General features: G+C 42.9%; 1 protein-coding gene across 1 annotated transcript; it reads right to left on the reverse strand.

Moving 5' to 3' along the window:
* Positions 1–12,237: 12,237 nt before the first annotated feature.
* On the reverse strand, positions 12,238–47,401 carry LOC143767048 (uncharacterized). Its single transcript, XM_077255069.1, has 14 exons — positions 47,256–47,401; positions 46,950–47,129; positions 46,743–46,866; positions 46,578–46,660; positions 46,290–46,380; positions 43,845–44,927; positions 39,087–39,221; positions 38,181–38,236; positions 21,680–21,790; positions 18,038–18,211; positions 17,831–17,954; positions 17,635–17,747; positions 17,388–17,478; positions 12,238–13,806 (listed from the first exon to the last, which is right to left on the reverse strand). Exons 1-14 carry the CDS (start codon positions 47,331–47,333, stop codon positions 12,686–12,688), a joined length of 3,564 nt encoding a protein of 1,187 aa, XP_077111184.1. The 5' UTR covers positions 47,334–47,401; the 3' UTR covers positions 12,238–12,685.
* Between the last annotated feature and the right edge of the window lie 24,688 nt (positions 47,402–72,089).

A 72,089-nucleotide genomic window follows, 5' to 3' on the forward strand; every position in this document is an offset into this window, starting at 1 on the left:
GACTCCCTGCTAACACCCTTGCACCTATACAGTCCATCCTTAACTCTGCTGCCCGACTAATCCATCTCTCTCCTCACTTCCCCCCTCTGCAAATCTCTTCACTGGCTCCCATTCCCTCAGCGTATCCAGTCCAAATTACTAATACTAACCTACAAAGCCATCCATAACCTGTCTCCTCCATATATCTCTGAACTAATCTCCCGATATCTTCCCCCACGTAATCTCTGGTGCTCCCAAGACCTCCTTCTCTCCTCCACACTTATTCGCTCCTCATCCAACCGACTCCAAGACTTCTCCCGAATATCCCCATCCTCTGGAATTCTTTGCCCCAACATGTCTGACTATCAACCACATTCGGATCCTTCAGATGGAACCTGAAAACCCACATCTTCAGGAAAGCCTACAGCCTGCACTGACCCCACTACCTCCTCACCACTACTGAAGCTACCGCTTCACCAACACCGGAGCTGCTGCAACCCTCAACCTATTGTCTCCTTCCCCACCAACCTGTAGAATGTAAGCCCACAAGGGCAGGGTCCTCGCCCCTCTGTATCAGTCTGTAATTGTTAGTTTGCGTACTGTGATATCTGTAATTTGTATGTAACCCCTTCTCATGTACAGCACCATGGAATCAATGGTGCTACATAAATAAATAATAATAATGAGGCATTTTTGCCTCTAAACTGCTAAAAATTTGCAATTACTCTGCCTGCAGCTAGTACTTTGGAAGAGGATATTAATTGGTCCCTATACGGACCTCGTAGTGGTTATTTGTTAAGCCATTTTTTGGCTTTTTTATTTCTTTTTATTCATGTGTTGTTCAGTTGTTTTGTCTCATAATAAATAATAAAACATATTTTATCTGATTACATTTGGGTGATCTTGACTATTACATACACACTTCTGTTCATGTCCGATTCTTGGCAGTTATTTCCAGTGTGTAGTCAGTGAGCCCCTTAGTATTTGTAGTGCCCTCAAGTCCTCTTTATATAACCCAAACTCTTCTATGGACCCCCATCTCCACTGTCGTTCATGCGCAATGACCTCCTCCCTGGATGCCAACTCTTGGTACCTTGCGGCTAGTGGGCCAGCTAGAATGTCTCCAGCCCTGGTCCTGGCTCGCCTCCTTCTCTTTTCAGACCAGCCAAGGCCCCGCAGTCTACTCCCCAGTTTCTGGATCCTGGCTCACCCATGCGAAGTCCGCAAGAACCCCGGCGATGAAGGCTGCGGCCTGGGTTCAGGCCTTGTTGGCTCTGGGAAAGCGTCTGGTTCCGCTGGACCACAGGCTCTAGCCACCTCTGCTGTCACGCTAGCTGTCTGGCTTTGATATTCCTCTAGTCGCTCCCTAAGGAGGCTCGGTAGATTCTGCCATCTTTGTTGCCCACTAATCACGTAACACTGAATGGATTACTAATTCAATCCAGAAAAAAAATTAAAGCTGTTGTGTAGTATTATATACCACCAAAATGTAAAACAAAGCAAGTAATACTCTATGCATGACAAATTCAATCCTGAAAAATTTTTGAACGTTTTTTGTAGTGGTATATACCACTGAAATGTAAAACAAGGTATGCAGTAGTCTATGGATGAATGACTGAATCCAGAAAATGTTTGAACTTTTTTTTCGAGTGTTATACCAATGTGATGTAACACATAGTTTGTAATACTCTATGGATGACAATATAGTTAATTTTTTCACCCCCCCAAAAAAATAATGTGGTCACGTGCAGCAGCTATATACACTGCTCGCAAAAATAAAGAGAACATTTAAACAACACAATGTAAGTCCAATTCAATCACACTTCTGTGAAATCTACCTGTCCAGTTATGAAGCAGCACCGATTGGGAATCAATTTTTCCTGCTGTAGTGAAAATGGAACAGAAAACAGGTAGAAATGACACTGATAATAAATAGCAATTGGATAAAACTTAACCTTTAATAGGTTTATGTAAAATAGTCAAAAACAGACCACACAACAATACAAAATAGTAGAAAAAGAAGGAACCCTTTGGTGAGTGAACCCTGACAAACACAGAATGGAAAAAGAAATACTAAAAGCAAGCGTGTCTGACAGTACTATGAAATCGCTTAAACTATGCGTATGGTAAGGAACAATTCCATAGACATCCTACCACCTGCGCTCCATGTAGGATACGCTCAATTATCTAATGTATAATGGGCTGTGTCCCACTTCTCTAAAGGTAGTGCCATTATGCCCAAGGGCTATTGTCAATCTCTTATTGGCAATAAAGAGTGTAGTGAAATTGTACTACAATTGTTACCGATTCTATCTTATTATCAATGCGCATATATGGCAATAGAACATGAAAGTGATCATATATAGTAGGCACTAAACCCAATTGTCACTAAAATGTCAGTTTCTAAAGAACCTGAACTGATCATACTCAGTCATAGATAAAGTGCAGATAATGCCATTATAGCCCCATATAACGCCATTGTACAATAAATACTGTCAGAGGTTTTTTGGCAGCATAAGAGAGGCTATACAAATATGATGTGACTGAACAATAAATCACTATTTTGCCAACGTTCCGGGACCATGCTTCCCCGTGTACTTTCAACATGAGCGTCCCTATTGGTCACCACAGTGCAGCCACCATCTCTCTGTTTCAGGCACTGTTAGCCTCGGGCATCAATATGTGCAAATACCGCAACATAGAGCCCCTGTGTAAACTGTTGGATCTCACCCAAAGTTGGAGAGAGTTAACGTATCTCTCAAAAAGGATGAGCTTGCCCCTCATACAGTCAGAGCGTCTCCCGATGCGTTTCGTCCGATTGGACTCATCAGGGGAGGGCCTACAAAAGGGCCTACAAAGAAACTGTAAAGAGGGAAAGGAAGGATTTACTGGTATCTAAACCAAAGCCAGAGAGTGACATGACCATTCGGTTCATCACCAAATATTGTAATGGGGCAGACGACATTAGAGACATCTTTAAAAAGCACTGGCCGGTTCTGTTAATGGATAGGGACATTAAAGAGCATGTTTCCCCTTATCCGCAAATCACGTACAGAAAAGGGAGGTCTCTAGGTGACAGGCTGGTTCATAGCCACTATGATTCCAAAAGTAATCTTACTCACGCCTAGATAACATCAAGGGTTGTTTTAAATGTGGCAGATGTAAGGCCTGTTCCTCCATATTAACTACGAAGAACTTCTCAAGCAGTGTAACAGGTAGATCTTATTCCATTCGACACTTCATCAACTGTCGCACAAAAGGCGTTATCTACAAAGCAAACTGTGAGTGCGGGCTGGAGTATGTTGGCAAAACAAAGAGGGAATTTCGAAAAAGGGTGGGAGAACATCTTCGAGATATTGTGAATGAAAGAGAAACCCCGGTGGCAACCCACATGAATTCCTTCCACCAGGGTAACCCCCAAAAAATCACCTTTGTGGGGATAGATAGAATTTTGCCACCTACTAGAGGAGGCGACTGGGACAAACTTATCCTTCAAAAAGAAAGTAGATGGATTTTCTATCTTAAGACAGTCCAACCATTAGGGCTGAATGAACTACAGTCGTATCACTGCTTCCTATAGGTACAGTGTCCCAGTGTGACAATTGGGTTTAGTGCCTACTATATATGATCACTTTCATGTTCTATCGCCATATATGCGCATTGATAATAAGATAGAATCGGTAACAATTGTAGTACAATTTCACTACACTCTTTATTGCCAATAAGAGATTGACAATAGCCCTTGGGCATAATGGCACTACCTTTAGAGAAGTGGGACACAGCCCATTATACATTAGATAATTGAGCGTATCCTACATGGAGCGCAGGTGGTAGGATGTCTATGGAATTGTTCCTTACCATACGCATAGTTTAAGCGATTTCATAGTACTGTCAGACACGCTTGCTTTTAGTATTTCTTTTTCTTTTTCCATTCTGTGTTTGTCAGGGTTCACTCACCAAAGGGTTCCTTCTTTTTCTACTATTTTGTATTGTTGTGTGGTCTGTTTTTGACTATTTTACATAAACCTATAAAAGGTTAAGTTTTATCCAATTGCTATTTATTATTATTCCTTATTGGATTAGTACCCAGCTACCCAGCTTATATATAGAAATGACACTGGTCTACAACAAAAAAAACTTTTCTGGCATGGACTTTAAGAACAGTTTTAGACTAATTTGAGGGTGCTGAATCTGATCTTATAATGTCTCTATCACATCACGTTTTTGCGCTACAGGTATATAGCCCATTTTCAAGAATTCCATGATAAATATAAGTAGTGTATGAAAAGTGCCGGTTTATACGGTTCACTAAGGTAAATTTAGTTTTCATTTAGTCTCCAATAAATGTGAGAATATCATTGTTTTCTTTGAACATGCATAATTCCCATTTCTTATTATAACACCCTTGTTTTCTGTGCTACTGGGACAGTAGAGCTACAGCAGAGCATTGGGTGAAAACTGAATGGCCTCAGCGAGTTTGGCATCTGGCGATAAGAATGTCATCCATGATCCTCTAGTGGATAGGAAGGACATTGTCTTTCCTCCCTTACACATAAAACTTGGATTGATGAAGCAGTTCGTCAAAGCTCTCAATCAGAGTGGAGAATGCTTTAACTATATATGTTCAACTTTTCCTGGTCTTAGTGAAGAGAAGAAAAAGGCTGGAATATTTGATGGACCTCAAATAAGAACAGTTATGAGAGACCCAAATTTTATCACATCAATGAATGAGACAGAAGAAAGAGCTTGGAATGCATTTTGTAATGTGGTGCAAAATTTTCTAGGGAATAAGAAAGCAGACAACTATGAAGAGATTGTGGAAAAGCTATTAATGAGTCTGCGAAATCTTGGATGTAGAATGAGTATCAAGATTCACTATTTACACAGCCATTTGGACTTTTTCCCATAGAACCTCGGGGATGTGAACGAGGAACAAGGGGAGCATTTTCATCAGGACATTAAAACAATGGAAGAACGGTATCAAGGCCGGTGGGACTCACATATGATGGCTGACTATTGCTGAAGCTTGATGAGAGAAAACCCAGAAGCTGTACATCACAGATCAGCCAAGAAAAGAAAGTTCAAATAACTGCCATTTGTCATTCATCTGTGTGCCATATATATGTGTTTTTATATTTTGTAGTTTAATTCTGTAAGTATATTTGATTTGCTGTACATAGACTTTGTAATCTTTGTTATTCCTTGATTAAAAATATACAATGTAGTATCAAAAATCATGTGTTTTTATCATAAAACATTAGATAGGAGTAATTTTCATCAAAAATTTAAAATATCTCGAAATCCTGATGTGATAGCCAAAAACGGAGTTCATATTCGTAATCAGCAGCCAAAATTGACTTAAAATATGTTTTAAAACCTTTTGCCAGAAAAATTGCGTTGACCAGTGTGATAGGCAATTAGCAAGACAAGCCCTATAAAGGAGTGGTTCTGCATGTGGTGACCTCAGACCATTTCTCTGTTCTTATCCTTTTTGGCTGTTGTTTTGGTTACTTTTGCATTTTGTCATTGCTCTCAGCCCTACAGTAGCATGAGGCAGTGTCTACAACCCACATAAGCTACTTAGGTAGTGCAGCTCATCCAGGATGCCACATCAATGCAAGCTGTGACAAGAAGTATAGCTGTGTCTATCAGCACAGTGCCCAGAGCATGGAGCAGATACCAGGAGACATGCCAGTACAGCAGGAGACTTGGAGGGGGCGTAGGAGGGCAACATTCCAGCAGCAAGACCGCTACCTCCTCCTTTATGCAAGGAGGAACAGGAGGAGCAGTGCCAGAGCCATGCAAAATGACCTTCAGCAGGCCACTAACATCCATGTGTCTGCTGAAACTGTCAGAAACAGACTCCATGAGGGTGGTATTAGAGCACAACGTCCACAAGTGGGTGTTACAGCCCAACACCATGAAAGGCGAATGGCATATGCCAGAGAACACAAAGACTATCAGATTTGACATTGACGCCCTATGCTCTTCACAGAAGAGAGCAGGATAACTCTGAGCACATGAGACAGACGTGACAGAGGTCACACATACTACTGAGCATTATTTCCTTATCTTGAGACATTTCCACTGAAGTTGGATCAGCATATAATTTGATTTTCTACTTTGATTTTAGGTATCATTCCAAATCCAGACCTCCATGGGATATTAATTTTGATTTGATTTACATTGATCATTTTCATGTTTTATTGTTCTCAACGCATTACACTATGTAATGAATAAAGATTTGAATGTGGTATTTTAGTGTTCCTTTTGTTTTTTGAGCAGTGTATCTATAGCAACAGACTGCGAAGCCCTAAGACCTGCCTAGACCCTGTATTCTGCCAGTCTCCATGTTCATGCAACTATCCCTAGGCTAAATGCAGAATGTATGTAACACAAACAGCAAAGCACAACATTAGCCTTCAGAAGGACTGTTAATATGATGATTCAGCATCAGCACCGCTATCGACACTAGAGGACTCTGATTAAACTGTGCACACACAGGCCTGAATAACTGTCCCTAAGCTGTGCATTGGTGTCAGTGAGCCAAGCACTGCGTCGCCAGTCCTTTTATAACCTATGATGAGGTAAAGCAGCCAGCCAATCACAGTAATACCACTACCAAGATGGCTATGACATTACAGTGACTAGCAGGCAATCCCTGCATTCTTATTGGCTATGTAACAGGGCGCCAAACATGCGGGGCAGGGATTTGAGTTTCAAAACCAAGCACCAGCCAATGCTCGTCGAATGCCAAGCACATCTTAGCACCCAGATACTCAAGTGATATCCAAGTTTCACCGAGCACATTCACACATCTCAATACTAGAGATGAGCGAACATCATCAGCGCCCTCATTATTTGCAAGCTATAGTGCTTACCAAAGAAGCTGTTCGGTACCGCAGCTGCATGTGTCGTGGCTGTGTGACAACACACAGGTTCTCCATGCATGTGTTGCGACTGTCACACAGCTGCGACAGATGCAGCTATGGCGCAGAACAGCTGATTATCGGGAGCGCTCCAGGTATCCGGATTCCCAATGCAGCTTCTTCGGTAAGCGCTATAGCTTGCTGAATAAGGAGGGAGCCAATGATGTTCGCTCATCTCTACTCAATACACATAACATTGTGGGTTATAAATTTAGTGTCAAAATTGATGGAGAAAGGTTGAACTTGACGGACCTAGCTCTTTTTGCAACCCATGTAACTATGAATTGCACTTTCTTTTATAATCTCATCCCATTTGTATTTTTTCCATTTTTTTGGTACATTCTATGATAAAATAGATAGTGCTATTCAAAAGTCTAACGCTGGATGGTACCTCATCAAATAGAACTGGGTATTGTAGTAAGTGACAATGTACCTAACATTGTGGCTGCACTATGTGTGGATAAAGTAATATTTGTGCCATGTATGACTCACGTACTGAATATGATCACAAAATATTTTGCATACAAATATACCCTCTTAAATAAGATGGTGCCTATGGCCATTTCAACCGTTCTTGCATGATGAATTATTCCCTCAAGGCTTTGCAGAAACTGAATAGTGTGTCTAAGTGCTGCTGGATTTGTAAGATGTGTGATGCAGTGACCCATGTTACAGCCAGGGGGCTCTGTATGTGCTCCTCAGGATACGCATGGAGGCGTATCTGTGATGATGATAATTAGTGATTAGTGAGTGTACTCGTTACTCGGGTTTTCCCGAGCACGCTGGGGTGACCTCCAAGTATTTATGACTGCTCGGAGATTTAGTTTTCATTGCGGCAGCTGAATGATTTACGGCTACTAGCCTGCTTGATTACATGTGGGGATTCCCTAGCAACCAGGCAACCCCCACATGTACTCAGCCTGGCTAGTAGCTGTAAATCATTCAGCTGTCGCGATGAAAACTAAATCTCCGAGCAGTCATAAATACTCAGACGAGCGGCAATGAGTACACTCGCTCATCACTAGTGATAATGAAACAGTGTCCGGCATGATTGTAAATGGCCGGTATGTGTCGCACAGGGAGTCTGCGCTGTAAGCCTGTAGTATTGGTGTTCTGGGACCTGTAGTCCCACAAGTATTTGTATAGTTAAAAGGGAGGCTAGCAGGGTTAGTTGGAGAGCTGGGCAGGACTGACTAACCACACACACCCCTCCCACCTATGGGGGCAGTTACAGGTATATAATGTGACCAGGGTTGGGTCACATGTTCAGAGTGTATGGACCAGAATTGTCAGTGTGAGGTCCTGGAATGGTCAGAGTGCTGGAATGTCCTGGAGTGGACTGGATTCATGGAAGCACATGGTGAGGCCATGGACTGAGGGCCTATGTGTTGGAAGTTCCTGGGACTGAACTTCCTGAATAGCACACGGAAAGGCCGTATCTGCAGAATCTGTGATGGCTACTGTGTTGGGGAAGCTACAGTTCCGTCTGTGGGTCTGGACTATCTGAAGTGCTCTGGTCACAAGGACAGTTATCCCAGTTCGGCAGCTTCCCTGGAAACCAGGACTGACAGTAGTCAGTGTGTGAAGCAGGAGCTCCTGTAAGGTAACTCCAGGTAAAGGGAGTTACGGGCAGAGAAGTATCTGCCATTGGAACAGACTGTCGGTGGTTAATGTGTTCTGTTGATGTATATAATGAACTGTTTGTGATGCGGTTTATGAGTTTAAATAAACCAGAATAGACTGTTTTTGTGAGAGACCGTGCCTGAGTGTTTTAATCCCGTGTTGCCCAGTGAGTGTCCCCCAACGCACTCAGGGAGCGCTAGCTCACAAATGATGGAGTTTAGTGCTGCATATGTTAGAGTGTCCATACAAACAGCATAAAGCAATGAGTGATCATCACAGCAGTGTAATTGTAGCTTGTATTAGTTTAATATCTGCCCTTGTCAGTTGACAAGAGACTTGTGTTGTCTATTGAGGCCTTTTGAAGACATTACAAAAATTGTTAGTATGGTCAACTGTGGCATCAACTTTGGTAATGTGCAAAAGTTTTAGGAAGGTGTGAAAAAAATGCTAAAAAGTGTAAATAGCTTAATTTTATCAATTGACAAAGTGCAAAGAAAAAAAATGAATATCTAAAGCAACTCAATATTTGATCTAGCCACCCTTTGTCTTAAAAAAAAAAAGCATCAAATCAATTCTGTTATTTACTTTTGCATGCAATATTTGGAAGAACATGGCAGAGAGGTTGTTCCAAACAACTTTGAAAACTAAGCACAATTCTTTGGTGGCTGTAGACTTGCGCAAATCCATCTGTGTATCACAGACAGACTTGATAATGTTGATATCAGGGCTCTGTGGTGGTCATACAATCACTTCCACAACTTTGTGGTGGTCATACTATTGTGCATGTCCTCTCTATTCCTGCTTCACTCATCGGTTGATGCTGAGTGGCTATTTAATAGCCCTGTTTTATTCCTGAGATTTGTGGCTCTGGCCAGTCCAGAAGCTATGGGGTTAAATTCTGTTAGGTTGTATTTCTTCCTGCTGTCTGTACTGGGTGGGGCTGGTCACTATTTAAACCCCTGAGAACCAGTTCTCAGTACCTGGTGGGGCTGTTCACTATTTAAACCCCTGAGAATCAGTTCCCATTTTGACAATAGTCCTAGTATATACCACTCTACTGTGCTCATGTGTTTTCCTTATTATTCACACTCTTTGACCTCAGCTGGACATTTGACAACCCACTTGTTGTACGATTTTGTCCCTGATGTTGACTTTTGTTTTTGACCCTGCTTAGTAATCCTTCCTGCCTTTGGTTTGTTCCTCTGGTCGGCAGACCTTTTGACAATCTATTGGACCCCATTGTAAGACCAGATAAATGTAGAGGGGTTCAATGGTGGGGTCAAGGTTACACTGGAATCTGCCAGACCGAGTGGCTTGTGCCAAGTCTGTCTGAGAGAACCATTTCTGAGCCTGCGGCCTCTGATAGATGTGACAACCATCACTCCCAGGACTCCTAGTTCTTTTTTATGCTGAAGATAATTTTTATAGAAGACCTGACACTTGCTACAAAAAAATTGATGTAAAGAAGGCCTTTCACCATTTTTTAATAGATATTGAGCCAGACACACAACGTAACAATGGCTGCACTGTGTAATAAAACTTTTTTAGTTTGTGTGACGACACAGCATTTCTTCTTAATTATGCCAGACATAAATTCTGCAGTCCCAGAATCAGACTGTTGTCTGAAATATTGACTCTTTGTGTAAGTTGAATTGGTATTTTTAAATGGATGAATGGTTTACCTGTTCTATCAGCTCCTAGTGTTTATTGTACTGTTTTATTTGCAAATGAGGGATGCAGGATCACTGAGCAATGATGTTTACTAATATTTTGATTACACATTGTATCGGGCCATGCAGTTTGTTGACTTGCAAACATTGAAGGATAAACTATAAATAATCAAACAATGCGTGTTAACCTCATTCCACCTGCCCTTTGACCTGTGAATGACGGCTTGAAGGACAAATGTGAATGATCTAAGGAGACTTTGCCTCTGTTCCAAGAGAGTCTACAGGATGTTAGCTTAGAGGACCATGGCCCCAGCCGGAATAGCACAGATATGCTTGATTGACAAGCAATGAACCCCCAGAGTGTCTTGAAGAATCCAGGTTGGGACAATCAGGTCACCTCACTTCTCTTGGTTAGCTTCCTAAGCTTGTCACTACCTCCTCTTTGTGGGGTCCCTCCAAAAGTGGGGCATCACTGGTGGGAGTATTCGGCCCTGGAAGCAGCTCTAATCCTGGTGAGTCAGCAGAAGAGTAAGGCTACTTTCACACTAGCGTCGGGCTCGTTCCGTCGCTGTGCGTCGGGCCGACGTTCCCGACGCTAGCATTGTCTCCGCCGCACAACGGGGGCAGCGGATGCATTTTTCCAGCGCATCCGCTGCCCCATTGTGAGGTGCGGGGAAGTGCGGGGAGGTGGGGGCGGAGTTCCGGCCGCGCATGCGCGGTCGGAAAAGCGGACCGTCGTGAGCAAAAAACGTTACATGTAGCGTTTTTTGCTCCCGACGGTCCGCCACTGCACGACGGGTGCGACGTGTGGCAATCCGTCACAATGCGTCACTTAATGTTAATCAATGGTGAAAAAACGCATCCTGCAAACACTTTTGCAGGATGCGTTTTTTCGGCAAAACGACGCATTGTGACGGAATGCAGTTAACGCTAGTGTGAAAGTAGCCTAAGACTGTAATTTGCACTATCTTGGGTTTTTTGCTGGGACTGTTCTATATACTGTTGTTTATTGGTGGTTCAATACATTACTTCCACACTGTTTTACCCTCACCCTATGTTGTTTTAGAGACATATTCTTCAAATAGAGGCTGGACAGATTGTTTAATGAATCCTGCATTGAGCAGGGGGTTGGACACGATAACCCTTGAGGTCCCTTCCAATCTAACATTCTAACATATTATGAAAGTAGTGGTAACTTGTGAGTTAACTGTTTTTACGTGTTTTAGGTGTCATTTTTGACTGGGAGCGTGTACATCTTCTGCCTGTATGAGCTTCCAGTCATAAGTAGGCAGCAACATACTAGAGAGAGAACACTCTAACAATAACTTAAGCTTCTCAGTATGTGAGATGTAAGGTTACAGCTCTGATCTCCTCGTCTCACCTCCTGCATGATTAAACAGTGTTGGGTATATAGTACAGAAGACTCACACCTTTCAAATAAGGTTGGTGTGAAGAAGAGGGGCAGCACAACCGAGTTTAGCTATGTCACATTATAAACCCTTCTATCAGCTCTTCTCCTCACATAACACTGTCGGCTCTGCTGAATGGCCCTGCTCTACTGCCTCTCCAGCATATAGAGCTCAACTTGTAAGCTCAGCCATATATCCCAACTAGATAAACTGATGATATACCTCACAATGATATTCATAATTGTACACATAGACCATGTATGTAATATAAATGTACCCTGATAGTCTATTTTATATGTGGCATTCTGCACATAATCCTGAATGCTTAGAATGGACAATGCTACTGTCTACATCCCACTCAATGAAACATTAATAAAATATACAGAATTAAATATACATTTGCATTAATTGATGATGATGAAATGAAGAATAAGTAGGACCACAACTTGAGCCTTCCTTATATTGCTGTCCAATTTACTTTTCCAATGTAGCACACACAGCTTGCTTCTCTATTCTTTGGATTGTACAAGGTGCAGTCATATAAAGAGAATCGACTCACCACAGCTTGTATGTGGCTACACCCAGAACTTGTAACTCGTCTAAAAAGCAGCACAACATTCCTTTAAAAAAAATTATTTGTTCTTTATTTATTAAATGGCAGCTGATTACAGACATGAACAAAATTAGTATAGAGAAAAGAAAAATAAATCACGTTTGGGCTGACACGTATCTGACCTCGGGGCCCTTATTCTTTGCCCACAATTTATGAAATGAATATACAATCCTTTTAAAACTAGTGACAATTATGGACTCATGCCTGTACTTCCTATATATGACGTAAAATGCTACAATATAAAATCCATGCAATTGATTATAAAAATACAAAATCACGCGTACACATATATTAGAAATAAAAAGGAGATAATATAGTATTAAATCTAACCAATGTTCAAGACCAGTCAGGTGGGTAGATTTAAACATTAATATCCAATAAGCTTCTTTATTTAGGAGCGCTCTTCTCTGTTATCCACCCCGAACTGCTCTGATAACTGTTTCTGTAAAACATTTACCACATTCAGGACATGAATATGGAATCTCCCATGTTTTGATGGTCAAGAGGTGGCTTCTCTCCTGTGTGACTTCTCCGATGTGTAACAAGACCTGACTTGTGTTTAAAACTTTTCCCACATTCTAAACATGAAAATGGCTTCTCCTCTCTGTGAATTTTTTGATGATCAACAAGATTTGGCTTCCGAGAAAAACATTTCCCACATTCTGAGCATGAAAATGGCTTCTCTCCTGTGTGAGTTTTTTCATGGTCAACAAGATTTACTTTCTGAGAAAAACGTTTCCCACATTCTAAACATGGATATGGCTTCTCCCCTGTATGACGCTTCTGATGTACAACAAGATGTGATTTTCGGATAAAACATTTCCCACATTCTGTGCATAAGAATGGTTTTTCCCCAGTGTGAATTTTCTCATGTGTAGCAAGATCTGACCTTTTTTTAAAACATTTCCCACATTCTGAGCATGAAAATGGCTTCTCCCCGGTGTGAGTTTTTTGATGGTCAACAAGACTTGATTTTCGAGAAAAAAATTTCCCACATTCTAAACAGGCAAATGGTTTTTCCCCACTGTGACTTCTCTCATGTCTAATAAAATGCGATGGACAGTTAAAACACGCCCCACACTCTAAACAGGAGTACCGCTTTTCCCCAGTTTGACTTCTCTCATATGTAATAAGATGCGATTTCTCTGTAAAACATTTCCTGCAAATAGAACATGAAAATGATTTCTGCCCAATTTGAGTTTTTCGATGTTCACGATTATAAGATTTCCATGTATAAAATTTCTCACATTGTGAACATGGAAATTCCTTTCCTTCTGTATGACTTTTCATAGGTTTAACAAGGTGAGATATGTCTACGTAACATTTTCCACATTTTAGACATTCAAAGACATTTTCTCCTTCTTGAGATCTTTCATGTTCATCATCTGTTTGGTTATTTTCCTTAACAGTCTGTAATGCATCAGAATATCGGTCCTGTTGAAAAGGATCAGATGATAGATCTTCACTGTGAAGGGCTGACGGTATAACTTCAATAATGGCATACTCTTCATCTGCTTCTTGTTTGATTCCATGATCATCTGCTTTAAAATCAGAAGATATCACACATGTTCTGATACAGTCACCTGTCAAGATGAAAAATGGATTTTTATACATTTGAGTTTTAATATTCATGTTTACATTTTAATATTTGTATATAAACATTTCCATACAAATTGCATGACATGTAGAAGAATTGAAACTCAGTAGAAGGCACAAATGCATGTGAAAAACTTCTGCTAAAACACTATGTAATATCATGTAGCGTTGTTATTAATTGGGTTATTAAGGCATTTCCTATTGCTCTTGTAACCATAAGTTTACATTTTTTGAAGCAATGACAAGTTTCTGAATACAAATTGTAATACAAAGCTTGGAAACATCCCTTTATACTCATACATATGTATATAATACATTTTTCAAAAATTTGTGCTCTCCAGAAAGCATTTATTTTTAATTTGCTCCTAGTGAATTCAGCATAAGGGTGGCCATCTGACTGTAATTTTGTTAAACTGTAGAGGGCATACAAAAGGTTAAAAAAACAAATTGAAAATTAATAATCACATCACCTCTCACCTCTGTGGACACATCCGCTGCCTGCTGCGTCTCCCTTATGGTCGTCAGCACTTCTTATTGCAGGTGCAAGCTAATACCAGACTTCTTTACACTTGGCTGGAAATTTTAGCCTAGGCCTGGAAAGTCTCTGCACATTTGCGTCATAACATTGCAGCCGCGTGACATCAAAGTGTGCCATGACCTTCCAATGCACACTCTAGGCTAGGACATGTGGCCTCAATTTAGCCTGGAATGTTCTTACGCTTATTCCTTATATGATACACGTGCAAAGGGATGTCTTGCTCCTGGTCATGGCCTGATATCCTGGTCTAGCATACATAGCATATAGCTCAGGGTTTTCAGAGCACGGCAGCAGCACAAAGAGACACCAAGGACATACAAGGGACAACGAGCAGTGGCCAAAGAGAGTATTAGTTGAGTTTTTCCTAAATCTTACCTTTACTATGTCCTATGGTCTCGCCAGACACCAGAGCCTAAAAAGGGACACTGAATTCATCGCAAATAAATTTGCTACAAATCACATTTCCTAGTAAATTTCACACGATTTGGCAGTATTGAATCTTGGCAGAACCACTCATCTTTAGTCAGGAGGTTCTGAGAGCTAAGAGATTTCTTGGTCGTCATATGGCTGATTAATATCCCCTTTGTAGTGTAAAGAAAAGTTTTAGGCTTATTATCAATAGTAAAGCTTCTACATTTATCAGCTCCACAACAATTCTTGAAATAGAGTTTTACTCATACGACACAGGATCTCCATTTGATACTGGCCAGACTGAGATGTAGAGTCTAAGAAAACTCTTTGTCTTCACCTGCAGCCTAAACCTTGCAAGAGGTTATGGGCTTTGTTTCATAAACAGCAACAGTTTGTGGTCCCCTAAAGTATTAAAGAATACTGTGAGATATTGTTCTAAAGGATTATTAACTGCTCTAATGATCCAAACTCCAATAATTGCTGTTATAACAATTGTGTGAGGTTCTGATGAAGAGTCTTCAGTTATGTCTCTAGGACATAGTGTTGTTTGCAGTGACTGTGAGGAGTCTGTGTGGTGGTGACCAGATTGCTGTTACTTACAAATAAATAAATACTTGAGATCTATACTCAAAGCTATTATGCTAGAATTTTTAAAGGATTTTTACTATTTTTTTTAATATTAGACAGTGTAGGACTGTCCCGATCAGAGTTACCTTGACGAGGTGGGATGGCTTTTGTGCTATTTTTTTTTATCAAAAAACAGTATTACTAAAAACTCTGTGTTATTTAAATGCACTTTTGCTTTTTTACTTACCGTAGTTATATCAGGGTTTTTGCTTACTTTTTTTCTCTTGTAGGGTTTAATGTTTTGTGGCCAATGTGAACATGCGTTTAACCTCTGCATGTGTACCAACTCAAGTTAAGCTCAATTTTTGTGTTTCATTTGCTTCATAAACAGCAACAGTTTGTGGTCCCCTAAAGTATTAAAGAATACTGTGACATATTGTTCTAAAGGATTATTAACTGCTCTAATGATCCAAACTCCAATAATTGCTGTTATAACAATTGTGTGAGGTTCTTATGAAGATATTATGCTAGAATTTTTAAAGGATTTTTACTATTTAATTTCTGTTTTTATATCCTTATTTCATCATTTATAACACAGCAATATATTCTGTCCTTGTCTTCCCCTGCTCACACGAGCTTTGGCTCCCTCTCCCCCGGCCATGAATTTTATCTGGATTTATTATCAATAAAGGATTCAAGTTGTGAAGACTGGTGAGTGCCCTCATTTTTTCTTTAGATTTGCGTTCCATCTAGGTCCCCCGCACACTGCGCAAGTGCCATTTCCCATACGCCCCTGTTGCTCTGCGTCACACGTCACCTCCAGGCGCTCTCCCTCTTTCTGCCCCGCCCCATTTCCTGCCCCTGATCTATTTACTCCACTTGCCACCAATGATGGCCTACACCACCGCCGACCATCCTGCCTCAGGACCCACAGGTACTGTATGCGACGGTTCCTTCATGCGCTTCCCGCACTTTCTATACCGCATGCTCCATTGTTTACATGCTCCATTTTCGTTACATGCACCCCATCCCCTGTCCGTGCTATACCGGATGTACTCTTGTTCCTCTTGTCCCAGTGGTAGGTGCGCTTTCTATCTACAATATCTCTATGGCTCTGTTTTTATGGCATTTTTGCAGGCAACCCGGTCTGTTTCTCCCTCTGTTTCTCTCTTTTTTCGCTTGTCCTCTCTTTTTCTCCTTTTTTTACTGTGATATGACATTCCTCCCTTTACCCCCCTCAGGAGCCGCTGTGTTCTCTCTTGACACTGCTCACCTCCCCTGTTCTCCACCCTATAAGGTCAGTTATGTTCTACACTTTGCATACATGTTTTATACCAGCGTTTGCTTGTTTCAGCTTGACACTTTACAAGTATCTACTGTACCATGTGGTCCATGTTTCATGTACTAAAAAGGCATTGCTGTCCACTTTCTCTGCCCTCGCCCCTTTGCCTTGCAGCATTCCATCCTAGATTCTTGCTTTCATCCTATAGGCCGGGCATCTATTGTACATATTGTATATATTTTCATATTGTGTATATTGTATATAGTATTTCTGTCTACATGGGTATCCCTGTTAATTTTGTACGCCCTCTACTTCTGGCATCCTGCTCGCACCCTTCTTGCATTATTATATGCATATGTTGACTGTTGCTTATTTCTATGTTTTTTATATGTTTTTTTTATATGTGGTTTATGATTTCTAATACATTTTTTTCTGTATCTTTACAGTGAGGTTTGATAAAGGCCCATGTAAGGGTCGAAACGTTACCTCAACCTTTTGATTTTGTCACTGTGGTGTTCCTATTAAAATCTTCACATTTATGACGCAAAAGCATATTTTGAGTGCGGTTGTTTTCTTCTATTTCTCATTTTTTCTCATACATGGAACAGCAATATATTCATCCATATTCATTAAGTATTTTGGCTGGAGAAATTAAGCTAAAGCTGAGAAACCTTAAAGATCACAAAGCTCACAACAGATAACACACAATGGTACCAATTAGTGACTGAGAAGAATCTGTGACTTCTCTGAATTTAGTGATTACTACTCACTTGAGTAGTCGTCTGTAGGAATTTCCACTTTATACCACTCTTCATCTGTCACATATGTCTCTGGAGTATTAGTGTGGGTCAGATTTTCACCCTGAATGAAATATTGTAAAAGTTACAGACAGATGAAGTCACATCTATCATCAGCGTTAATCCGGTCATCTTCTCCATTCTCATCAAACAAGTATGAAAAGACTGAACACAAGACCTTTACAACAGTCTACAAATCATAGGGAAGATCTCATGATACCTTCTCTACCTCTACCTGATGATCATGAGGAACACTGGAATTTTCTTCTGAACACTCCTGTGGAAGAAGAGGACAGGGACATCTTTCTGGTGTTGTCCTCTTATTGGATAGAACTGTAGGAAACACATACAGGGACTGAATTCATTCTTTACATCCAGATAAATAGAGGCCATGTATATTTATTCCTGTCTATTACCTGGTGATGTGAGGGGCTGGGGAACCTCCATCATAATGTCCTTGTACAGATCTTGGTGTCCTTCTAAATACTCCCATTCCTCCGTGGAGAAATAGATGGTGACATCCTGAAACCTTATAGGAACCTGACACATACAATGATACCATCATCACCCCGATCCCTTCAAAGCATTACTGTATAATGTCCCAGCATTCCTAACAGTGTCACCTCTCCAGTCAGCAGCTCAATCATCTTGTAAGTGAGTTCTAGGATCTTCTGGTCATTGATGTCCTCATGTATCAGGGGGTGAGGTGGAGGCCCCTTGATTGTGCTCAGCATTCTTTCCCATCCCTCAGATACAGGGGCCTGACAGCGCTCACTAGAGGTCTTCTTCACTACTGTGTATTCCTGGTTATGGAGAGACACATTAATAAACCTCACTACAGACATTTCCAGAGTCCTCACCTCTCCAGTTCTGTCCATCTGTTATTCCCATAGATAAGAAAGATGTAATGTGACATCCCCAGAATCTCTCACCTCTCCAGTAAGCCGGAACAGGATCTCTAGGGTGAGGTGTAATATCCTCTCTGCTGTCTTTTCCCTGTTTTTATCCATCCGTGATGGGTCAATCAGTAAAATTCTCTAGATGATCCAATATTGTATAGACCTAAATGAGAAGAAGAAAGGAAATAGTAAAATCTTATTAAAATATAATTTCTTGAGATATTAGGGAGAATCATATGAGGAAATATATACAAAACAACATTATAAGTTACAGCAGGCATTGTTTTACTAAGGACAGAAGTTGTCAAACTGATAAGTTTTATAAAACTTTTTAAAACTTTATAAAGCGGTAAGGAGATACTTTGACAGAGGTGTAGCTGTGGATATAGCGTTTTTGTACTTTGCAAAAACATTTGAGACTGTCCACATAAATGCCTGATGAGTAAATTAAGGTCTATAGGCTTACAAAGTAAGTTTTGTAATCAGATTGAAAACTGGCTCCAAGACCGCATCAAGAGACTTGTAGTGAATGACTGCTACTCTGAATGATCTCCCGGTTGTACTTGGTGACCCCAAGGTTCAGTGCTGATATCAATATTATTCAACTTATTTTTATTATAAAGAAGACTGGATGAATAGTTTGGTTTCTATTTTTGCAGATGACAACAAGGTTTGTAATATAGTGTAGTCTATGGAAAATGCGTAAGGAGGTGGTGGAGAACCTCTTTACTTCTCTCTCTCTCCCATGTGCTTGGCCCATACGTGGTACCCGGATGGTGTACCCGTTTCGTAATGTCTGTATTTTTTATGCTTTGTGTATTAATGTATTGCCTTTTTATTCCTATGTTCTGAGCTGTGTTAGAAATGTTTGATAATGTTCATTATGGTATTTGCCTGTATGTTAGAGACAGGGACAGAAGGGGTTAACTCAGGGGGTTGGGTTAACAGTCCCAGAAAGGAGCAGGAAGTTCCTGCTCCTCAATTGGAGCTGGGGGAGGTTTGCCTACGGCAGGACGTGCTCCCCTGTGGGGAGCTGACCAAACCCCAGGAGGGGAAAAGACTGCTGCCCCGAACCCACGAGCAGTGAAACGGGAACCAGCACTAGGTAGGTGCCCCGCCGAAGGGACTTTAGGCATCCAGATTCTGGCATATGGACTACTTCCTCTTTTAGCCGCCGTGGCTGCTGTGGGTGCAGCCGTGGACGTCGTTAGGGAGAGAGTGGGAAGCTTGATTAATTTCCTGCAATTACATTTTTCTTCATTCTACTTATTACTACCTCCCCTACGCGTTCAATAAAATGTTATCCCTGTTGGATTTTAACTGAGTCCCTGGATATTGTTTGCTTGTGCTGTAACGACTGTGGAGAAGAGGTAATTCATCTGGGTTATATCTGTCCTGTCAATTTCATGTACAAAGGGCCGGGGTGATTGCTGACTGTATGCACAGTGGACTCTGTTCTTCGACTGTAGTTTTAAGTGACTCGGCTAGGACTACCACCCCGTTCCACCTTGTTACAAATGTACATAACTTACAGGCTGATTTGGAAAAACTGAGTGTTTAGGCATCTATTTGTCACATTAATTTCAATGTGAAGATATGTAAAGTTATGCACATAGGCAAAAACCATAAGAAAGGACATCATTCTAGGAGGAGTAAAACTAGGAAAGTTACTTGTATATAAGGATCTTTACAGAAGTATGGGTGTACTTGTAGATTACTACAGACCAAAAAACAAAACATACATGTACAAGGAACAAAAGTGACACCTAGAAATCCACAACCATTAAAAATTAATCAACGGTGTCAGTACGGATGAGACTGTGAACCACTCGGATCAAATAGAAAACCAAAAAAAAAGGGGAAAAAAATGAGGAGGTTAGGCTGTAGGTTTAAAGTAAAGGGATAGAGAAATAATGATAAAAATATCCTTTATTGAAAACAAGTATGAGGGCAAGTGGTAGCACAGAGGTGCACACATACAATAAAATTACATAATAGACAGCACAAAATGGAAAAAGATGTGTATTGAGGGAATAGTATCAATCCTAAATAGAGATTAAAGTTAGTAAAAGTGCAACCGTGCTATTAATCATAAAAAAAGCATGAGTTGTATTCCTGTATATAGTACTTGGTGTTGATATAGGTCTAATGAGGAGGGCATATATACAGGTGCTAATTTATTTCAGTTCTTCAATACATAAAAAAGTGAAACTCATTATATAGAGTCATTACAGATAGAGTGATCTATTTCAAGTGTATATTTCTGTTAATGTTGATGATTATGGCTTACAACCAATTAAATCCCAATCGTCAGGGGGTACAGTGCGTGTGGGGGCTGGTGGGTTTAAGTACCCACTGTAATCAATGATCGATGAGGCAAACATGTGCGGAGCATGACACCCGTCAGGAACCATAAGTCAGCCCAGCGGCCGTGTAATTCAGCGGGGGCATCACCAACCATGCGATGAGCCAGCTGACTCGTCACATGACGGATCGCCCTAGCAACATAGGGACGCCAACGCCGGGAATATTCAGAACCCGGGGAGCGCATGCTCACATCTGTTGCCGATCATTAAAAGGGAAAGAACATAATAGAACTGATAAATAATGGAGACAATAGCGTGAATGTTGGGATGGATGTATAAGGTGATTGACTATACCCTCTATTATATCCCCTTACAGCTTGGATCCAAATCCTTCCCACACCTCAAGTTCACTCTCCATCTTCAAACCTCTCACAAAAAAAGTTACTGGGCTCCTTGCTTCTTCTTGCTCTACAACCTGCACTAAGAGTATTCCATCACATCTCCTTGAGCGCCGCTTGCCTATATGCCCACCTACTAAAATATGTAACCCCTCTCTTCCAGTATCTTTCCCTCCTCCTTCAAACAAGCAGTCATAACCTCTTTGCTTAAAAAAAAATCCCTCTACCAGAATTGCACTGCTAACTACAGACTGGTCTCTAATCTTCCCCTCATCTCTAAACTCCAACAAGCTTAGTCCACTCTGGGCTGATCCTCTATCTCTCAGATAACTCCCTTCTTCCATTTACAACCTGATTTCTATTATTTTCCCTCTACTGAAATTGCCCTTACTAAAGTTTAAACAACCTATTAACAGCTGAAACTTAGGGTGCAGTCAGACGGCCATATAAATCGTAACGAGATCGGATCTCAGTACTTGGCCATCTCTCCTGCCGCCCCCAAACGTAACAGCTGCACAGAAATATATGAAGCTATCATTCTCGGTTCGGGAGAGCTGCCGGCCAGACCATCATTTTCTTTTTATTGTGAAGTAAACAACAAATAGGACAAAATAGCTGAAAACTTCAGTGTACATAACTATTCAACCCCCTAAAGTCAGTACTTTGTAGATCCTACTTTTGCCACAAAACAGCTGCAAGTCTCTCTGGATAAGTCTCTGTGAGCTTTCCACATCTTGCCACAAGGATTTTGCCCATTCTTCAGGGCAAAACTGCTTCAAGTTAAACCGAAAAAACAAAATTAACTGGAGTAAAAGTTGGCTATGCATGAAAAATAGGAGCATGTTCACACCGGCCATCAAACAGACAAAACCCAAGATAGAAACAAAATAAACAAATTCCCTGCTGTAAATAAGTAAAAGCAATAGTGCATATAAATTACATCGTGTACTTAGTGAATACCGCTTTTGATTAAATAAAAAACAAAGGGTAAAAGCCATCCCACCAACATCAAGGTGTACCCAAATTCGCGATGGTCCTAACCTCTAATAAAACCTTACCCTGCATCATAGTGACATCCTGTGTAAGGGCTGAGCAAGACCAGTCCCAAACATGGACACACAGCTAGTGAGTAGCTTTTTAACCCCTTAAGGAACACTGTCAAATAAAAATATTAATATGCTAATATGGAGCAGAATTAATTTCAGCTTATTGGTTTGGCACCTCTTCAAGAGTCATTGTCTTTCATGTGGTCCCTCGTGAAAATTACCGTATATACTCGAGTATAAGCCGAGATTTTCAGCCCACTTTTTTGGGCTGAAAGTCCCCCTCTCGGCTTATACTTGAGTCATACCCAGGGGTCGGCAGGGGAGGGGGGGCTGTCTAAAAATACTCACCTAGTCCAGGCGCGGTCCCTGCAGGTCCCTGGCTTCCCCGGCGCCGGCAGCAGCAGCTTCAGCTTCTTCCTGTACTGAGTGGTCACATGGTACCGCTCATTACAGTAAATTAATATGCGGCTCCACCTCCCATAGGGGTGGAGCCGCATATTAATTACTGTATTGAGCGGTAACAGTGACGGCTCAGTACAGTTAGAAGCTGTGGCGTTGGGGAAGTAGGGACTGCACAGCGCCAGGACCAGGTGAGTATACAGGGAGGGGAGCGCAGCGCTGCGCGATAGTCACCTTTCCTCGTTCCGGGCGCCGATCTGTCTTCAGCAGTGACGCTCAGGTCAGAGGGAGCGGTGACGTAGTTAGTGTGTGCCCTCTGCTGAATGTCGGTGCTGAACATGGAGTGGCACCGGAACGAGGTGTGGGTGACTATTGAAAGTGCCGGGGGCCTGACCGACGGAGAGGTGAGTATGTGATTTTTTTTTTTTATCGCAGCAAATGGGGCAAATATCTCTATGGGGCATCTATGGGGTCATAACGTTTGTGCAGCACTATATGGGGCCATAACGTTTGTGCAGCACTATATGGGGCCATAACGTTTGTGCAGCACTATATGGGGCCATAACGTTTGTGCAGCACTATATGGGGCCATAACGTTTGTGCAGCACTTTATGGGGCCATAACGTTTGTGCAGCACTATATGGGGCCATAACGTTTGTGCAGCACTATACGGGGCCATAACGTTTGTGCAGCACTATATGGGGCCATAACGTTTGTGCAGCACTATATGGGGCCATAACGTTTGTGCAGCACTATATGGGGCCATAACGTTTGTGCAGCACTTTATGGGGCCATAACGTTTGTGCAGCACTATATGGGGCCATAACGTTTGTGCAGCACTATATGGGGCCATAACGTTTGTGCAGCACTATATGGGGCCATAACGTTTGTGCAGCACTATATGGGGCCATAACGTTTGTGCAGCACTATATGGGGCCATAACGTTTGTGCAGCACTATATGGGGCCATAACGTTTGTGCAGCACTATATGGGGCCATAACGTTTGTGCAGCACTATATGGGGCCATAATGTTTGTGCAGCACTATATGGGGCCATAACGTTTGTGCAGCACTATATGGGGCCATAAAGTTTGTGCAGCACTATATGGGGCAAGTGTCTGTATGGGGCCATAATTAACGTTTGTAGAGCACTACAGTATATAGGGCAAGTGTCTGTATGGAGCATCTTATAAGGCCATAATCAAGGTTTGTGCAGCACTATATGGGGCAAATATCTTTATGGAGCATCTTATGGGGCCATAATTAGCATTTGTGCAGCATTATATTGGGCAAATGTGTCTATGGAGCATTTTATGGGGCCATTATTAACCTTTATGCAGGATTATATGGGGCATATTTTAATATGGAACATCTTATGGGGCCATCATAAACTGCATGGAGCATTATATGGGGCTCCTGATTCAATATGGATATTCAAAAACACTTAACCTACTGATGTCTCAATTAATTTTACTTTTATTGGTATCTATTTTTACTTTTGACATTTACCGGTAGCTGCTGCATTTCCCACCCTAGGCTTATACTCAAGTCATTAAGTTTTCCCAGTTTTTTGTGGCAAAATTAGGGGGGTCGGCTTATACTCGAGTATATGCAGTAATTGCCCACCCCTGCTTTAATTGCTTGTTTTTAGAGGAAACCATAAGAAATCCTTATTTCTGTTCTGAATGTTGCAGTTTTTCCTGATGAAGGAGTTTGTTTAAGGCCGGCGTCACACTAGCCTATTGCATCCGATGTGAGAGCATCGGATGCGATATGCTAATGACACTCGGCTCCTGCTCGCAGCAGAGCAGGAGCCGAGTGTCATGCGTCTGTGCTCTGATTGTCTCGCACAGGGAGGATCGGAGCACAGCTGCGGAGGAGGTGGAGAAATGAATTTGTCCATCTCCATTGCTGGGGTCCGCTTATAACGCACATCACTCGGATGATATCCAAGTGATGTGCGTTGTCTCACTCGCACCCATAGGCTCATATGGGTGCGAGTGAGCCAAGAGTTTTCCTTGGTCCGAGACAATCGCAGCATGCTGCGATTGTCTTGGACCGAAGAAAACGGCCGACAAAAAGTCGGCTGCTGGGAGCTGCCCCATATGTTAACATTTGTCCGAGTGCAATGCGATTTTTTTAATCGCATTGCACTCGGCCGTTTAAAACGCCAGTGTGACGCCGGCCTTACTCTGAAATGCGGAAATGAATAAACCTGCTCTGTGTTTAACACCGTCATCGCCATTGGATATATTCGTGATCAGCAGTGCAGCAGAATTATCTGTTTATCTCCTTCTATTATTGCATTTACTGCTGTTTTTTTCCAGCATACGGAGCAGCATCGGGTATCTATAGCTGCACGGGAGGTGTGCCTGAGCAATACTACAGTATCTACAGCGTTTATTGCACGGGTGATGCCCTATGCCCACTTTTTCATCACTTTTTAGCTATACTCTCGGTTTTGACATACAAACACTGAAGCAAAATACTGACGTGAATAAGCCCTAACTCAAAGGCAGGGGCTCTACTGGTATCATGGATAGAGGTCAATGTTATTTTTTTTTACATTTTTCTATGAATATAAAAACTTGACATTTCCATTCCCTGTAATCTCCACCCCAGAGAGAAAGCGTCATCTGTCCCCAAACCAGAGCGCCCTCCCCTGTATACAGGAGCACAGCCAGCGTCCTATTACTGTACATATACACATGGCAGAGCTGGGGGCACTATCTCCGGGGATGGAGGGGTTACTGCCCCCTGCCCCCGCCCAGTAATGGGGAATCTCCAGCACCTACCTCCACCTGCAGAGCCGCACACCACATATATGGCTGCTCTGTGCGCACAGGACCTGGGATGAGGTCACAGTCATGTGATCAGTCCCATGCAAGGGAGGAGTCAAAGGACTCGCAGCGTGCAAGGAGCAGAGCAGAGATGTGTGTGTGTATGATGTGACTGGGGGGGACCATTTTCCATTTTGCAATTTTTCAAATGTAAAAGATTTTATTTTTTTTTTTTGCTTAGCCCCTTATCCCTGAGGTATTTTTGTTTTTACGTTCTCGTTTTTCGCTCCCCTCCTTCCCAGAGCCATAACTTTTTTATTTTTCAGTCAATATGGCCATGTGAGGGCTCATTTTTTGCGGGACGAGTTGTACTTTTGAACAACACCATTGGTTTTACCATGTCATGTACTGGAAATGGGAAAAAAATTCCAAGTGTGGTGAAATTGCAAAAAAAGTGCAATGCTACAATTGCTTTTTGTTTATTTGTTTTTTTTGCTGGGTTCATTAAATGCTAAACCTGACCTGCCATTATGATTCTCCAGATCATTACAAGTTCATAGACACCAAACATATCTAGGTTCTCTTTTATCTAAGTGGTAAGAAAATTCCAAACTTTGTTAAAAGAAACCCCCGCAATTTTCCGATACCCGTAGCTTCTCTATTTTCCGTGGTCTGGGGTTGGGTGAGGGCTTATTTTTTGTGTGTCGAGCTGACGTTTTTAATGATATCATTTTGGTGCAGATACAATCTTTTGACCATTCGTTATAGCTAGTGACATGTGGGGGTTGCCTGGTTGCTAGCAAATCCCCACATGTAATCAAGCTGGCTAACAGATGTAAATCGTTCAGCTGCGGCAAGAAAAACTAAATCTCCGAGCACTAAAAAATACTCGGAGGACCCCCGAGCATGCTCGAGAAATCTCGAGTAACGAGTATACTCGCTCATCACTAGGTACAGCATTTTAATGCAATGTCACGGCAAGTAAAAAAAACGTAATTCTGGCGTTTTGATTTTTTTCTCGCTACGCTGTTTAGCGATCAGGTTAATCCTTTTTTTATTGATAGATTGGGCGACTCTGAATGCGGCGATACCAAGTATGTGCAGGTTTGATTTGATTTTATTTATTTTTTATTTTTTTAATGGGGTGAAAGGGGGGTGATTAACTTTTTTTATATTTTTCTTTAATATTTTTTTAATTTTTCTTTACTTTTGGCATGCTTCAATAGTCTCCATGGGAGGCTAGAAGCTGCCATATCCCGATTGGCTCTGCTACATACTGTAGATGATCAGATCACCTGTATGTAGCAGAATTACTCACTTGCTATGAGTGCCGACCACAGGGTGGCGCTCATAGAAATCTGGCAATGACAACCATAGAGGTCTGCAGGAGACCTCTGGTTGTCTTGCCAACCCAAACTTTTACCGTACATGCCACTGTGTACCAGGATGGGGACATATTTACTTGGATGGGGGACTCCCAGATACTCGAATAACACCCAAGCATGCTCGGATAAGATGTTATGCAAGCATATTCGCTCATCACTAATAGTACTATCTCTTGTTATGTACAGCGCCATCACTTAGATAACGTATTCTCATTATTTTTATTAGTCACAGTGCCCTCTTTTATTACATAGTCCCCTCTCTTGTTATATACATAATGACTGCTGATGGAGCAGCTTCTGACCAGAAGACCAGTTCATCAGCCAGCTCCATTAGAGAAGCTTTCCCATGCTCCATCAGCCGACACTTAATTTTATATCTAACAAGAAAAGACGGTATGTAATAAAAACAAAAAATAATGAGAATCCGATATGTAAGGGACAGAGCTGTACATAACGAGAGGGACCAGTGTAATAAGAGATATAGATATACTAGATATACATAATGAGAAGAGGATATATTATATAGATATATATATATATTTATAGCTTGGTTGAGGAGGGGGGCCCAAACACATTTATTGCAAAGGGGCCTCAAGCTTTTAGTGTCTTCCCCTGGAGCAGAGATAGGCATATGTGATGTGTAAAAAGTGGAGCTGTGTATGATGTGTGCGGAGCAGAGCTGTGTGTATGATTTGTGTGGAGCATAGATATGTCTATGATGTGTACAGAGTAGTGTGTGTATGATATGTATGGAGCAGAGCTGTGTGTGTATGAAGTGTGCAGAGCTGTGTGTGAAAGATATGTATGGAGATGTGTGTATGATGTGTGCAGAGCAGAGCTGTGTGTGTAAGATATGTACAGAGTAGAAATATGTGTATAATGTGTAGAGAGTAGATCTGTGTGTGTGTGTAACGTGTACAGTGCGGAGCCCCGTGTGTATGATGTGTGCGAAGCAGAGCTGTGTGGGTAAGATATGTATGGAGATGTGTGTGAGGAGGAGGACCGGGGTGCAGGTACATGTGTGATGCTGGGTCTGGAACTGTCAGGGCTGCGTCCAGTGTTGCCGGGGGAAAGGATGGGGAACCGGACAGGACCCATGACCTGGTGAGAAGGGGCGTGGTGAGTAGGGGAGGAGAGAGCAGGAAGCGCGGGAAGAGTCAGAAGTTTCCCGCAGGCAGAGAGTATAGACAGGTGTGCGCCGCGCTCTGCAGACACAGAGGGAATGCGGAGCTGAGACCCGTCCGATATTACCCGAGGGCCCCACAGGAACAGGGAGCACGGAGAGCGTCGGGCGCACAGCCAGACAGTGTGAGGTGCTCGCAGTGAGGAGCGGGTGCCAGGTGCCAGATCGTGAGCTGTATTCCCCCATGTGGACAGGCGTGCGGTGGATCACGCATCGGGTAGAGACTTCCACGGTGTTACCACCATCGACTCTACAGAGTAACGGACTAGGGGCTCAACGGTAAAACTGGAGACTGCCTGTTGCCACCAGAAGCTTGTTCGTATGCTGGTGGGTAACGCCTGAAGACTCGATACCGATTGCTGGTACTATAACCCCCATCGGACTACATGCGGCTGAGGAACATTGGAGTCATGATAAGTTTAAAGGGAACCTGTCACCCTAAAATCAAAGATGAGCTAAGCCCACCAGCATCAGGGGATTATCTACAGCATTCTGTAATGCTGTAGATAAGCCCCCGATGTAACCTGAAAGAGGAGAAAAAGAGGTTAGATTATACTCTCAAAGGGGCGGTCCCGCTGCGGTCCGGTCCGATGGGCATCGCGGTCCGGTCCGGGGCCTCCCATCTTCTTACGATGACGTCCTCTTCTTGTATTCACGCCGCAGCTCCGGCGCAGGCATACTTTGTCTGCCCTGTTGAGGGGAGAGCAAAGTACTGCAGTGCGCAGGCGCCGGGAAAGGTCAGAGAGGCCCGGCGCCTGCGCACTGCAGTACTTTGCTCTGCCCTCAACAGGGCAGACAAAGTACACCTGTGCCGGAGCCGCAGCATCAAGACAAGAAGACGACGTCATCCTATGAAGATAGGAGGCCCCGGACCGGACCGCGACGCCCTTTGGACCGGACCGCAGTGGGACCGCCGCTGGGTGAGTATAATCTAACCTCTTTTTCTCATCTTTCAGGTTACATCGGGGGCTTATCTACAGCATTACAGAATGCTGTAGATAAGCCCCTGATGCTGGTGGGCTTAGCTCATCTTCGATTTTGGGGGTGACAGGTTCCCTTTAACAACAAGATTGTTGTGTTATATTGCAATCCCATTTGTTAATTACCTGTTGTCTCCCTGCATGGAGTTTTCCCTATTGTTATAATTAAATTGCATAATTGTTAATGTAGCGCCCCCCACCGCCGCAGGGCCGAGGGGTACCCGGTACCGGGCCTCTGAGTCTCTGCTCTGGGGTCGTCACGGTGGCTAGGCCCGGTCCGTGACCCTGCCGAGGGGCGTACAGTAAATAAGTATGACGGATGATGGTGGTGAAGCTGTAGTGGTGCGGTGCAGTAAATAACAAGGACACCAGGTTGCAGTCTCTTTACCTCTTTACTGAAGATCTCTGGGTCCTCAGTCCGGAATCCGGATAACCAGGCTGCGCAAGTCCGGCCGGTCCAATGGCACCTCCAGAGTTCCCTTAGCAGGTGGAAATCTGTGCCTTCCTTCCAGCGCTATGTGTTGCGGTCCTTCCCTGCTGTGCTTACAGAAAGTCCCCACAACTGTTGTGTCTGTTTCTTAAGTTCCCTCACAACTCGATTAGATGATGTTCTGCTAATCCTCCGTCCCTCCCTGATGTTCTGGTTGGGACGGCACCCGTTTGACGGGTAGGCTCGGAGCTCTTCCGGGACCCTAGAGTCGCCCCTCTCCACAAGTTGCCCCCCAAGACTGCATAGGTGATTTAAGTTAGACAGCCCGCCTTAGACTGACTGTCCTGCCGCTGTTTAGAGTATGGCTTGAAGCTGGATGTTGTAATACTCCCTCGGCGTTCCGGCCACCGGTAGTGCGCCTCAGTAGGATGTTGCCTCGGTCTTACAGCACGACTCCTACTGGTATTTCTCCTATTGCTTTGATCTCGTTTCTCACTCAGCACAATCTATCTCGCTTCTGGTCCTTCCTTGGGCACCGCCGCTATCCTGAGCAGGCACGGTCCCGTTACGTTCGTTCAAGTTGCCAAGCCTCTGTCAGGATCCCACCCCTGACAGAGACCCTACTGTATCTTCCCCCACAACACCCTCTGCCACCAGGTGTTGCCTGGTTCCAACCCAGTCAGCTTTCCCATCTCACTTCCTGCCTGACCCCCAGTTTACCCACTATGGTGGGGAGTGGCCTAGTGAATAGAACCCTTAGCTCCCCCCGGAGGCCCGACTGTGAAATGTATTGGTGTCTGTGATACCTGATCCGACGAACTCCTTCAGTGCCATCAGACGCACCATAGCTCCCCATAGTGGCGGAGCCACAGTACTGCAACGACCAGGACTCTGGGGCGCTGCACTCCCCCCTGGTTAAACACAGTACTCCGGGACTGAGAAGAAAACAACAATACAAGTTAGCAAAAAGACATACAGTTTTGTTGAGTGCAATAACAATAAGCATATTTAAACAGAGCTTCCCTTTATGGGAGGTGAGGACGCTTGAACGTTACAAACATGGTTAAATGTCATAGCAACATGCCATAAATAACTTGCTTTTACCCAACCGGGTATTCTACTAAGTGCAAAATTATTGAACAATAATTTAACATTGCCTTTAAGGACATACACTCTGAATCCACTAAAGACCTTCCTATAATCACATTATAAGGCAATTTAACTTTTTCATTCTCCTACTTTAAATTTGCAGGACCGCCTGTCCTAACGGCACCAGACCTACTGCCTCTCCTTTCTCACAGGACCGCTCCTTTCAGCCCGAGCCTTCTGTCTTTTCAACTACTATACACAGTATAGAACATAACATTACTTTCAGTTTAAGAGCACTGAGCCATCTCTATATGGCTCCTAAGAGGACTCAGGGTTCACCTTCTATCCTCGTTGTCTATCAACATTATCAAACATTTTCTATATAACATTAAACCTTCTCATTATCTTCTTACTGACATGTATGCTGGACACTACGTCTACCCCTACGGGCCTACTGCATCCTTCTTCTAGCTCTTACTTTCTTTCAGGGAACATTATCAGCATTTCTTTACAATTAACTAGTTGGATACATATAACTTTCTCATGTAAACATTATCATCACTTTCTTTCATCAAAACATTATTGCCACCTGTCTTAAAGCAATATCACCATTTAAGTGCAACAAATGAACATCCCCTTTAAGAGGGGACCAAGTCTTTATGAGGTAGCACATCTTCTCAAGCTACCAGTCCATACTCAGCAAAGGCTCCGGTGCGGTATCTTCGCAAAGAGTCTCTTGTTAAGTAAAACCATTAAGAAGCCCCTTTAAGAAGGTGCAAACTATTTACAAGCAGTTTGTATCATGCACTGTTCATGATTCAGCAGTTCTTTTCAACAATGAGGAAACAGGAAACAAAAGCAAAAGCAGAGGAAGGGATCCCGGGTAAACAAAGGGATCCCTTTAAGAGTTAACCCTAGTCGGGTTTAAAGCAGCAAAAAGCAGGGAAACAAACAGTTAACTATGTACAGTTTCAGGTTTCCGAGGTTTAGTTGGACGGCTTCCAGGGCTGCACCTGGCACTTAACCCTTCCTGGCCTGGGAAAAGTGAGGTCCAGGGTTACACCCAGTGCTGGACAAACGCCGTTAATCCGTCTTGCATGTACTGTTAAATCGGGCGCAGCGATGGAGGTCCGCGCAGCTTGAGTATGGGCATTTGCTGCAGCAGAGGTAGCGGCTGCTGCAAGATCAGTCACTGGGATGGAGTCAGCAGTTGCGGCACTAGCAGTCACTGGAGTGGTGTCGGTCGTCAGGGCAGGGTCGTCCTTCATACCTGCTTCAGATGCGGTCCCTCCGGTGCCGATCTGCTCCGTCTCCGCTGGGGTCTGGAACGCTGGTTGCGGGGCCTTGTGCTGCGACGTTGTCATCTCTGCTCGCAGCATCTCGCTTTCCGGCAGGGCCTTGCTTTCCAGCTTCGGAGCGCTGGGACTTCTTTCCTGCTCCGGACCAGATGAGGCTGCCGACAGATGTCTGGTGAGGCTCCTGATGATGGCCTTCTTCCACCCGGCCTCAGTGCTCAGCTGCGTCCGCCGGGGTCGGTCGCTGAGCTCATCCACTCCAGCCTGCAGGAATTCAGCATCAGCGGTGGAGGCCTGGTTGCGGTGCCTCTCCGGGTGGCTGGGGGAGTCCTCTGCTCCAACCCCACGCTCCGGCTCCGGGTGGCTCGCCATGGCGTCCTCCATGTCGCTCACTTCTTCTTCCTGGTCCTTTTCCCGCTCTCTCCTTCGTGGGCGGTTTCGTTTTCTTTGTCTCTGCCCACCATTGAGGATCAGGAGGCGGATCTTGGCTGCTGACGGACACGTCCTCAAGGGGCCGAGATATTTAGACTGGGCGGCCATTGTCTTTCGCGCTCTTCAGCTTGTTCACGCCCACTTCCACGCCCTTCTTCTTCTCCTGCGCTCTCCTTAGCGCTGTAATGGCGGCGGTTTTGGCGCGAACTTTTGGCGGCAAGAGACAATCCACAGTCTTTGCAATAAAATACAGTCCAAGCACAGTAAATCACAGTTCCAAGGCACACATGACCTGATTCTTCAGGCTTAAGTAGATCCTGTTCGTGACGCCAAGTTTGTAGCGCCCCCCACCGCCGCAGGGCCGAGGGGTACCCGGTACCGGGCCTCTGAGTCTCTGCTCTGGGGTCGTCACGGTGGCTAGGCCCGGTCCGTGACCCTGCCGAGGGGCGTACAGTAAATAAGTATGACGGATGATGGTGGTGAAGCTGTAGTGGTGCGGTGCAGTAAATAACAAGGACACCAGGTTGCAGTCTCTTTACCTCTTTACTGAAGATCTCTGGGTCCTCAGTCCGGAATCCGGATAACCAGGCTGCGCAAGTCCGGCCGGTCCAATGGCACCTCCAGAGTTCTCTTAGCAGGTGGAAATCTGTGCCTTCCTTCTAGCGCTATGTGTTGCGGTCCTTCCCTGCTGTGCTTACAGAAAGTCCCCACAACTGTTGTGTCTGTTTCTTAAGTTCCCTCACAACTCGATTAGATGATGTTCTGCTAATCCACCGTCCCTCCCTGATGTTCTGGTTGGGACGGCACCCGTTTGACGGGTAGGCTCGGAGCTCTTCCGGGACCCTAGAGTCGCCCCTCTCCACAAGTTGCCCCCCAAGACTGCATAGGTGATTTAAGTTAGACAGCCCGCCTTAGACTGACTGTCCTGCCGCTGTTTAGAGTATGGCTTGAAGCTGGATGTTGTAATACTCCCTCGGCGTTCCGGCCACCGGTAGTGCGCCTCAGTAGGATGTTGCCTCGGTCTTACAGCACGACTCCTACTGGTATTTCTCCTATTGCTTTGATCTCGTTTCTCACTCAGCACAATCTATCTTGCTTCTGGTCCTTCCTTGGGCACCGCCGCTATCCTGAGCAGGCACGGTCCCGTTATGTTCGTTCAAGTTGCCAAGCCTCTGTCAGGATCCCACCCCTGACAGAGACCCTACTGTATCTTCCCCCACAACACCCTCTGCCACCAGGTGTTGCCTGGTTCCAACCCAGTCAGCTTTCCCATCTCACTTCCTGCCTGACCCCCAGTTTACCCACTATGGTGGGGAGTGGCCTAGTGAATAGAACTCTTAGCTCCCCCCGGAGGCCCGACTGTGAAATGTATTGGTGTCTGTGATACCTGATCCGACGAACTCCTTCAGTGCCATCAGACGCACTATAGCTCCCCATAGTGGCGGAGCCACAGTACTGCAACGACCAGGACTCTGGGGCGCTGCATTAACCCTTGCTCTGCATTCCCTGCGTTCCTGCATACCGGTACCTGCTTACAAGTGTACAGAGCAGAGCTGTGTTTGTAACATGTGTATGGAGCAGAGCTGTGTGTATGATAAGTACAGAGCAGAGCTGTGTAAGATGTGTACAGAGATGTGTGCGGAGCCATGTGTGTATGATATGTACGAAGTAGAGATATGTGTACGATATGTACTTAGCAGAGCTGTGTGTATAAGATGTGTACGGAGATGTGTGTATGATGTGTACAGAGCTGTGTGTGTAATGTGTACGAGCAGAGCTGTGTGTGTATGATATGTAAAGAGCAGAGATGTGTGTATGATGTGTACAGAGCAGAGCTGTGTGTGTATGATATGTACAGAGCAGAGATGTGTGTATGATGTGTACAGAGCAGAGCTGTGTGTGTATGATATGTACAGAGCAGAGATGTGTGTATGATGTGTACAGAGCAGAGCTGTGTGTGTATATGTACAAAGCAGAGATGTGTGTGTATGGAGCAGAGATGTGTGTGTATGATGTATACAGAGCAGAGCTGTGTGTGTAACGTGTACAAGCAGAGCTGTGTGTGTATGATATGTACAGAGCAGAGATGTGTGTATGATATGTACAGATAAGAGCTGTGTGTAACATGTGTATGGAGCAGAGCTGTGTGTGTATGATATGTAAGATGCAAAAATGTGTGTATGATGTGTGCGGAGCAGAGCTGTGTGTTTATGATGTGTACAGAGCAGAGCTGTGTGTTTATGATGTGTACAGAGCAGAGCTGTGTGTGTAACATGTGTACGAAGCAGAGATGTGTGTATGATGTGTGCCGAGTAGTGTTGAGCATTCCGATACCGCAAGTATCGGGTATCGGCCGATATTTGCGGTATCGGAATTCCGATATTTTGTGATATCGGAAATCGGAATCGGAAGTTCCCAGTGTATGGTTCCCAGGGTCTGGAGGAGAGGACACTTTCCTTCAGGCCCTGGGATCCATATTCATGTAAAAAATAAAGAATAAAATTAAAAAATATGGATATACTCACCCCTCCGGCGGCCCCGGCTCTCACCGGTCCAAGCGTCTGCCTCCGTTCCTAAGAATGCAGGGAGTCAAGGACCTTCGATGACGTCGCCGCTTGTGATTGGTCGCGTGGCCGCTCATGTGACCGCTCACGCGACCAATCACAAGCAGCGACGTCATCGAAGGTCCTTCACTCGCTCATTCTTAGGAACGGAGGCTGCCGGTTGCAGCGGTTACAACCAGGGCACGTCAGAGGGTGAGTATATCCCTATTTTTTATTTTTATTCTTTATTTTACACATGAATATGGATCCCAGGGCCTGAAGGAGAGTTTCCTCTCCTTCAGACCCTGGGAACCATCCAGGATACCTTCCGATACTTGTGTCCCATTGACTTGTATTGGTATCGGTATCGGCGATATCCGATATTTTTCGGATATCGGCCGATACAATCCGATACCGATACTTTCAAGTATCGGAAGGTATCGCTCAACACTAGTGCCGAGCAAGAAGCAAAGCTATGTGTGTAAGATATGCATGGAGATATTTGTATGATGTGTAGGGAGCAGAGCTGTGTGTGTATGAAATGTACAGAGCAGAGCTGTCTGTGTACAGGGTGTACGGAGGAGAGCCGTGTGTATGATGCGTACGGAGCGGAGCTGTGTGTGTACTGAGGAGAGTCGTGTGTATGATGTGTACAGAGCAGAGCTGTGTGTGTACGGAGAAGAGCCGTGTGTATGATGTGTAAGGAGCGGAGCTGTGTGTGTACGGAGGAGAGTCGTGTCTATGATGTGTACAGAGCAGAGCTGTGTGTGTACGGAGGAGAGCCGTGTGTATGATGTGTACGGAGCGGAGCTGTGTGTGTACGGAGGAGAGTCGTATCTATGATGTGTACGGAGCGGAGCTGTGTGTGTACGGAGGAGAGTCGTGTGTATGATGTGTACGGTGCGGAGCTGTGTGTGTATGGAGGAGAGCTGTGTGTATGATGTGTACGGTGCGGAGCTGTGTGTGTACGGAGGAGAGTCGTGTGTATGATGTGTACAGAGCAGAGCTGTGTGTGTACGGAGGAGAGCCGTGTGTATGATGTGTACGGAGCGGAGCTGTGTGTGTACGGAGGAGAGTCGTGTGTATGATGTGTACAGAGCAGAGCTGTGTGTGTACGGAGGAGAGCCGTGTGTATCATGTGTAAGGAGCGGAGCTGTGTGTGTACGGAGGAGAGTCGTGTCTATGATGTGTACGGAGCGGAGCTGTGTGTGTACGGAGGAGAGTCGTGTCTATGATGTGTACAGAGCAGAGCTGTGTGAGTATGGAGGAGAGCCGTGTGTATGATGTGTACGGAGCGGAGCTGTGGGTGTATGATGTGTACAGAGATGTGTGTATGATGTGTGCAGAGTGGAGTCGTGCGTGTATAACGCAGACAAAGCGGAGCAGTGTATGTATGAATCAGCTTTGTCTTTTGCCTTCCACACCTAACCACATCCCGGTCTCTCCTCGCTCGCTGGTTCCAGAGATCTGTCCGACTGGCTAGAAATGAAATTACAATTGGGGACATTCTCTGACATGTGAGCTATATTACCAGTGGAAACTATATTTGACACCTGATCATTTATTCTTTACTGGCTTCTAGATCACATGAATTGTAGCAAATCATTTTGCTCATCTCTAATATATAATATAAGTTTAATTCAAGTTTTTAGGCATTCACTGAACCTGTCAAATTCAAACAATTTGCAAATCACATGGTGGGAATTGCTTAAAATGGCCACCCTTATATTATACATCATAGAAGGATGACATTATATGAGGCGCTGACAGGTGGGTTACCTCATAATGCCATTCAACCACACATCACATAGTACAACACAGCCAATGAGAGGAGACTATCATAGTCTGTATAAAAGCAGCAGGAAATGCAGCAGTCATTTTGTAGGGAATCTGTATAATAGTAGGATGTTACAGCTTAGCAATGGAGAACTAGGGAAACGGACCTTAGGTTAAGTGGGAGTGGGTGGAATCAAGGTTATTGTAGGCTTTCCTGATAAGATAAGTTTTCATACTGCATTTGAAATTTTCAATCATGGCAGATCTGATATGCTGAGGTAGTGTGTTCCAAAGTATGGGGGATCCTCAGGAGAAATCTTTGAGACAGTTATGTGAGGAACTTACATGGGCAGAGGAAAGAAGATCTTTTGAAGATCTGTGATTACGAGTGGGGAGGTATCGGGAGGCAAGATTATGGATGATCTTGTAGTGATTGTTAATAATTTAAGCAGAATTTGCTTGGGAATTGAAAGCCAATGAAAGATTGGCACAAGGGAAGATAGGGGAGAGGAGCATCAGTTGGCCAGTAGAGTTAAAAATCGGCAAAAATCTAATTTTATGAAATAAAATAAAAAAATATAAGAATAAGGTATATGTGTTTACCTGAGATACTGACTGGTTTCATCTAAAAACTTTAAACTTATTAAAGTTTTTAAACTTATATTTAAAGTTTAAATAAATTATTATTTAAATATATTTTAAATGACTATATTTCAATAGAAGCTTGATGCTATTTTGTGGATGGCGTGGCTTTTAATGGATTGCTCTGCACTACACATGCTTCTAATGTAAACACAAAACCCAGCTGCATTTTAAATGCAGGAGGGGGATATCACACTTCAATTAGCCCCCAACTCCATAACATTGCATAACAAAATAGGAGGACACGGAGTACATAAGTGCATATACATTTTTTTGTAATTTTATTTGTCTATCAAAAAATATATGTATAAAAAAACATTACAATACAAAAAACACATTCAGGGAAACAAAGAGATATTGAGGTCACGGTCTACAGTTGTATAACCATGCAGTCGCACATGATATCAAACAATCACATGGATTCAGTGTTATTATGTCAATGCACCAATACGGTTTAAAAAGGCAGTAGGTCAGGCAATCGTATCTATATATGTATTTGTATCAAAATGTGCATCATAATTCAAAAGACCGTGTCAAAACCTGATAAGATGTATCCCACCTGAGGCATGAAGGTGCTGCAACCAGCGTCTATTACAAAATTGCACATGCCCCGCAATCTACCCAGAAAGGGAAAGAGGGAAGGAAAAAAAGAGTGCTATAGTGCAGTGTGTCAGGGGAAGGTACCATTCCATGGAGAAAATGTATTTAGTTAAAGTATATAATATACCTATCGCTCATCGGTCCTTACCCAGAAACAAGACAGTGTCCCCCCTGGTCAGGTGAAGCAGTCCCGACGTACGTTTCGCTTTCTCAAGGGAATGTACTGTGTTGGATGCACAGGACCATCTTAAGCCCCAGGTGACTGATCACATGTTAGAAATTCTCCAATCACAGTGGCATCAATGGCGCATGCACAGTGGGCCCGAAAGGTCCCGCCATATGCTGAAAAGGCATTCAGCGTCACTGCACGCGCCCGGGGAGCACGCCGGACACCACGAGCAACACCATGGATGCACACAGCCATGGATCACAAATATTTAAAATAATACACCCATGGTAATAACATAGTTCTTCCTATTGGAAAAGGCGTCTTCACAATCACAGATGCTCTTGGTTGATGTGTTCTGATATGGTTAGTAGTAAGGGTCCATCCGGGGTACAGTATCACAGAAGGTATCCATTACATCAGATGTGGTGTTAATGTCCGATGGGTACAGCATATAAAAAAAGGTCACACACTCTAAAAAAGAAGAGTAACAAAAAAACACAATTTAAAACCACAACTAAAAACAAGTGAAAACACACAACACCTGACCGGCCGGGTAGGATGGCTCAGCAGAGAATATACATGGATAATAATACTTCAATATAGGGAATTTTTATCACAGGAAGGGAGAAAATGTCAATGTCTCATTAAGAGCCCTCAGGGTCACAGTATCCAGAATCACCATCCATTTGATTTCCATCTGGGTCAGGATCTTCTTATTGTTACCCCCCGATACCAAGATGTAACACATCGATTCCCCTGACCATGAAACTTTCATGGAATAGTCTTAAGGTCAGAGGGATCAGACACTTTCTTGGCTGCGCCAATGTCCCGCACATGCTCCCGCACTCTCACCCTCAGCTCCCTTGAGGTAAGGCCAATGTAAATTTTTGGACACCCACATGTGGCGTAATATATGACGTCAGTACTGCCACATGAGATCCGTTGGCGGATGTTAAAATCTCTCTTACCATCAGAGGACTGAAAGGTGGAGCAGCGCAGGACATTGGAACAGGCAAGACAATGGCCACATGGTATTGACCCAGGTGTAGGGCCTCTGGACCCAAATGGGTTCCTCGAGATTGGTACATAATGACTCCGAACCAGTAAGTCCTTTAAAAGCGGTGCCCAGGGAAGGATCGGAACCCAATATGCCCCAATGTTTCTTAAGAATTTGGCGCATCGGATTCCCACTCATGGTTATACATGGAGATGAACCTAATAGGTCCATCTTTGTTGTCACTCTTAGAGTGACTCTGTGAGTGCAACAGATCACTCCGGGGGGTCTTTCTGGCCCTATCATATCCACGTTTTATACATCTACCACTGTACCCACGTATTTGAAAACGTGTCTTTAAATCAGCAGCCTGTGCCTCAAATTTTGGTTCTGATGAACAGATCCGTCTCACCCTGAGGAACTGTCCGACAGGGACGGCCCTCATCGTAGCTGAATGATTTGCTGAAGTAGGGTGGATTAAAGCATTAACCAATGTAGGTTTCATGCAGCCAGAGGGATCTACCTCCAGAGCGATGTCCAGGAAGTTAATTTTCATACAATCCGCAGCATGCTTAAGGCGAATGTTGTATGGGTTTCGGTTTAAATCCTCCATGAAAGCATTGAGCTGATGCACCGTCCCAGCCCACAGAAATAAAATGTCATCAATATATCGATGCCAGCACAGCACATGGGAGGCGGCCTGGGCGCCCCATTACCAAAAATGAATCTCTCCCAATATCTCAATGGATCCCTCTGCTTCTGAGATTGTTTTCTCTTGACATATTGTATTTTATGATAGTGGTAACATTTATTTGATATGACTTGCGTTTATTTGTGAAAAAAATGGAAATTTGACGAATATTTTGAAAATTTCACAATTTTCAAACTTAATTTTTATGCCCTTAAATGAGAGTTATATCGCACAAAATAGTTAATAAATAACATTTCCCATATGTCTACTTTACATTAGCTCAATCTTTGAAACCTAATTTTTCTTTTTAGGAAGTTATAAGGGTTAAAAGTTGACCGGCGATATTTCATTTTTACAACAAAATTTGCAAAACCAATTTTTTTTAGGGAGCACTTCACATTTGAAGCGAATTTGAGAGACCTATATGACAGAAAATACCCAAAAGTGACACCATTCTGAAAACTGCACCCCTCAAGGTGCTCAAAACCACATTAAAAAAGTTTATTAACCCTTCAGGTGCTTCACAGAAATTTTTGGAATGTGGAAGGAAAAAAATAAACATTTACTTTTCTTTCACAAGGGTAACAGGAGAAAATGGACCATACAATTTGTTGCACAATTTATCCTGAGCACTCCGATACCCCATATGTGGGGGAAATCTACTGTTTGAGCACACAGCAGTGCTTGGAAGGGAAGGAGCGGATTGTTGACTTTTTGAATGTAAAATATGCTGGAATAATTAGTGGCTGCCATGTTGCGTTTGGAGAGCCCCTGATGTGCCTAAACAGTGGAAATCCCCCACATGTGACACCATTTTGGAAACTATACTGTTCCTCGTGCGGTATAAGTGATTAGGCGACTATATTCTTCGGGTCGGTGCGATTACAGTGATACCAGATTTATAGCTGGTTTTTATATTTGGCTTCTGTCACACACTAAAAGACTCGTTTTATTGCGAAAACCAGTTTTTCCATCACCACACTTTGAGAGCTATAATTTTTTCATATTTCGGCTGACAGTCATGTGATGCCTTGTTTTTTTGCGGGACAAGCTGATGTTTTTATTAGTACCATTTTTGGGCACATGACATTTTTTGATTGGTTTCTATTCCGATTTTTGGGAGACAGAATGAACAAAAACAAGCAATTCAGGAATTACTTTTTGTTTTTTTTATACCAATCCGCGTGTGGTAAAATTTGTAAGACCACTTTATTCTTCTGTTCAGTACGATTACAGCGATACCCAATTTATATATTTTTTTATGTTTTGGCGCTTTTACACAATAAAGACTATTTTATAGAAAAATAATTATTGTTGCATTGCTTTATTCCGATAGCTATAACTTTTTTATTTTTCTATTATTTTTATTTTCTTATGGAGCTGTATTATAGCTTGTATTTTGTGGGACAAGATGCAATTTTCAGCGCTACCATTTTTATTTACATTTGTCTTTTTGATCGCATTGTTTTTTTGTCTCTTTTTATTTATTTTTTTACAGTGTTCACTGAAGGGGTTAACTAGTGGTTCAGTTGTATAGAGCAGGTCATCAGGGATGCGGTGATACCAAATATGTGTACTTTTATTGTTCATTTTTTTATTCACATGAATATATTTATTGGAAAAACATTTTTTTCTTTTTTTTACATTGTCCCATCCTGGGACATCACTGTAGAGTGTCACATTAGCATCTGACAGGCAGGGAAAGGGGCATGTCAGCACCTGCTCTCAGCAGGCGCTCACAAGCCACCTTCCCTGTTGGACCTGAAGAACCCCGCGGCCATCTTGCAGCCAGGAGTCTCCTTGGAGACCATCAGGAACGCGATCGCATTGTCCTGATGGAATTGCGCAGGGAACTGATTCTTCTCATTAGATGGGTTAAATGCCCGTGATCGGTGCTAGCACCGATCATGGGAGTTGCTGCAGGGTGTCAGCTCTCATACAGAGCTGACACCCTCACCCGATCGCCGCAGCACTCAGCTTGAGGCCGCGCAATCATGCCGCCGTACCTGTACAGCTGTTTGAGGGAATGCAGCTCCAGCATAGCAGTATATGTATGTTGCATGTCAGGAAAGGGTTAAAAAGAATTTGGGGGAAGAGTCACAGAGACTGATTGATTTACATTGATCGGGCGGCAGAAATTCTAGTTAATGGGGGCACAGTGCTGGCTGGATAATTTGTTTGGGAAGGTGCTGTAGATAACAAGAGAGGGCTCTATGTGTTATATATATATATATATATATATATATATATATATATATATATATATATATATAAAATATAAAGGAAACACTTAAACAACAGAATATAACTCCAAGAAAATCAAACTTCTGTGAAATCAAACTGTCCACTTAGGAAGCAACACTGGTTGACAATCAATTTCACATGCTGTTGTGCAAATGGAAGAGACAACAGATGGAAATTTTTGGCAATTATCAAGACACACTCAATAAAGGAGTGGTTCTGCAGGTGGGGACCACAGACAACATCTCAGTAGCAATGCTTTCTGGCTGATGTTTTGGTCACTTTTGAATGTTGGTTGTGCTTTCACACTCGTGGTAGCATGAGACGGACTCTACAACCCACACAAGTGGCTCAGGTAGTGCAGCTCATCAGAATGCTGTAGATAAGCCCCTGATGGTGGTGGCCGAAGCTTATATACGAAAAAGTAGGTGACAGATTCCCTTTTAGTAAGTACAATAGCTGTCTAATAAGTCAATAGTTTGTGATAGATACAATTTGAGAGGCAGACAGTCAAACGGTTAAATGTCTATATATTTTTTAAATTATCTTTTATTTTTAACTCAATTCCCTCTTCCCAAAAAGGAAGGAGAAAGAAATACTAGGTGCATACCCCAAAAATAGCAGTGGCAGCTGGCTGCAGTATTGGTGTGGTGTGTATGTACATCAAATTAATCTAATATTACAGGTGTTCGAAAAATCTGTAGTTTGTGACACGCATACTTTACTACGCAGTGAGAGATTTTTATTTTTTTTACAGCAATATTGCCACTCTGGTTCTGCATGAATGCAAAAAAATGTGGAACTAAAAGGCAGCAGCACTATAACCACTATCATCAATCAATGCTTGCTCTCCTATTTCTCTCATTTTTCCTAAACTCTTTTCTTTAGAGACTATTCACAATTCTTCTTCACTGCTGTCCTACAACACATACTATCTGCAGAGTTTGCTGATCATTTGATGATTGGTTTATAGATGCGACATCATCTCACTATTCAGATTCAACATAAAATGTGTTATGATCCGGTGACCCTGGAGCCGCATGAGACTTTCTCTGGAGTAGGTGGTACCTGTACCGACCGCAAACCCTAAACTGACACCACAACTAGAAGTAGCCGTGGGATGTACCTAACACGGCCTAGACACCTCGACACAGCCGGAGGACTAAATACCCCTAAAGTTGGAAATGGGAATTCTATCTGGCCTCAGAGCAGAACCCCAAAGGATAGGCAGCCCCCCACAAATATTGACTGTAAGTTTAAGAGGAAAGACGAACGCAGGCAGAAAACAGGATTTAGCAAAAGAGGCACTTCTAGCTAAATAGAAAAGGATAGGACAGAATTCTAAGCGGTCAGTATTAAAACCCTAAAAATATCCACAGCAGATAATACAAATATTCTACATCTAACTAAAGACATAGAAGGTATATCTGCATCTTCAGAGAATCCAGCAAGACAGAAAAATCCAAAGTCTAAGCTGGACAAAAACACAATAAATTGCACTGAACTGTAAGCACACTGCATGTGTGCAACAGAGACAAAAAACCAGACACTTATCTTAGCTGAATTGACAGCAGGGCATGAGGAGCCAGAGAGAGATGCAATCCCTCCAAGAACAATGGACAACTGGCAGGGACTCTTGGATCCTGCACACCTAAATACCTAATAGAGCTGCAATCAGCAGAAACACCTGCCAAGGATTACAACCCAGATACAACTGCACTACTATCAACAACCACCGGAGGAAGCCCAAGAGCAGAATTCACAACAAAAATGGATGCTGCATTCCCTGCTGCTGCTTTTATACAGTCTAAGATAGAGCCTCCTGACTGACTGGGTATGTGATAGCTGAAAGGCGTTAAGGGGAAGCCCACCCATCCACACCTTAGATCATGTGAGCCTATAATGTGTAATATAGTGGTAGCCATGATAGGCAAGTCGCGCAAAGAGAATTGAAAATTGTTCAAATTTGCCGAGTACAATGAATTCCTAGAAATGCGATAGGAATTCAATTCAAATTGATGATCATAGTAACATGTTTTTAGATAACTGTAAAATATTTACCACACTCAGGGGATGAATATGGCATCTTATCTGTTCTAATGATACAAGATTTGTTCTCCTAGTAAAACATTTTCTGCATTCTCAGCATGAACATGGCTTCTCTTCTGTGTGATTTCTCTGATGTGTAACAAGACCCGACCTGTATTTAAAAGATTTTCCACATTTTGAACATGAAAATGGTATTTCCCCTGTGTGAATTTTTTTATGATCAACAAGATTAGATTTCCTAGAAAAACATTTCCCACATTCAGAGCATGAATATGGCTTTTCTCCTGTGTGAGTTTTTTCATGGTCAATAAGATTTACTTTCTGAGAAAAACGTTTCCCGCATTCTAAGCATGAAAATGGTTTCTCTCCTGTGTGACTTTTCTGATGCACTGAAAGATGTGATTTTCTGACAAAACACTTCCCACATTCTGTGCATAAGTATGGCTTCTCCCCAGTGTGAATTCTCTGATGCATAACAAGATCTGACTTCTTTTTAAAACATTTCCCACATTCTGAACATGTAAATGGCTTCTCCCCTGTGTGAGTTTTTTGATGATCAACAAGACTTGATTTTCGAGAAAAACATTTCCCACATTCTAAACATGAAAATGGTTTCTCTCCTGTGTGACTTCGCTCATGTCTAATATAATGTGATGGGCAGTTAAAACATACTCCACATTCTGAACATGAGAAACGCTTCTCCCCAGTCTGACTTCGCTCATATGTAATAAGATGTGATTTCTTTGTAAAACATTTCCTGCAAATAGAACATGAAAATGGTTTCATTTCAGTTTGTTGATGCTCAAAAAAATATGGTTTCCAGGAAAAACATTTTGCACATTCTGGCCATGAAAAGTATTTAGCTTCTGGGCGAATTTTCTCAGTTTTAACAAGATTTGATATGTCTATGTAACATTTTCCACATTTTAAACATGCAAATACAGTCTCCCCTTTGTGAAATCTTTCATCTTCACCATCTTTTATGTTATTTTCTTTAACAGTCTGTAATGAATAAGAAGATAGGAGCTGTTGAAAAAGATCAGATGATAGATCTTCGCGGTGAAGAGCTGATGATAGATCTGGTATAATGGCATGCTCCGCATATGTTTCTTGTTTGATTTCATGATCATCTCCTTTCAAATCTGAAGATATCACATATCCATTTGAAGTTCTGATACAGTCACCTGCTGAGAATCAAACTGATTATTTTTATATAATAGAAACTTAATATTGATATTTCAATTTTAATATTTTTGTAAAAACCTTGGTATACAAATTGCAGGGCATGTAGAAAAATTCAAACTAAATGGAAGGTACAAAAATGTGCGACAAATACAGAATTCTAATAACACAATTAATCACCCTACCTGACATTACACATTGTTTTATTAATAATTTTCTGGGACTGTGATTTTACATTTCTTTGAAACCACAACAAATACATCAATACAAACTGTATGATAATTCAAATTTAGATGTCAAGACTTGTGTCATGACATTGCAGCGAGCACTCTAGTTCGAGGACTTCCAGTCGCGACTAGACAAGGCACATCCCTGCGCATCTAAAGGTCACAAGGGCGTGACATCACGATGTGCTCTTCAACCTCATGACACATATGCCAGAGTCTTTCCGTGCCAGGTTGCAGCCAGAATGGGTTTCAGCCCATGGAGGAGGTAAGAAGGGGTGCTGAGAATTTGGGGGACAGCAGTGGAGATGGCCATAACGGTGAGGCATTAGTTGATTTTTTTTTCTAGTGTTACATTCATTATGCTCTTTGGTCTAGAAAGCCCCAAGAGCATAATAAGGGGTATTCAATTCCTGGAGAATAAATTAGCTGCAGAACGAAATTTCCAGCAAAATTCAAGCAATTTGGCTAATTTGAATCTCGTCAAATCTGCTCATCTCCAGTATGTAGGTTCTGAGAGATAAGATATTTATTAGTCTTCAAATGGCTAATATTCCCTTTAAAGGTAAAGAGAAGTAACAGGCTTATTAGCAAAATTATAGGATTTACAGTTATTCTCTCCACTAAACCTTGCAAGGAGTTATGGGTTTTACTTCATGAAGATTCACCGTTTGTTGTACTCAAGAACACTGTAAGATATTGTGCACAAGGACTATTAAGTGCTGTAAATGATCCAAACTTTAACTGTAGTTGTTATAACAATTGTGTGAGGTTCTCATGGAGACGTCTTCAGTTAAGTTTCCAGAAAATTGTGCTGTTTGCAATGATTGTTACGAGTATGAATGGTTATCGATTATTACTTAGATATAAATACTTGAGATCAAAGCTCGAAGACATTATGCTAAGATATTTAAAGAATTTTTATTGTTGCATTTTTATTCTTATACCCTTATTTCATCATCTATAACACAGCGATATATTCATCCATATTCATTCAGTATTTTGGCTGAAGAAATTAATCGAAAGTTGAGAAACCTGAAAGACCACAGAACTCAAAACAAATAACACATAAAGATATCAACCATACCAACCAGTGACTGAGAAGAATCTGTTATTTCTCTGCATTTAGTGGTTTCTACTCACCTGGGCGATTATCTGCAGGAATCTCCTCTTTACACCGCTCATCATCCCACACATATGTCTCTATAGTATTAATACGGGTCAGATCTTCACCCTGAAACAAATATTGTAAAAGTCACAGCTAGATGGAAAAGTCGAATCTATGATCAGCTGTAATCCTGCCATCTCACCGTTCTCATTACATAAGTATAGAACATATAATACTGGAGGATAAAACAAGACTGAACACAAAACCTTCACAGCCGTCTACACATCATAGGGGAGATCTCATGACACCTTCTCTCCATCTACCTGATGATCCTGAGGAACACTGGGATTTTCTTCTGTACCATCCTGTGGGAGAAGAGGACGGGGACACCTATTTCTGGATAGAACTGGAAAAAAAAACATACAGGGACTGACTTCCTTCTTTACATTGATAATTATAGGCCGTGTGTATTTAGTCCTGTCTATTACCTGGTGATGTGAGGGGCTGGGGAACCTCCGTCATGACGTCTTTGTACAGATCTTTGTGTCCTTCTAAATACTCCCACTCCTCCATGGAGAAATAGATGGTGACATCCTGACACCTTATAGGAACCTGACACATACAAAGATACCATCATCCCCCCAATCCCTTCATAGCGTTACTGTAAAATGTCCCAGCATTCCCAGCAGTGTCACCTCTCCAGTCAGCAGCTCAATCATTTTGTAGGCAAGTTCTAGGATCTTTTGGTCTTGGATGTCCTCATATGTCAAGAGGCAAGGTGGAGGCCTCATGATTGGACTCGTTGTTCTTCCACAATCCTCAGACACAGGGGCCTGACACCACTCACTAGAGGTCTTCTTCACTACTGTGTAATCCTGGTTATGGAGAGACACATTAATTAATCTCTCTACAGACATTTCCAGAGTTCTAACCTCTCCAGTTCTGTTCATCTGCTATTCCCATAGATAACAGTGATGTAATGAGACGCCTGCATCGCTCACCTCTCCAGTAAGCCGAAAGAGGATCTCTAGGGTGAGATGTAATATCTTCTCCGCCATCTTGTCCCTGTCCCTAACCATCTTTGATGGGTCAATCAGAAAAATTCTCTTATATAGAAGATCTCCACTGAGAGGATCAGATATTGTAGAAATCTGAATGGGGAGAGGATGAGCCGGTTTAACATCATAAAGACCTCATGTAATAATACAACTACTGGAAACATAACTGAGGACAACATTTGTCACATCTTCACATAAACAGTACAACTAATTACTGGCGGAAAACATATTTCCAGCATTTAACAGGGGATTATTGCTACAGACCATCACAGACCTCAGGTCGTACATACTGGCATGACCACTGCAACAAGTATTGTCTTTTCAGAAATATAACAGACTTAAAGAGACCATGGCCTACTGTAATGACTGATTTGTAGTTTCAAACTTTACAATGCATCCACTTTCACTACCACCAGAGAAAAATTCACAGTATACAACTTTGGTTCTTTCAGAGCTGAATCTATTTATTCAGATTTCAGGCCCAGGGACAAGAACAAAGGGACATATTCAGTGTGATTACAGGCAAATATACATAAATAACCCCAAATCCACACATTTATTCATCAGTGATCATAACATAGTAGTCTTTTTTTCCCCTTATCCTATTTTTATTTATTTGCTTCCTTGTGGCCACATCTGTCAGAAGCCAAAAGCCTCCAAAACGGCCTCCTTGGACAGGCTTAATCTCTAGCTTCTATGTGTAACAGATCAAAGAATAGCCTCAGACTTTACAATTAACTGTCTATGGTACAAAACTAGAAAACTCGCAGTCAAAACTTCCCATAAAAGTATAACTTTATTAATACAAAAATATTTGACTCTTTATATCATTTGACATGGGCCCCATACTTTATGCATTAGAGTGATTTTATTATACTGATGTCATCGCTGCTAGTCTGCTTTGAGCCTGTGGGCATATGGACCGTTACTTAGTGTGTGTCTTGGTTTCCCCTACTATCCATTAACCTGGTCTCCAGTGTTTTTTATGTGTATTTTTGTATTAATAAAGTTATACTTTTATGGGAAGTTTTGACTGCGAGTTTTCTAGTTTTGTACCATATGGTTGGCAGTTGTTTCCTGATCATGGTCTGGATATACATGCATTGAGGCACCTATGTTTCCTTTTTGCACTTTTGCTTATAGGTACAGTGGGGCAAAAAAGTATTTAGTCAGTCAGCAATAGTGCAAGTTCCACCACTTAAAAAGATGAGAGGCGTCTGTAATTTACATCATAGGTAGACCTCAACTATGGGAGACAAACTGAGAAAAAAAAATCCAGAAAATCACATTGTCTGTTTTTTTATAATTTTATTTGCATATTATGGTGGAAAATAAGTATTTGGTCAGAAACAAAATTTCATCTCAATACTTTGTAATACATCCTTTGTTTGCAATGACAGAGGTCAAACATTTTCTGTAAGTCTTCACAAGGTTGCCACACACTGTTGTTGGTATGTTGGCCCATTCCTCCATGCAGATCTCCTCTAGAGCAGTGATGTTTTTGGCTTTTCACTTGGCAACACGGACTTTCAACTCCCTCCAAAGGTTTTCTATAGGGTTGAGATCTGGAGACTGGCTAGGCCACTCCAGGACCTTGAAATGCTTCTTACGAAGCCACTCCTTCGTTGCCCTGGCGGTGTGCTTTGGATCATTGTCATGTTGAAAGACCCAGCCACGTTTCATCTTCAATGCCCTTGCTGATGGAAGGAGGTTTGCACTAAAAATCTCACGATACATGGCCCCATTCATTCTTTCATGTACCCGGATCAGTCGTCCTGGCCCCTTTGCAGAGAAACAGCCCCAAAGCATGATGTTTCCACCACCATGCTTTACAGTAGGTATGGTGTTTGATGGATGCAACTCAGTATTCTTTTTCCTCCAAACACGACAAGTTGTGTTTCTACCAAACAGTTCCAGTTTGGTTTCATCAGACCATAGGACATTCTCCCAAAACTCCTCTGGATCATCCAAATGCTCTCTAGCAAACTTCAGACGGGCCCGGACATGTACTGGCTTAAGCAGTGGGACACGTCTGGCACTGCAGGATCTGAGTCCATGGTGGCGTAGTGTGTTACTTATGGTAGGCCTTGTTACATTGGTCCCAGCTCTCTGCAGTTCATTCACTAGGTCCCCCCGCGTGGTTCTGGGATTTTTGCTCACCATTCTTGTGATCATTCTGACCCCACGGGGTGGGATTTTGCGTGGAGCCCCAGATCGAGGGAGATTATCAGTGGTCTTGAATGTCTTCCATTTTCTAATTATTGCTCCCACTGTTGATTTCTTCACTCCAAGCTGGTTGGCTATTGCAGATTCAGTCTTCCCAGCCTGGTGCAGGGCTACAATTTTGTTTCTGGTGTCCTTTGACAGCTCTTTGGTCTTCACCATAGTGGAGTTTGGAGTCAGACTGTTTGAGGGTGTGCACAGGTGTCTTTTTATACTGATAACAAGTTTAAACAGGTGCCATTACCACAGGTAATGAGTGGAGGAAAGAGGAGACTCTTAAAGAAGAAGTTACAGGTCTGTGAGAGCCAGAAATCTTGATTGTTTGTTAATGACCAAATACTTATTTTCCACCAGAATATGCACATAAAATGATAAAAAAAAACAGACAATGTGATTTTCTGGATTTTTTTTTCTCAGTTTGTCTCCCATAGTTGAGGTCTACCTATGATGTAAATTACAGACGCCTCTCATCTTTTTAAGTGGTGGAACTTGCACTATTGCTGACTGACTAAATACTTTTTTGCCCCACTGTATCTCTGCATGATTATGTATTTAACAATCTCCTCTTAAATGAACTGTCTATACAGAGATCCAGGGCCCTCCCGTTGTTTCCACAGAATGGCTGTCGGCTTGGTAAACGAAACTGAGAAAAGTGATGTGTAACTAGCCAGGTCTAAAACTGAGGGACAGTACCTGAGACAGAATCAGTGAGTTTAATTAGGATGTGCTACTTCCCTAATGGCTACGGTAGGGATCTTAACACTACTGCTGTGCTGCTGGACACCACACAACCCAATCAGCCAGGCAGGGTGGCAGCAGAGGTCTCAGACAAACTAATCCCTGGATGGATAGCACCTGCATTGGCTGCGTGTCTCCTTCATCATCAGTTCCGCGAGCAGAGTCTGACTGAGGGCTTTCCTGCACTACCATACTCAAATGAATATTTATACACATTATACATGAGTATAAACATAAACAAACAGTATACAAATAGGAAAATAATTCTCCTCAGATTTTTTTTTAAGTTGCATTCTCTGGAATGCAGATTTTTTTTTAACTTGCTCTTCATGAGTGTACTGTAGCCATATGACAGTCAGTTGTAGCTGCGAGTTTGATGAACCATAGAGCCAGTAAAAAGGTAAAAAATAGAACTCAATAGACCCCTGTCTGCATTTTTTTGTACATATTCCCATCACATGCATCTTCATTGGCCTGAATTACTCTATGTTGGATCTTCTGGACACTGTGGAGACCTGTGACATCATTGCTGGTTCTGGCTGGGCCTTAGGTGACACACTTCATTACATCATGACATCTGAGGCCTAAAGTAGGCTGGAGAGGATTCATATGATTGGAAAAGGTCAAAGCAAGAGGTGCAGAGGACTGGATGGTGAGCTGCAGGGCAGTGAAACAGGTGAGTGGTGAGTATTGATATTTTCTTTTTACATTCTATGTTGATTTTGTTCTGAGGTCTTCAAAGATCCCAGAAGAACTTCAAAGAACTTTGCTGCAAATCAAATTTCACCGTAAAATCGTCATTATTTGATAAATTCAATCCTTGGTAGACTTGATACTCTCTAATAAATATACACTGTGTTCCAAATTATTATGCACAAAGAGTTTTTGAGTGATAAGGTTAGAATTTTTTTTGTTTGTCATTTAAACTCATTGATGGTGATGTGTGTCAGGGCTCTTTATATCACTGAAAGCAATTGCAGATACCTGTGCAAATTAGTTTGGCAGGTGTGTCCAAATAAAGGCAAGACTACTTAAGAAGGCTGTTCCACATTATTAAGCAGCCTACATTTTTGGCCAAAATGGGAAAGAAAAAGGATGTGTCGGCTGCTGAGAAGCAACAAATTGTGGAGTATTTAGGTCAAGGCATGACTACAATCAAAATTGCCAAGACACTTCATCGTGATCATCGCACAATGAAGAAGTATGTAGCTGATTCCCAGCACACACGTGTGCGTGCTGATAAGGAAAAATTGAGGACTCTTTCCAACAGGCAATTGCGTAAGGTTAAAAGAGCAGCTGCAAAAATGCCTGGTCATAGCAGCAGACAAGTTTTTGAAGCTGCTGGTGCCTCCAACATCCCCAGAACAACAAGATGCAGGGTCCTTCAGAGGTGCGTAAGCCATCCTGTCGACCACCTCTATCCACTGCACACAAGCAGAAACAGCTCCAGTGGGCCAAACGATACATGAAGACTGACTTCCAAACTGTTTTGTTCACCGATGAGTGCCGTGCAACGCTCGATGGTCCAGATGGATAGAGTGGAGGATGGCTAGTTGATGGACACCCCACGAAAACACGGCTAAGGCGCCAATAAGGAGGAGGTGGAGTAATGTTTTGGGCTGGAATCATGGGGAGAGAGATTGTCGGCCCCTTTATGATCCCTGAAGGGGTAAAGATGAACTCCATAATCTATGTGGAGTTTCTAAAAACACTTCCTGCCATGGTTCAAGAGGAAGAACCGTGCTTTCCGGAGCAAGATCATTTTCATGCATGATAATGCACCGTCTGATGCTGCAAAAACACATCTGCATCTCTGGCTGCTATGGGCATAAAAGAGGACAAACTTATGGTGTGGCCACCATCTTCCCCTGGCCTCAACCCCATTGAGAACCTCTGGAGCATCATCAAAAGGAGTGTCTATGATGGCGGGAGGCAGTTCACATCTAAGCAACAGCTCTGGGAGGGTATTCTGTCCACATGCAAAACAATTGAAGCAGAAACCATCCAAAAACTGACAAATTCAATGGACGAGAGAGTTCAGAAGCTTCTTTCGAACAAGGGGTCCTATGTGCAAATGTAACATCACCTAGAATAAAGTTTTCACTTGAAAACTGTTTGATTTCATTTTGTAATAAGCTGATAATGCTTATAACTTCACAATTGACCATTTTTTTGTTCAAAATAAAATAAAAAAGGTTGAAAACTCTGCTGTGCATAATAATTTGGAACATGCATTTTGAGTGTTTATTTTTTTTAAAAAGATACTGTTTTCATAGGCAGTTTGTTCCAAAACATTGAAATTATACTAGAATGGTAGATGACTGGAAAATAACAATGACTGCAATTCAGATAGGTAATTTAGAGAAAGTATGAGGAAATATTATTTGCATAATAATTTGGAACACAGTGTATACACAATAAATATGCACATGTTACACACAAATGAGTTTAGTACGTAGCACAGTCACTCAGTGCAGGGAAAAAGAGTCTCGAACACTGTTCACTGGCTGCAATATCATCACATCATCACCCATATTTCCTGACCCTCTCACCCTATATTTATCTGTCATTACTGGTATACTCACTGGCTGCAATATCATCACCCATATTTTCTGACCCCTCTCACCCTGTATTTACCTGTCATTACTGGATGGATATATAAGGATACAGCAGAAATATGCCAGAAATGAGCCAGAAGTGAGCAGAAGACCTGTCCTCTGCCTTCGACACAGTTGACCACTGCTTCCGACTACAGATCCTCTCTTCCTTTGGTTTCAAAGACTTCGCCCTATCCTGGATCTCCTCATACCTTACCAACCGCACATTTAGTGTTTCCTACTCCCACACTACCTCTTCATCTCGACCCCTCTCTGCTGGTGTCCCTCAAGGCTGTCCTAGGACCCCTTCTCTTCTCAATCTATACCCTTGGCCTGGGACAACTCAAAGTCCTATGGCTTCCAGTACCATCTATATCAGTATTTCTCAGCTCCAGTCCTCAAGACCCACCAACAGGTCATGTTTTCAGGATGTCCTTAGTATTGCATAGGTGATAGAATTAATGCTTGAGCAGGTGATGAAATTATCACCTGTTCAATACTCAGGATATCCTGAAAACTTGACCTGTTGGTGGGTCTTGAGGACTGGAGTTGAGAAACACTGATCTATATGCTGATGACACTCAGATCTACCTCTCTGGCTCAGATGTCACCTCTCTGCTGTCTAGAATCCAGGAGTGTCTATCAGCCATATCCTCCTCCTCTTGCTACCTCAAGCTCAATATGGACAAATCTGAAGTAATTATCTTTCCTCCATCTCGCATACCTTCCCTACACGTGGATAGCACTGCAGCCTTGCAGCGCTGGAGTCCTGGGTTCCAATCCTACCTTGGACAACATCAACAAAGAGTTTGTATATTCTCTCCGTGTTTGCGTAAGTTTCCTCCGGGTACTCCGGTTTCCTCCCACAATTCCAAAGACATACTGATAGGGAATTTAGATTGTGAGCCCCAATGGGGACAGCGATGATAATGTGTGCAACCTGTAAAGCTCTGTGGAATATGTTAGCGCTATCTAAAAATAAAGATTATTATTATTATTACTAGTGATGAGCGAGTATACTCGTTGCTCGGGTTTTCCAGAGCACACTCAGGTGGTCTCCGAGTATTTGTGACTGCTCAGAGATTTATTTTCCTTGCCACAGCTGCATGACTGGCAACTGTTAGACAGCTTGATTACATGTGGGGATTCCCTAGCAACCAGGCAAACCCCTCATGTACTCAGGCTGGCTAGAAGCCGTAAATCATGCAACTGTGTCAACAGAAACGAAACCTCTGAGCAGTTACAAATACTCGGAGACCACCCGAGCGTGCTCTGGAAAACCCGAGCAATGAATATACTCGCTCATCACTATTCCCTACCTGATCTATCCATCACAATAAACAAAAACACACTTTCTCATGTCCCGGAAATCCGCTGCCTCGGAGTAACCCTTGACTCTGCCCTATCCTTCACACCACACATCTAAGCTCTTTCCAGCTCCTGTCGCCTCCAGTTCAAAAACATTTCCAGAATCCGTTCTTTCCTCAACCCTCACTCTACCAAAATGCTTGTGCATGCCCTAATCATCTCCCGCCTCAACTACTTCAACATCCTCCTCTGTGGCCTACCTTCTAACACTCTCACACCCCTACAGTCCATCCTTAACTCTGCTGCTTGACTAAATCTCTCTCCTCGCTTCACTCCTGCTTCCCCGCTTTGCAAATCCCTTTACTGGCTCCCAATTTCCCAGCGTATCCAGTTTAAACTACTAACACTGACCTACAAAAGCCATCCATAACCTTTCTCCTCCGTATATTTCCATACAAATCTCTCAATTTCTTCCCTCACGTAATCTCCGGTCCTCCCAAGACCTCCTTCTCTCCTCCACGCTTAATTGCTCCTCACCCAATCGCCTCCAAGACTTCTCCTGAATATCCCCCATCCTCTGGAATTTTGTGCCCCAACATGTTAGGTTATTCACATTTGGATCGTTCAGACGGAACCTGAAAACCCATCTCTTCAAAGAAGCTTACAGCCTGTAATGTCCACACAGCCAGCTCAACACCATTGGAGCTACTGCAACCCCCAACTTACTCTGTCTCCTTCCCCAAAATCCTGTAGAATATAAGCCCGCAAGGGCAGCGTCCTCTTCCCTCTGTACCAGTCTGTCATTGTTAGTTTGTTTACTGTTAGTTATATCTATAATTTTTATATAACCCTCTCGTGTACAGCATGAAGCCAGCAGACACCCGACAAGCACAGGAGAACAACACTTCTTATGATGAGAAGCTAAAGTAGAAGATGTAAGGTGGTACTGGAGCCACAATACAGCTGGGAGCACTATCTCCAGAAATGGAGGGGTTACTGCCCCCTGCCCCCGCCCAGTAATGGGGAATCTCCAGCACCTACCTCCACCTGCAGTGCCGCACACCACATATATGGCTGTTCTGTGCGCACAGGACCTGTGATGAGGTCACAGGAGGGGAGGAGTCAGGGGTCACATGATCAGGGGCCTCAGTGTATACAGGACTCTGCTGTTCTGGTTGTCATGGTGTTGGATGAGGGGAAGTTTATGTGTGGGGTCAGGAGGGGTTTACAGGGTGGATGTAGCAGAGCCATGTGTACGAGGTGTACGGAGCGGAGCCGTGTGTGCACGAGGTGTACGGAGCGGAGCCGTGTGTGTACGAGGTGTACAGAGCGAAGCCGTGTGTGTACGAGGTGTATGGAGCAGAGCCATGTGTGTACGAGGTGTATGGAGCGGAGCCGCGTGTGTACGAGGTGTATGGAGTGGAGCCACGTGTGTACGAGGTGTATGGAGCGGAGCTGTGTGTGTACGGAGTGGAGCCGCATGTGTACGAGGTGTATGGAGCGGAGTCACGTGTGTACGGGGTGTATGGAGCGGAGCTGTGTGTGTATGGGGTGGAGCAATACATATACGATGGGTGTAAAATGGAGATGTGCACGAGTATGGCCGGCGTCACACTCAGCATAGGGAAATACGGTCCTTATTTTACAGGCGTAATATGCAGAAATGATCCCAATACAGGGATCCGTATGTCATCCATAAGCAGGGTGTGTCTGCGTATTTTACGCATGTTAACCTCCGTATGTAATCCGTATGGCTCCGTACTGCGTTTTTTTCACGCAACCTTACAAAATGGACATTTAACGGTTTTGAGGCCTGAAAATAATTTAAATCATCAGCATAAACTCTATTTAAGGACTCTACAACAGCTGAAACCCTCCCATATGGCGATTTTGTTGCTGTGCTTGTGTAGGTGTTTTGGTGGTACTTGGACAACGTGTGACCTCCTGCAATTCACACCAACTCAGCGGGTGTTATTTAATTGGGTCTTGTCACGCCGCTTTGGCCAGCCATACCCCGTGATAGTTGAAGAATGTGGGTGCATCCACTTTTGCGGCAACGCCTCTTTAAAGGGCATTTTCACCGACTCTATTCATCTCTGCGGACACATCCGGACAAACTCTTCCAGTACTGTCACATGACAATACCCACCTTTGATATCTTGTTGGAGACAGTACGTCCAGGAATAACGTATCAGGATACCAGGATGCGGAAATGCATATCCGCAGAGGAGCGTCTTCTCCTTACCTTACGGTATATATACACCATCCTCACATACTGTATGTTGATGATGTTTTTTTGTACTATTTTGATTTTCATAGCATCTTATTTAAATTATATTCATACATTTTTTATTAATCATATACAAATATGTATTAAATGTTAGTATCCTGTGTAAATTTAGGAAGGTACACTGGTCTCCTGCCTTTTTTGACCCTCATATTACTTTGGTTTACTAGGGTTTTTTAAAGCATTGTAACATAGCTAATTTTTATTTTGCTTTCAGACTCCTGTCAACTGGATCATCTTATGCGGGACAACATCTTGAATTTCTCATAGGGCGGTCCACTATTTCCGGCATTGTGCGTAATACATGTGTTCCAAAAATGGGACAAACTACATGAACTTGTGATGCCGGAGACCAAAAGGGAGGATTGGCTGAAAATAGCCAGTGGCTTTTCTGACTGTTGTCAATTTCCGCACTGTATTGGAGCACTGGATGGGAAACATATCAGGGTGTGTAAGCCACTGAACTCATTCACCCAATTCTATAATTCTAAGCAGTTTTTTTCGGTAGTTCTGTTAGCTGTAGTTGACAGTAACTACAGGTTTATAATTGTAGATATTGGGGCTTATGGGCGAACTGGAGACTCTAGAGTCTTCAATGCGTCTATTATGGGTCAGCGGCTACGTGAAAACCTGTTGGACCTCCCACCACCACAACTCCCAGGCTCCAATGCTGAAGCAGTCCCATATGTACTTGTGGCAGATGAGGCCTTCCAATTGACCAGGCATGTCATGAGGCCCTATCCCCGGCGCAACCTTGACGACCGGCGGCGTGTCTTTAATGTCAGACTTTCACGGGCACGGCGACTGGTGGAGTGCGCCTTTGGCATTATGGCATCCAAATGGCGTGTTCTCCAGTCTGCCATTCAACTGAGTGAGGCAAGTGTCAATGAAGTCAAAAAAGCTTGTGTTGTTCTACACAACTTCACAAGAATTCATGAGTGCTCCTTAGCTGACAGTGTTGAAGGCATGTTGGCTAATGTGGGTAGGCCTACAACACAAGTTCTTCCTCCATGGCGTCCCCTTTCTGGCATAAACGTTAGGGATATTTTTACAAATTATTTTGTTTCTCAGGGAGCTACTCCCTGGCAAGATAATGCTGTTTCTTTGTTGTAATTTTTTCATATATATCTATATATATTTTCAGAAAAAATGCATAAATTACTTAACTATGTGTGTTTCATTGACTTATGTAACAATATTATTATTATTAATTATTTTAGCGCCATTTATTCCATGGCGCTTTACATGTGAGGAGGGGTATACATAATAAAAACAGGTACAATAATCTTGAACAATACAAGTCACAACTGGTACAGGAGGAGAGAGGACCCTGCCCGCGAGGGCTCACAATCTACAAGGGATGGGTGAGGATACAGTAGGTGAGGATAGAGCTGGTCGAGCAGCGGTTTGGTCAATCGGTGGTTACTGCAGGTTGTAGGCTTGCCGGAAGAGGTAGGGCTTCAGGTTCTTTTTGACGTTTTCGATGGTAGGTAAGAGTCTAATATGTTGTGGTAGAGAGTTCCAGAGTAGGGGTGATGCGCGAGAGAAATCTTGTATGCGATTGTGGGAAGAGGAGATAAGAGGGGAGTAGAGAAGGAGATCTTGTGAGGATCGGAGGTTGCGTGCAGGAAAGTACCGTGAGATGTTTATCAACCGAGTAATTGCGTATGATGTTGTAATGATTTGTCCAACAAACTGAAATTGACTTTTGACTATATTTTTTTATTGAACACCACAAGGCCTCAAAGGAATATAAAGACAGGCCACAAGAATGTATAGTTAAAAATACATATTTTATTTCAAAGAAGGATAAAAATCTCAACCTTAAATACACAAATACAATGTAGAAAGTGCCTCCAATCTAACATAGGTCAAGTGGGAACTCATACAAATATCGATACAGAAGCGTATTATTCAACAAGCCACCTGATGGCTATTTGTTATATACGTCGACATGATAACGGCAACCATGAGAAAGGCTAAAAAGTAAAGTGCACGGTGTATATATATATATATATATATATATATATATATATATATCAGATGCTATTGGAATCGCTGCGCCTGATCTAATGCGCAGATGTGGAAATGGTCAATTTTAACATAAGTGCAAGCTACTAATAAATAAGTATATATAAGATGATAACGTGCCATAATATAATTTAATAAAACCGAGACACCTGGAGTGAATATGATTTGACAATTGCATAAAACCAACCCGATACTTAACCGGAAGTGACGAACCTTGTACAGTAACCAAGCAACATGTTAGCGTACTGAGGGTACAATACCAACTTAAATTCCTAGCGAAAACGCTGTGACAATATTGACATAAAAACTAAAGGTGGTGACCATCATACAATAAAATTGCATGGTGACTAAGTATTAGCGGCGCATGCGCTGTCGGCACCGCAAGCCATGGGATCCACCAACCGCTTGGTGACAACTAAAGTGCATAATAGATAAATAAAGTGCAACTCATTACAAGACACATATCAATATCCTAGCAATTAATAAATACATACATAATTATAGCATAACCTAACAATAGCATCTATACAAATCCTACATACAAATGAGGACAAATACACAATAAATAAAGACATATACAAATTCATAAAATGACCAAAAGAAATAAGAAGAGTCTTTGTATAGCTGTCCGTTGAGTGTCCCACGTGAGACATGGAGATCCAGTTTGCCAACATACTCCGAAATTGCAATCTGGCCATAAATAAGATCTATGAGGCTGAGGTATACTATTGAGATAAACAAACATACAATACAGTTAATAAATACATAATAAAAACCTAATAAAACAAAACAAAAATACCAAATCCCATAAAACAATATCTGATTAGAAAACTCAATTATGAAAAAATGCAAAGAACTGCCTATAAAAAGGCCCCAAAGCCCAAACTCTCATTTAGCCCCGGGGAGCCATGGTACCCAGTCTATAGATCCAGCAGCTTTCAGTCTGTGCCAAAAGTCGCCCTAAATCACCACCACATATCCCCATAGATACCGAATCAATACCCCTCACTACAAGGCCCACAGTACTGCAATTATGATAGATCTTAAAATGGCGGGGTAATGTTTTAAGAGCTGTTTCGTCTTCGATTGTTTTGGCCTTCTCAATGTCTCTGCAGTGTTCTCTGATCGGCACCTTGAGTTCACGGGTGGTGAGGCCAATATAAATCTTACCACAGGGGCAAGTAGCGTGATAAATCACCCCTTTAGTAGAACAATTGATGTACTTCCTGATGTCATATTTTTTTGAGCCATCAAAGTTAACAAATGTTGTTGCTTTAGTGGTATTGGCACAGGCTTTGCAAAGCCCACACGGATAAAAACCAGCATTAGGACCATTTCCAAAATTCCTGTTGGAACCGGTGGGGTTGTAAAAACTATGTACCAAAGTATCTGACAAATTTTTGGACCTCCTAGCCATAATCAATGGTTTAGTAGGCAGAATTTTCTTCAATATAGGGTCTGCAAAAAGAATTTGCCAATGCCTATCAATAATATCCCTAAATTGGTGGTAGGTAGTAATTAATCTCGCCTGTGTAGAGTCTTTATTTTTGGTTTTGTTTGTTTGTCCGTATAACAGTTCTTGTCTAGAGCTGTTCACTTATTTATCTATTATGCACTTTAGTTGTCACCAAGCGTTTTTGTTGTGCTTTGCACCTTAGGGTATTTTTTGCTTGGTTGTCATGTTACTTATATTTTCCTTTTCAAGCATCCGGCACAAGTTGTGCGCATGCGCCTTGGGCAGATCTTCCCACTGTCGGCATAGACTGTACTTGTGACCTACCTGGTTCATCCGGGTTAGTGCGCGGGTCCGGTCGCCGCCGGCGGTTGGTGGATCCCATGGCTTGCGGCGCCGACAGCGCATGCACCGCTAATACTTAGTCACCATGCAATTTTATTATATGATGGTCACCACCATTAGTTTTTATGTCAATATTATCACAGCATTTTCGCTAGGAATATAAGTTGGTATTGTACCCTCAGGTACACTAACATGTTGCTTGGTTACCGTACAAGGTTCGTCACTTCCGGTTACATACCGGGTTGGTTTTATGCAATTGTCAAATCATATTCACTCCAGGTGTCTCGGTTTTATTAAATTATATTATGGCACGTTATCATTTTATATATACTTATTAGTAGCTTGCACTTATGTTAAAATTGACCATTTCCACATCTGCGCATTAGATCAGGCGCAGCGATTCCAATAGCATCTGATGCTATTCCAGCATCTGTCCCACGTGGGGTTATATTCGTCATACTATGTTAATTCTTATTGCGGCTGCAACTATTTGATTGGCTGGAGTCTATATAAATGCACTCCCATTTCCCTCTATGTTACACGCCCCCGGAAGAATACTCATCGAAACGCGCGTAGGGGTTTCTAGGTCTGGTGTCTCTCATTCCGGTAACTATGCTTTAGGTTTTTTTGCTCCGGTGCTCAGCCACACACCTTATATAGGTGCTTTGGTTGGACATTTCACAAGGTATTGTTATACTCTGCGGTAGTGTCACACCTTTGATATGGGTTTATCTGCGGCACCCCCAAATACTTAATCTATGGGCGGCAGTTTACAGTTATGAATATAATCTTGATATTGGTTTGTGTGTGGCTCTCCTAATGCCTGTTTTACATCTGCAGTGATTTACATTTAGGGGTACACCTTAGACATTGGTTCATGTGTGGTCCTCCTAAAATACTGTTTTCACCTGCAGCTGTTTATATACACCGTGCACTTTACTTTTTAGCCTTTCTCATGGTTGCCGTTATCATGTCGACGTATATAGCAAATAGCCATCAGGTGGCTTGTTGAATAATACGCTTCTGTATCGACATTTAGATATTTGTATGAGTTCCCACTTGACCTATGTTAGATTGGAGGCACTTTCTACATTGTATTTGTGTATTTAAGGTTGAGATTTTTATCCTTCTTTGAAATAAAATATGTATTTTTAACGATACATTCTTGTGGCCTGTCTTTATATTCCTTTGAGAGGCCTTGTGGTGTTCATCATTTTTGAATGTGTTATTTCATATATTCATGGACTAATTATGTATATTTTTTTATTATAGCAAAAGCCTTTTTTGGTTTTTAAACACCATATTAATATCATATGGTTTTTTTTTCATAAAACATGACATAACACATTTTGTTAGATAAATATAACAAAGTGCTATCACAGCATAGTCAAACAAAAACATGTTTATAAACAAAAATAAAAAAGATTCCTCATAAAACAATTCTCATTACAGATTTCTGTAAGTTGGTGGAGGTGATGGCGGAAGCTCAGGGTCCTGGTCAGGTGGCCTTTGTTGTGCCAATTGTCCATCATCCTGTGTGTATGATGTCTGTCCCTGCTCAAAATGATGCCCTTGCTCAGATTGGCTAGTTGTGTATTGGCTATAATAAGGGTTTTGAGTATGGCCCTCATGAGGTTGAAAATAAGGCCTGGCATCATAACCCCCCAATATGGCCATGTCGTCCAAAACCAGGTTGGGACCAGCCTCCAGTACTGGGTCTGGACAAGTGGCCATATTAGGAAGGTTGATGGTATGATGGCATGATGGCATATGGTAATGTGCTGGCCTTGGTGGGAATACTTGTTGAGCATGCACCTGTTGAGATGAAGGAAGGCGCAGGACATTACGTGCTGACAGCTGCCACCTCTCAATTAACTCAAATAATTCATAGGGTTCTTTTGGTGGGGTACATGCATCAATAAGTATTTGAAAACACCCTCTCACACGTAGCCTCACCTCACGGGGTATGGGACGGAGGTACCGGGCCAGGCTCCTCGAATAGGCCTCCTCACCATCATCCTATGCAGCCCTGGCCAAATAATTAAGGACTCCAGTGTCCACATTCCTGCGAGTTCCTTGTTGCTCTCTCCTTCTGCGGCCACGGCGGGAAATGACAGCAGGCTGTGGGGATGTCTCCAGTGGAACAGTAGGGCTGCTACGGTTTCCTGGATCATCCTGACTTCCTGGATGTGGTGCTGCTGTGGGTGGTGGTGCAGCTTCTTGGCCAGTTGTTGGCAGATCTTGTGGTGCAACTGAAGATGTTGCAGGAGGGATGTCACTGGAATGATGTGAAGATGGGCCAGCCACCTGTTCTCCTTCCCCAACCGGATCTATCAGGGCCTCCGAGTCTGAGCCGGTCTCCCTCTCAGCGAGGTTTGACTGTGTTCTGTTTGTAAAGTATGAGAATAATTAATAAAAAATTAAAATTTTACCTTTATAAAACATGTGTAATTTTTATGTATGTTTTTACTTATCCATACTGGGATCTAAAAAGGAGAGTTGGTCATAATAAATATATTTTCTTTTTTTTCCAGGCGCTGCTGCCTTTCCCTCCTGTATTGGTCCCTTATGCTGCGCCATCGTCTCATAACATCTTCCACTGCAATGAAAGAGAAAAAGATAATGTATAAGGCCATTGTGCACAGTGGTACCACAATGTGTCAGTAATATAACAGATTTTAATGTGGCCTAGTAACCTGCATTTATTAAAAAATATCATCAACATAAATATTGTAAACACAAACAGCACAATACGATATAATGGAAAATACATAGAATTTCAGGCCATAAGGACAGGGTCCTCTCCCCTCTGTAGCAGTATGTCATTGTAAATTTGTTTAATGTGAACAACATCTATAAAACTCTGTACGTAACCCCTTTCTCATGTCCAGCACTATGTAATTAATGGTGCTATATAAATAAATGCGATTAATCTTAATTAAAATAACAAAAGGCCCAAATTCATGTAGGTAATGCAGTTTGCAATATTATTCATAGAGAAACATGAGTGTACTTACTTATCTGCCTCTGGACCTCACGTGGCCGCTACTCATATTATGGGAAAAGGATCCCACATATGCTTCTCCATGCCGCCTCTTTTCTGGCCCGGTTGGAGTAATGGGCATCTCTCTCATCCCAAATTTCTGGCCTCTCTTGCACCAGGACCAGCAGCATTTCGACATTAATAATATTGGCCATGATGCAGGAGACTCCATGGAGGCGTGCGGCAGACTTCCGGGATGTCTGTCTGGCTTTTTCAGCTAATTTGCATGTCTAAGCTTCCTGATTGAGGGCTTGGCACATTTCCTGTCACCTGCTGAACTCTTGCGTATTTTACGCAAGTCACACTGTTGGTCTGTGTGTAATCCGTATTTTTTGCGCACCCATAGACTTTCATTGGCGGATTTTTTTGCGCAATACGCTGACAAACGCAGCATGCTGCGATTTTGTAAGGCCGTAAAATACGGATGCATAATATACGCCAAACAGGAGCTGCCCCATAGAGAATCATTGGTCCATGTGCAATGCGTTGCTTTTGCGCCTCGCATACGTCCGTAAAACTCTCTAGTGTGACGCCGGCCTGAGTACATCTTGAGGTAGGAAATTGCCCGGACTTCCTACCGATTGGTATACAGAGGTGGTGATAAGAGAAAACAGACTTGCTGTATTATACTAATGAATGAACATAGCACATTCTTGTTTTTACAGAATTGCCTTGTCCCGCATGCAGCCAGCCTCCTGCCATGCAGTGTGTGGGTTACTGAGTTCATTGCTTAGGCTAGGTTCACATTGCGTTAGTGGGTGATCGCTAACGGACAGCGTTGCACGGCGAAAATGTCGCAATTAACGCCGTGCAACGGGTCCGTTAGCGCACCCATTGACAGCAATGTAAATTTTGCCTGTAGCGCATCACTAGCGCGTGCCTTTTTCGGCTCGCGCTAGCGATGTGCCGTTCTTTTGTAGCGCGCCGCGGACGCTGCTTGCAGCGTCCGCGGCGCGCCCGAGGTCCGTTCCCCGCTCTCGCAGATCGGGGATCTGCGAGAGCGGGGACGTTAGCGCGACCCCTAAACGCGGCCCCTACAAAAACATTGCGTTAGCGCAATCCACAAGCGCTAGCGCTAAACAGATTGCCCTAACGCAATGTGAACCTAGCCTTAGTACAGTGATGGGCAACCTTTTGAGCTTGGTGTGTCAAAATTCGCCAAAAAACCGAGCATAACTTGGGTGGTGTGTCACCTTGATAAAAAAACATAATTTTGCGACATGTATAGTTTAAATAACAAATATGTATAATTATAATTATTTAACTTACCTGCTTAGTGACTTCTTTGTTCATCTGTCAGTTGTTTTCTTTTGTTGGTCTTGCTCTTGCTATTATTTAACTTGTGTGGGGTGCCGTGAACTAAGATAAGTGAGGGGGGAGGGGGAATTCTTGCGATGGCGAACCTGTGGCATTCCAGCTGTTGCAAAACTACAATTCCCATCATGTCTTCACAGCCAAAGCTTTTGCTTGGAATGGCCAGGCATGATGGGAATTGTAGTTTTGCAACAGCTGGACTGCCACAGGTTCGCCATCACTAAATTTAGTGACTTTTTTGTTGCTGAATTTCACTAGCTAAATGTTCAATTGAAGGTTGGTATTTTGTACACTTCAAGCCCAAGCAAGCGCTACTAAGTTCATCTGTCAATCTGTTCCTTTTGTTGGTTTTGATATTATTTAATGCTGAGAATAAGGTCTCACAAAAGTAGGTAGAGGGAAAAATAGTGAGTAAAGCCATTGCTATATTTTTCAGGGTGCTAAAAGTGTCTGGTAACCTATTCCAGGCACTCCAAATTCCCTGTTCATAGTGGCACTCCTCTTGATTCTCCAAGCGGCACCTTTCTAGATTCTCAAGCTTTGACCTCAAGTCAACAAACACCTGAGCCCAGATGCTGTCCTGAAATTCTGCAAGTTGCATCTCCAAATCATCAATTTGTATCCACTGGAAACCATTTAATTCCAAACTACTGTAGGCTACTACATAAGGATACTTAATTATTTTCATGGTCTGTTCTAGGCTTCTAAATTGATGAAATCTATCACTGAACTGGTCAAGTAACGAGTCTAAAACATGCTGGTACTGTATATGCAAGGGTTCCATTTCATTTTGTACAGCTGCACTGGCCTTCTCAAAATACTTTGTTACTCGAGGAAAATACTTATAAGTTTTAGTTTCTACATCTCGCTTGAAAATTTTAAGTTTACTTTCAAAAGCTTTTATGTATCCAAACATAACGTCAATACTTTTGCCAAAACCTTGTAGCTTTAAGTTCAGTTCATTAATATGAACAGAGAGATCTGTAAAAAACATCAGGTTGTTGACCCACGTAGAATCATAGAGCTGAGGAAAGTTTCCCAGATCCTTATCCTCAAGAAATACCTTAATTTCTTCAAAACACTCCACAAAGCGCTCAAGAACTTTGCCTCGGCTCAGCCATCTTACATTATTGTACATCAGCAGTCCACTGTAGGTGGAATCAACCTCCAGTAAAAGTGCAGAAAATTCTCGCTTGCGAAGGGGGCGAGCAGCTATTAAATTAACTATTTTTGTAACAACTGACATTAAGTCGTTTAAGTCAGTGAATCCTGCTTTGGCACATAAAGCCTCCTGATGGATAATACAATGAAAAGGCACAATCGGATGTCGGATCGGGATCTGTGGAAGCGCATGTAGCGCGAAACAGCTGTCATCCCTGGACACCATGCTCTCCCTGTCCGTGTCCATGTCCTAATAAAGACTTTTTATAGCATCAGGAATGGTGAGTGCTGATCACTTTTTTCTCTTTTTTATACAATCGGATGTCCAATACCTTCCGTAAACAATTTAACAAATCCGACTTTTTTCCCCACCATGTTTGGTACCCCATCTGTCGTTACTGACACTGTGAAGGAAGAAATTAAGAAAGAATCTCCATTTTGTGCTTTTCGACTCCATTTTGTTGTTTTGATATAAATTTTGTTAGTAGGCTGAAGGTTACAGCTGTTATGAGATTTTGATGAGACCTTGATTGTTGCAACCTCGGTAGAACATGAGACTGAGGGTGTATTGTTCTACAAAACTTTGACGCACAGATTGTTCCTGTATTCTTATAGGCTAAGAACCGTGAGCGTGTTCTTATGCTGATTGGTTGAAGTGTAATTTCTATGACTGTGATATAGTCATGCAGAATAAACGGGGGCCAGAGATCAGCTCGATCCCCCATACAGAGACACACGTCTCCGTCTGGTCATTTTCAGTTGCCGGCAACACTTTATATATTGATTTGGAAATCACTGGGTTAACCGTGAAGGATCACTTTAAATCCTCCCTCAACAGTTGGTGCCGAAACCCGGGATCCAAGCAGGAACGCTTCTGCCCCCCGGAGGACAACAAGACAAAGGATCCTCGGACCGGACGCAGGCACTGGAAAATTGGGACTGATCATCCCCCACAACCACGGTAAGTTGGCAGTTATACTGTCCAGACTGACCGTTTGGTGTGGTTTTCCTGTGTTTGTTGCTGCAAAGAGGATCTGAGGTTTGTCCCCGGAGTGGGATGATTCTTGGGTGGAATCATATAGAGGTGTAGTTCCGTTGGAAGCCCAGTGCTTGAACCGTACCTCATAAGGGACGGACACCCCGGATTAACCAGTGATGTAATTCTCTTTACAGTCAAAATACCCTGAATTCCTGATCACTGTTAGAATCAGGAGCGGTGAGGTGATCGAAGATTGGGTAGGATGCGTAACTCAGGAATACATAGATATATATGTGTATGTCCAGGGGCGTCCGGAGGGTTAAGTCTAAGACGCCCTCCTCCTTTCACTGAGTACCGCGATTTTGGGTTGTCCCAGCGGGGGACAGGTAAAAACCCTGAGTGGAATAGGCCACACAGCTGCTCTGGTAACTATACACGACTAAAAAGGGGTATTTTGCTTTAAAGGAGAATCAGTTCGTGGAAGAAGAAGACTTTGAATTGTGTGATAAAAATTTGATATTGTTAGCCCAAAGAAGGGAAAAGAAATCTGTCAGGAATGCAGGGAAAATATTCTCAATCTGGTATGTGAATTGTGCGATGAAGATTTTGTAGAAATTAATTAAGTCCGTGTCTGTGTTTGTCTTTGGAATATCCGATGGGAGGGGTCGCGTAGCTGCGCTATTGCTTGTCTTTTTTCTCTGTGTAGAGGAATGCTGTGATCTTTCTTATCGCTGTTTCTGAAAAGGGAGGGGGCGCGCGCACGTCGCTGCGCTTTTGAGTTAGTGTTGTACGCGCTGGTAGATCTGTGAAATCTGGAAAATTGGAAGTGAAATCTAGTGTCTAGTTTTAGAAGGAAATTTGTAAGTGATTGATAAAAGCAAGTTGAGTGGTTGATATATAGCAAATTGAGGATCAACAGAGAAAGTGAATTCTAGTTGTTTTTGTTACCGTTACGTTGAAAAATGAAAGCTGTCTACTCCTATGATAAAGTCTGGATGTTTTGTGGTGCAGGAAGGTATTGAGAAAGCGTTTGAGAATAATGTGTCAGAAAGACAAACAATTAAAAATGATGATCTGGAACAGGGGGTCTCCCTGCTTGATGATAAGGTCCCTCCCCAGCCCCATGTCAATTCTCAGATCAAGAGCTTGTTTTAATTAGAGTAGATAACAGACCCAATAAATATACTCTTATAAAACCTATCCCCGTGGGACCTTTCCCTGAAGTTACTGCTCAGTTCGTAATCTCTCCCTCATGTCCGGTAAATTTACTGGGGGCAGATTTATTATTACAGTTCTGCTCCAGAATACAATTCCAAGATGATGGTCAGATGGTCCTTACGTTATATAACCCCTATGTAGATGAATATAAAGAGATGTGTATCCTACATGCCCTTCCCACAATTCCAAGATGATGGTCCTGATAGACCCAGATTCTCCCCCAATAATGCCTGTAGAACCAGTAAAAGTGTTTCTCAAACCTGGTGCCCCTTTTTCTAAAGTCCATCAATACCCTTTGAAATATGATCAGGAGCGGGGCCTCAAGGGGCAAATACAAATGTTATTCGATAATGGTGCCCTGATACCCTGTGTTTCCCCATGTAACACACCCTTGTTTCCCGTTAAGAAAAAGACCCCACCCGGCCAACCCCCTGTGTACCGGCTGGTACAAGATCTACAGGCATTTAATGCAGTTACTGTTCCAGAAACTCCGGTGGTGCCTAAGCCACATACTCTTTTGTCCCAGATATCTCAGGATGCCGCTTGGTTCATGGTTATCGATCTTGCCAATGTCTTCTTCAGTATTCCATTACACCCAGATTGCCAGTTCTGTTTGCATTCATTTATCAGGGATGACAATTGATATGGACAGTTATGCCAAATTGGGGCCAGTCATAGCCCAAGAGTGTCAGGCCTACCTTGCCACTTATGGCCCCTTGCAACCAGGAGAGGCTATGGCCACCCCACACGATGTATATAGTATCCTTAACCAAGTACAACCTGGCCACATGTCCATGGCTAGACAGCTGCGATTTCAGTGTGCTATTCTCATGCCTACTAATGTGATTTAAAAAAAAAAAAAAAAAAGGTGCACTGTCCTGAACCCCGCTACTCTTCCCCTAGTTCCCCTGGATCCAAAGGGGGGAGGAGTAGGTGACATGAAAAAGGACACTCTTTTTCTTTCTAGAATGGATCCAGAGGAACAAGATCAGGTTTCCAAACCACATGATTGTCTAGAATTGATGTCTCAGGAAACGGCTGGTCTCTAGTGTGCCTATTCTAATGCTGATTTTGAGCTTTTTGTAGATGGATCCCGTCACCAAGATGACCGAGGATGCTACTGTACCAGATATGCTGTGGTCTCAGAACATGAGGTAATCAAGGCAGAGTCAATGCCAGCTCATATGTCTGCACAAGAAGCAGAAGCTCAAGGCGCTTACAGAAGCGTGCAAACTAGCAGAAGGTAAGACTGTAAATATCTACACTGATTCCAGGTATGCTTTTGGCATTGCACACGGTTATGGGCCTATCTGGAGAGCCAGGGCTTTCCTGACAGCAAATGGCCACCCCTTTAAACGTGCTGAGGCAGTCCAGCAACTTATGAATGCACTACAGCTTCCCACCGAACAGGCATCATAAAGGTAAAGGCACATACTAAAGGCACTGATGGACGGACAAAGGGTAACGCACTGGCAGACCAGGCTGCGAAGAAAGCAGCAAGCACTCCTGTAGGCTCTAAAGTACATCACCTAGACACCCCACCATCTCCATTTGTGTTGAAAGACATCTTAGCCCGGTTACAAGAACAGGCAAGTAAGGAGGAGAAAAATAGGTGGCAAAAGATAGGGGCTTGCTCTGATACCGTCACTGGACTATGGGGGAGGGGTGAAAAGGTCTGCCTACCACAGGTACTGTACCCAATGATGGCACAGGTTCTGCACGGGAATGTGCACCACTCGAAGACGGCCATGTGTGACACCCTACAGAGACAATGGATTGCCCCCGGGGTTTTCCACCTGCGCAGAAAGGCAGGTACAGAGCTGCATGATATGTGCCACACATAATCAGAGTAGGACAGTGAAAATCCCATCCAAACACACTCTCCGGCCCTTTAACCAATTCCAGAGACTGCAGATTGATTATATTCAGTTACTCAGGGTAGGGACGTATGAGTATGTGTTGGTCTGCATTGATTTATTTTCAGGTTGGCCAGAAGCCTACCCAGTTGCCAAAGCTACGGCTAAGACAACGGCAAAGAAACTGATGGCTGAGATCATAAGCAGGTATGGAGTTCCTGAAGTCATTGAAAGCGATCAGGGTTCCCATTTTACTGGAGAGATCATGTCAGAGGTAATGGCAGCACTGGGGGTAAGTCAAGCATTGCATACTCCATCCACAGAGTAGTGGAAAAGTGGAAAGACTAAATGGAACTCTTAAGCTTAAAATCCAGAAGGCAATGACAGAGACTGGTAAACCATGGACAGAATGCCTTCCTCTAGCTTTGTTTTCAGTAAGACATACCCCAAACAGGAAGACAGGACTGTTACCGTATGAGATTCTGTTTGGCAGGAGCCCCAATCTTGAATGTTTCTTTCTATAACAGTTGCAGCTCAAGTACCAGGACTTGACTAGCTATGTGCAGGCCTTACATGGACACCTTGCCAAAGTGCATTTAACCGTTTTCAGTTCTTTTCCAGACCCAGACAAGGTTCCTGGACACCAACCCTTTGTGCCAGGAGACCTGGTGTATGTGAAAAAGTTTGTGCGCAGAGATTGTCTCCAGCCGAGATTTGAAGGACCTCACACGGTGATCCTGGTCACCCCCCACTGCAGTAAAACTTGAAGGAAAGAGCACCTGGATCCACACCTCACACTGTAAAAGAGACCGAACCAGTGTTTAGTCACAGTAGTGACTGAAGGGAAATGTTGCTGTTGTTTTTGATCCTGGAACTGAGGGCTATCCTCGCCCCTACCTCTTTGGTCCCTATTGTAAAAATAAGAATTCTGGTCCCATTATTCTCTGGGTAAACCTGACAGCCCCGGCAAATATCTGGCGATTTGATTTCTGTAATGTAGTCAAGTGCCCCGAGACTGAACGGGTGGTAGAGGGGACCATCCAGTTTTATATGTGTGTTACCAGAAATGACAACAATAACTGTTATTATTGGTCAGATGCTGCCTGGAATACGGGAGATGATTGGGGATATAAATCTAGTGAAGCCATGTTCCCAAGGATGGGACGGGTAGGAGTTTTCGTGAGAGAATGCATCTAACAGCCTTTCTGCAACCACTTAGGGGCTGTAAATGGGGTAAAAGTTGTCACCCCCTCCTCCTAAATCTCGAAAGCCCCCAATCTGCTGACCTGCAGACATTTGTACTGGGAAGGCATTATAATTATGTATTTAGTAGTGGATACCATGGGAATTTAGGCCCAGGTGAGCGTTTGCAAAATGTAGTTAATGAAGTGATCCCCATTCCAGGTCTCAGTTGGCAAGAGGTTTTCTCCATAGAAACACAAACAGCCCCAAGGAAAAACCTATGGTTAGAATGGGTGAGAAACAATGTAAGAGTCCAGAATATCTCTGTAGGATGTATTGCTTGTGCTGCTGCGAATACACACCTATACACACATGCATTGCTTTTCCCTGATGACAACACCACTGCCTGTGTTATGAATCTGTTGAAAGGTTTGAAGTCCACTGATTGTCCAGATTATGTCCCACTAATTCATGAGAAACCCAAACTAAAGGTTCCAGGAGAAGTAAACGTATTAGTTGACAATTACACCTGCTATAATTCCCACGACACCACAGGTACACTAGTAGGGATCTTCGAGACAGGTTTCTGCAGAGGGAGCAGTTCTCTAGATACTGATTTGCTAATCAAACATACACAATATATGTACATCAAAGATACCTGATGAACCTACCAGAAAGAGGAGAAGTTTTGATCAGCTCCACATGAGTTATGAAGAAGATCCAATAGTATATATTGATGCCATTGGAGTGCCAAGGGGGGTGTCTGACCAGTTTAAAGCCCAGAACCAGATTTATGCCGGCTTTGCTTCTATAATCCCACAGGTGCAGATTAATAAAAATGTTGAATGGATCAAATATATATATATTACAGTGAACAAAGATTTGTCAATTATAGCTGTGATGCCTTTTAGGGTATAGTTGAGGATTTGGGCCCTAACACTTGTATGACCCGTGCTGCAACCCGACTGATTAGTTTCAAAATGTCTATTTACATTCCACGTTCTGCTTACTACCGTTTCACTACATAGAACGCAAAATGATC

The sequence above is a fragment of the Ranitomeya variabilis genome, chromosome 4 (assembly GCF_051348905.1).
Source record: "Ranitomeya variabilis isolate aRanVar5 chromosome 4, aRanVar5.hap1, whole genome shotgun sequence".
NCBI lineage: Eukaryota > Metazoa > Chordata > Amphibia > Anura > Dendrobatidae > Ranitomeya > Ranitomeya variabilis.

Coding starts and splice junctions, on each gene's coding strand:
- LOC143767048 (XM_077255069.1), bottom strand. CDS start 47,333: ATGGTTAGGGACAGGGACAAGATGGCGGAGAAGATATTACATCTCACC. Junction 46,661..46,742: donor CCAGCCCCTCACATCACCAG/GTAATAGACAGG, acceptor TTTTTTTTCCAG/TTCTATCCAGAAATAGGTGT. Junction 46,381..46,577: donor GTGTTCCTCAGGATCATCAG/GTAGATGGAGAG, acceptor TATTTGTTTCAG/GGTGAAGATCTGACCCGTAT.